The 72,089-nt window shown below is 48.9% G+C and overlaps 1 long non-coding RNA gene across 1 annotated transcript; it reads left to right on the top strand.

The window, feature by feature from the left end:
- Window positions 1–26,253: 26,253 nt before the first annotated feature.
- LOC146812919 (uncharacterized) lies at window positions 26,254–52,402 on the top strand. The gene is made up of 3 exons (XR_014965992.1): window positions 26,254–26,404; window positions 51,805–51,886; window positions 52,317–52,402. It is a non-coding gene; the product is annotated as an uncharacterized LOC146812919 (long non-coding RNA).
- Window positions 52,403–72,089: the final 19,687 nt, after the last annotated feature.

Raw genomic sequence — 72,089 nt, 5'->3', positions numbered from 1 at the left:
GACACCCTTGCACTCTGGTGCAAGGGTGCCTGTGTTAGCGCTAAGTCGTGAAACTTAGCTCCATCGTAGGGGGAAACACCAGACTGCACCACATTCTTGAGAATAGGGTGCAGCCTTGCGTTTCCAAAGTGGCGATGAGAGGCGTTGAGCAAAGGAGGCTAACGCCGCTCACTGCCACTTCATTGAGAATATCCCACTTGGTTTTTTAGCACTTTTCGGAGATCATGTGCTTATATTACTGAATATTTACATTATAATTTCATCTCAGAACTGGAGAGTGGGACCTCTGGGCCTGTTTACATGTCTAATGCTTGTGATTACAAGAGCCTAGAAAACATGGTTTTAGAGCGCTTTACGGAGATCGGGGTGCTTATATCACTGAATATTTAAAATATAAATTTATACCAGAATCTGAGCGTTGGACTTTTATGCCGTGTCGATACGTCTGATGCTTGTGAAAACATGGTGTTATAGCGCTTTACGGAAATGTGTGTTGATGTTGATGAGTATTTACCCTGCGCACCTGAGCGTTGTGTTTACAAGAGCCCAGAAACATATTCTACCTTTACTACGCGGTCATTACTTCGTATTACCATTACTACGCATATTTTAGTTCGTAGATGCCATTACTTAGCATGCATTTACTACGCATGTTCCATTACTTAGCATGCACTTACTATGCATAATGGCGTTACTGTGCAAATTAAAGTTTTCTGGGTACAGGGGTATTTTTAGGCGTCAGGGTGGGTTAGGGTTTTGGGGTGTAGGAGGTATTTTTAGGGTTGAGGGTGCATTTAAGGTTTTGGGGTGCTGGGGTAGTTTTGGGGTTCAGGGTGCGTTTAGGTTTTGGGGTGCTGGGGTGATTTAAGGGTTGGGGTTGGTTAGTGTTTTGAGGTGTGGGGGTAATTTTAGCGTTCAGGGTGCATTTAGGTTTTGGGGTACTGGGGTATTTTTAGGAGTCAGGGTAGGTTAGGGTTTTGGGGTACATGGGGTATTTTGAGGGTTCAGGGTGTGTTTAAGGTTTTGGGGTGCTGGGGTATTTTTGGCGTTTAGGGTGCGTTTAGGTTTTGGGGTACAAGAGTATTTTTAGGTGTCAGGGTGGATTAGGGTTTTGGGGTGTAGGGGGTATCTTTAGGGTTCAGGGTGCAATTAAGGTTTTGGGGTGCTGGGGTATTTTTGGGTTCAGGGTGGGTTTAGGTTTTAGGGTGCTGGGGTACTTTTAGGTGTCAGGGTGGGTTAGGGTTTTGGGGTGCATGGGGTTTTTTGAGGATTCAGGGTGCGTTTAAGGATTTGGGGAGCTGGTGTATTTTTGGGGTTCAGGTTGCATTTAGGTGTCAGGGTGGGTTAGGGTTTTGCAGTGTAGGGGGTATTTTTAGGATTCAGGGTGCATTCAAGGTTTTGGGGTGCTGAGGTATTTTTGGGGTTCAGGGTGGGTGTAGGTTTTGGAGTGCTGGGGTATTTTTCGGTGTTAGGGTGGGTTAGGGTTTTGGGGTGTAGGAGTAATTTTAGGGTTCAGGGTGCGTTTAAGGTTTTGGGGTGCTGGGGTATTTTTTGGGGTTCTGGGTGCGTTTAGGTTTTGGGGTGCTAGGGTTATTTTAGGTGTCAGGGTGGGCTAGGGTTTTGGGGAGCATGGGGTATCATGGGGTATTTTGAGGGTTCAGGGTGTGTTTAAGGTTTTGGGTTGCTGAGGTATTTTTGGCGTTCAGGGTGCGTTTAGGTTTTGGGGTACAAGAGTATTTTTCGGGGTCAGGGTGGGTTAGGGTTTTGGGGTGTAGGGGGTATCTTTAGGGTTCAGGGTGCATTTAAGGTTTTGGGGTGCTGGGGTATTTTTGGGTTCAGGGTGGGTTTAGGTTTTAGGGTGCTGGGGTACTTTTATGTGTCAGGGTGGGTTAGGGTTTTGGGGTGCATGGGGTATTTTGAGGATTCAGGGTGCGTTTAAGGATTTGGGGTGCTGGGGTATTTTTGGGGTTCAGGTTGCATTTAGGTGTCAGGGTGGGTTAGGGTTTTGCAGTGTAGGGGGTATTTTTAGGATTCAGGGTGCATTTAAGGTTTTGGGGTGCTGGGGTATTTTTGGGTTCAGGGTGGGTTTCGGTTTTGGAGTGCTGGGGTAATTTTCGGTGTCAGGGTGGGTTAGGGTTTTGGGGTGTAGGAGTAATTTTAGGGTTCAGCGTGCGTTTAAGGTTTTGGGGTGCTGGGGTATTTATTGGGGTTCTGGGTGCGTTTAGGTTTTGGGGTGCTGGGGTTATTTTAGGTGTCAGGGTGGGTTAGGGTTTTGGGGAGCATGGGGTATCATGGGGTATTTTGAGGGTTCAGGGTGCATTTAAGGCTTTGGGGTGCTGGGGTATTTTTGGGGTTCAGGGCGCGTTTAGGTTTTCGGGTGCCGGGGTAATTTTAGGTGTCAGGGTGGGTTAGGGTTTTGGAGTGTACGGGGTAATTTTAGGGTTCAGGGTGCATTTAGGTTTTGGGGTACTGGGATATTTGTAGGGGTCAGGGTGAGATAGGGTTTTGGGGTGTAGGGGGTATTTTTAGAGTTCAGGGTGCGTGCCAGGGGATAGGTTACTATTATGATTAATTTTTTGTTTTAAAGTACCAATAACGCGTTGTAACGGTATGCGTAATAATTCACTGCTAAGTAAAAGCATTTTTAATGTATTTGTATATATTTGCGAAGTAAAAGCATGCACACTAAAATCATGCGTAGTAAAGGTATTTGCGAAGTAAAAACTTCGAAGTAGTTATCTGCGGAGTAACGGTATGCTAAGTAACATCATATATTCGCCCAGAAAACATGTTTTAATAGCGCCTTGTGGCTGTTTGTGTGCTTATATTACTGAATACTTAAATTACAATTACATTGCAGAATCGGGGCGCTGGACTTCTGCGCCCGTAATTATGGTTGATGAATCGGTTTACAACGTCTCAGAAAAATGTTTTTGTAGCGCCTCGTGGGGGCTAGAGTGCTTATATTCCTGAATAATTAAATTACAATCACTTACAGAACTGGGTCGTTGACCCAAGCCTCAGCTGTATGTTTGAGAATGTGTTTAAAGGAGTCTAAAAACACGTTTTAATAGCGCCTCTTGGAGGGCGGTGTGCTTTAATTACTCTGGGGTATATTCACAAGAATGTGTGCTAACCAACACCAAAAAACGCTAAAGCAACTTTACACATCACAGCATATTGCGGGAAAATAACCCAGTGTCAACGTGGAATTCACAGGTGGTACTATGCGTTAGTCAGCCCAAACTGCAGACAATGTCCGAGATACAACCACCTCAACGGCGATAAAAACACAAACCTCAATGCCAAAAACCTGCGATGGGCCAAAGCGCGATGAGAGAATCAGCGATAAGCAGCGCCCAGCCTGGCAGGCGGGAAAAATCTCCATAAAAGTAGACAAAAACAAAAACACAAACTGACCAACACACAAGCACCATGGAGGCAGCCAGAGCAGGCACGGAGGACGAGCGCAACACCTCAAGCACCCCGGACGACCAGCCCGGGACCTCGGGGATAGGGAAGGGCAAGGACAAGAAGAAGAGAAAGACGAAGTTCAGTCCACAGGAGAACAGGATCATAGTCACCTAGGTGATGGAACACCATCAACAACTGTTCGTCACCTCCAACGTGTCATTGGGCACCAGAAATGCAATATGGCGGGACATCGTGGACAAGGTGAATGCCGTCGGAGAGGACAAGAGGTCAATGGACGAGGTCAAGAGGCGATGGAATGACATCAAACAAAAGACCAAGGAGAAACTCGCAGCCAACCAGAAGGCAGCAAAGCAGACTGGAGGTGGGGCCCAGCGCCAGAGCTGGAGCTGGATGTCATGGAGGAGCTGGTGTCCACAGTCATCAGTGTGGAGACTATGGCCGGATTCGGGGGACCGGACACTGCTCGATAGGTCAGAACACAACCGCAACAGGGTAAGTGACCACCAGGTACTGGGGGGATGGGTGGAGATGGCCACAATGGCACACATGCACAATCAAGCAGAGCACAGTGCATACCCACAATGACTCCGGGTCAAGGCCCTGATCCACAGACTGTCACAGTGTACAATGCCATGCTGTCTGAATGCCAACAGGTACCATGCGGCTACATACTTGTGGACACATTGTAATACCCCATCTCCCCTTCACATTGCAGGGCCACCATCAACACCCCCTGCAGAGCAGTCCCAGCCACTCTTCACTGATGATGAGGAGGACACCCCCAGCATCGACGCCCAAGTCCTCCCAGACATTGACATCATCCGCGACTTACCTCCAGGATCGGGGCAGCCCAGCTGCATCGAAGAGACCCCACCCACTACCCAATCCACCCAGCAGGAGGCGTCCACCGCCCCGGCAGTCACCCAAGACCCCCACGAACAACACACGGCCTTCCAACGCCGTGTGCTGGAGGGCAGATGGATACGGCTGAGCAGGTGCGGGTGGGGTCCGACCTCATGGCTACCAAACTGGACGCCATCCTTGGGTGTCTAGGCCCGCTCCATGGTCTTCAACTAGCCCTGACTGACATCGCTGGAGTCATGGCACAGAGAGAAAAACACCTGTCCGCTCAGAATGGCTCCAGCGATGCCAGCCATGAGCTGGCACACATGCGGAGGCTCATGGAGGACATGGTGCAGATGGAGGCGGAAAGGATGGCAGCCACCGCTGCACATCATTGAAATGTTGCTGGGATCTATCATGCCCTGCAAATCTTCATCATGGCATTGCAGCCACAAGGCATGGCGCTGATGAATGCTGCTGCCCCCACACCATTCACATCTCCGCCCCCTGGTGTGTCAGTGCCTCACAGTGCGCCTGGCCTATCCACTGGCCTAGCCACTCCGTGCGAACGAAAATCCTCCCCCGGCCCCTGATGTGTCAGTGGCACACAGTGCCGCAGCCGGTACTGCAACAGGTGGGGCAGAGCACACATCCGAGGACGAGGATGGGATTGTGGTCAGAAGGTTAAGGCACAAGCATTTATTTCCGCCACCTGGCCTGTTTCTGCTTGGTGTCGAACATGGCCCCATGACCTTCCACTGACCCCCGACACACTCTGCTGCACTCACCTTGGACCGCGACAAGGACTTCCATGACCTGTTTGATGACCAATGACACGGCTACCAGACTGCGGACTGTACCCTTCCTCTCCCGCAATACTTCCCATCCCCGGATGGACTCTGGCTGGCCCTCCACAGGCCCATGTTGTGTAGTGTGCTTGGCATTGCCCTGTACCGCTCCAGCTGCACCACCACACTGAATGTGCAATAAACATCCTGTAACGCACTGCTGTGTCATGTCTCTAATCATTATGTATGAATGTGGATGAATGTAGGGACAGTGATTTCCCTTGCGTCAATGATGCCCATCTAGTGGGATGCCAGTCACAGTGTGCCACATTGCCTATTGTGTTTTGGGTGCCGTAGACACTACAACAGGGACACACGCATCAGTCACTTCCTTGTCCAGACATGGACTGAACCACGCCTAGAGCCCCCGAGTCTTTCTTGCAAGCCCTGCGCCGCTCCGGCGTACGCCAGGCCAGACCAATCCGCTTACGCTCCGTAGGGGACCCTCATTGCTACTCGTCGCAGGGGTACTCGCTGGTGGTGTGCAGGTCACTGGTCTAGCTGTCAGCATGTCACGGCCACTCCATGAGGGCAGGTTTGCACACATACCACACCCATCCGGCACAGGCGTCACATGCCATGTGACTCCGCCAACATAAGGGGCCGACAGCGTCGCATCCCCCTCTTCCGGTGGTGACTGTATGACGGACGCTCCCCAATCATAAAGGGCACATGAGTTGTTGCGCGCAGGGTTAGTGGCACCCGGAGCCTTGCGGCCATCACGGGCCTACCACCACGTGGCGCTGACTGGGGTTGCACAGGATTAGTGGCACCCGAAGCTTTGCAGCCGGCACAGGCACACCGCCACGGGACGGTGACTTTGGGTGCACTGAGGTAGGGACACCCTAAGTGCTGAGCGGGTGTGCAGCCTGCGATGATGCACCATCCCGGCGGTCTAGACAGCTCAGGTTGTGTGTGCCCTGCTGAACCGCTGTGTAGGCCAGAGCCAGCGGGCAGCGCGGGCCTACCGCCACATGGCGTCGCATCCGGGATCACAGAGTTAGTGGCACCTATTGGGCTGAGCAGGTGTGCAGCCTGCGATGATGCCCTGTGCACTGGTATGTCCTCGGCCAAGGCGTAATCAGGACCCAGCATCAAATGTGTGACCTGGTGGCCTGCGGAGCGTGGTTGCATGATGTGGAGGGTGCCATGTCCGTGGACCCCGGGCTTGTGCCTTACAGCGGCACGTGGTGGGACCCCTTTCCACACACCGGTGATGGAAGGTGAGCAGTGAGGCCTGGGTGCGCAGGGGCGGGCATGCTCTGATGGGCGGCAGGAGGGGCTGGGGGGCCTCTAGCTGAGTGCGCAGGTGGCGGGCAGGCGATGATGTCTTGTGCAGTTCTATGTACTGTGCCATTCATTTATCTGGACTCTGTTTCAGATGAGGGGTCTGTGTCAGGTATGTGACCTGGTGAACTGCACTAGATGCTGGCACGTGGTTGGAGTCACACCGGTGACAGCAGGTAAGCAGTGTGGCCTGGGTGCGCAGGGGCGGCACTCTCTCTCTCTCTCTGCCCCTCTCTTCTTCTTCTCTCTCTCTCTCTCTCTCTCTCCCCCTGTCTGTCTCTCTGTCCCTCTCTTCCTCTCTTTCTCCTTCGCACTCTCTCTGTCCCTTGATGTGCACAGGCAGCGGCGTCACTATGGGGTGCGGGGGGTACGGACCGCACCGGGTGACACCCTCACATGGAGTGACACCAACTGGGCCGGTGTGTGCAGAGCAACCTAACCTTTCAGGAGGAGGAGGTGCCTGTGCGCAGTGCGCACTGCCTCCTCCTCTGCCGTGTCTGCGCACCTCTCTAGGCCCGGGTGCAGGCAGCTAATGTCATTCCCGCATGCGCATTGGGCCCCAAATTGCGCGTGACTGGCCTGCAGCAGCATCACGAGTGACAAGGAGGAGCAGAGACACTGTCTTGACCAACCATTTCTGGGCTGCCATAATTTAATTTTATTCCTAGGCTAGCCGCTGACGTAGCCCTCCCTGTCTGCCACCAACACAGCAGGTGTGTTTCTCCGGCACCAATTGATTAATGGTCATGGGTGGTGGTCAAGCGGTTATGCTGCCTGTGCTGTTGTGAATGAGTGACTTTTGTGCCTTCTTGAGCAGGGCGCAGGGCGGAAGGCGGAGGCAGTGCGGAGCGAGGTGGCCTGCCTCTGATCACTGATGACGTCTTCTGCGAGTTGTGGGCCCATCTTTTGAGCTGTCGGGAGGCCTGCGAAGACAACTTTCAGGCACCGCAGCTCTGTGTACATGCTGAGGCCTCTCGCCTGCTGGCGCGGCAGTTCTTCTCTTACTGAAAACAGTGGCTGCAAGACGGGGTTCTCACTCTCTTTCCTCTCCTTTCTTTTATTTGCACCCCTGTGAAATGGATCCAAAAAACAAAATCACTTTTGCTGGAAATCAATGTCGTATTTTTATGACATTTAATTCCAAAGTGCAGCATCGGGAATAAATGTTGAAAGATATGAAAAATAAATAACTAAATAAAGTAAGACAGAGTGGTAGCAAACTGGCCAGATTTATTTTATTCACACCCAAACACATTAGCGCCACTTTTACAGAGTTTGCCAGTGAAGCGCTATTTTTGTTGTCTTGGCTTTGTTTTCCCTGGGCTTGGAACTAGTGCACCAATCCTGGAGGTACTGCAATGTGAGGATTGAAAAACAAAATTTGTACTGCGGCTCTGCGTCCATGGGTGTAGTCTTTTTACCATACTGCTTACGTTTTGTAACGATATAAACAATGGCCATTGAAATGGGTCCATTCAGGGCCATGTAGTCATGTCCTTAACTTTTCAGGCAAAAGCACTCACTGATTTCTGAACAGTGAGTGTAAAAGCGTTAAGGTAACCATGTTGTTCCTGCTTACATTTCACATGGTTTGCAAAATTTTACATTCCCTATGATTGTTTGCTTTTTCCAGGATGCTGTCACTTTCTTTTGTAAATGTAGGCCACATATTGCCCTTGCCCAGTGTGTAATTTAAATTGAGCCGCATCCAGGTGTTTATAGCTGGCAACAATTGGGTTGTAGTTGAAGGCAGTCTAAGTTTTTCTCAGTGGGGCAGTATGGTGTTCAGCAGTAGCGGTCCGTGGAGGGAGTTCGGTGAGGCAGTGAGGCGGGGCGGGGGAGAGGCAGGGTGGGGAAATGTAAACACCGGAATATGGATGAACGGAGGTAAGTACACATTTAAATAAATAAAACGAATTCCTTTGCGCGCGCTGCATCGCAAAATGCGATGCAGCGTGCGCAACGAAGCAGCACACCCTAGAGCAACAGTGACCCTGTCACTGAGATCACAGGACCCTTGAGAAGGGCCAGCTCTAGGGCGGTGCAACCGGTGTGACCGGACCAGGTGCTGACTTTAGGTGGAGGCATCATTTTTGCAAGTATATTATGGTTTTAAAAGCGCTTGCTGCCTCCTTCCTGGCCTCCAGCAATTTTCGGTAACAATAAAAATGTCATGATGACTGGTGATTAATTTTCTTCATAGAGAGAGATCGGAATTTTGTCTAATGGAAGATTTGACTCATGGAAAGGTAGCTCAGAGGGTTAATGTACCTGCTGCAAAGAACATGTCCCATGCAGATCACAAAATGCACATCATGTAAATAGGCCAGTGGGCTGCTGCTTTTGTCAGAGAGATCCTTTTGTTACTTGCAGTTTATAAGTTAAAATCCTAACATAGAACAGTGAGCTATTAACTGTCATCTACTCTGCAGCAATACGTCACATTTTTTATTAACTATTGATACGTTTGAGCTACAAACAATTTATTAGTTTAAATGGTCAGATCATGCTGCAGATCTTGCATTATGAGGCAAATATGGCAGAGCCATTATTATTTAGAAAACATTTGCAAACTAGGATTTCTAGCCATTCATGTTTGAACTGCTGTTTTGGAAAAGGGAGAAGTGCTGATGACAGAAACTCCATGGCTCGGAGACAAATGGCTTGTGCTTTTTATCGTATTTGGGGACATTCTGTGATTAGAAGTATATCCCACTTTGTGAATACATTTTACTATCAATAACTCATTATAACCTTAAATAATCATGTGTATCCATTGTTTGATAAAACTGGGCAGTGAAACCAAACAAATACAAAAAATTGGGATTTTTGCGCATTCTGGCCACACCTCTGGCTCCGCCCACTAATCCAATCCTTGGGTTATTCCCGCCCTCTGATTCTCCGCCCACAGTTCCCCTACTTTTTTTGTTGCCGGATAGTGGGAACACCACACCAGTACAAAGTACCATACCTATGATATTATAAATTCCAATAAACTGTTGACTAACAGGTAGCCCACTGTACAACCTGTTTAATGAGTAATTATCACACTGTTGTTAACAGGCACAGGGGTCTCTGTCTGCAGAGGCACGGCTGGGCGCTCACTGTCTACACAGATTTGGGTGGTAGAAGAATAAACTGGTTATATTTAAATTCATGTTTCATGCTCGACATTTCATTTTTTAGTGTTCTCTGTAGGAATGTCTGTGATTTATGACTGGGTATCCTGGTGCTCTATAAGGTAATAATTTACTATGCTTTAAAAGTTAATACAATCTAATATGTAATAAAAAATGTGTTGAAAAATGCTTTGTTTTGGCCTTTCTGTCTCCCAAATTTTCTTGGGGGGGAGAAGTTCAACCCCCCAAACTCCCCCTAGTAGTGGTTGCTCACTGCGCTTGCTCGCTACACACCATGTGTGGGCTGGTCTCGCTTTTACTTTGTTCCCTCTGCTTCACTACTTGTGTCTATTTTTGGTGCTCTCTGATAGAATGTCTATGGGTACATATGACTGGGTGGGTAACCTGATGTTCTTTAAGGTCATCATCTATTATTTACTGTGCTTTGAAAGTTGATACAATCTGAATATGTAATGAAAAATGTGCTGTAAAATTCACTATCATGTGACCTGGCAGCCATCTGTAATTTCAAATGTGAAGACGACACAAGGGGTGAATCTGTGGCGCTACCATTTTTCAGACCATTTACTTCTGTCACTACCATCAGAGTACAGGAAGGGGGGTGGGGGGCTATATTTGGCTGCCCTTTATTGGGCATTTATGTGCTATTGAACTGAGACCTTTATTTGGAATAGCTTGTAGGAGCACCTCCCCCTGATGTCCAAGCCTGGGTGGGAGGCTCAACTACGGTGTCATTGTCACACGACTCCACCATGGTGGAGAGCTGCCTTGCAGAAACGCATCCTCCAGTTAAATCTGGTTAAACTGCCAGGCACGCCCTGAAATGAGGGGGAAGCCGGACTCGGAGCGGAGGAGGTCCATGCGGTAAGTCGTGAGGGGATGACACCTTGAGTTATCTGCACCGGGTGACACCAACCCTAGTGACTCCACTGTGCGCAGGACAAACCTTCTCATCATATTTTTTCTTGCAGGCTGTGGCCTACAGATTGTCGCGAGATGAGCCGCCATGTGTCTTCATTTCTGCTCAGTTTTGATGTTAATAAATTTTCATTGGTTGCTTCGATACTGTATTTGTGGTGCTCATTTCTGTGACGACACATGCATGTTACCAGATGTGATTGTGCGACATCATGCGGATTTTTTGGTACATGTTTAGGTGTAGTTGATGTGGCATGTCTTTGTTGGAGGGGGGGGATTGCCGAGGAGGGGGGGTCCTGGGGGTGGTGGCAGTGGATGTTGTGGTACTCTTGGGGCTGTGGACTGCGTGGTTGGTAGCTCCATGGCATCCATTGTTCTTCAGGTGTGGCTCTGGGCTGTGCTCTATTTCATGGTGCTGTTTGTCGTACCGACTTTACAACAGGTCAGGGCAGGTGTTAAATCCCTGCTGCTAACGTGGCTTATCGCCTGTTTTGTGTTCTTATCACCGATGTGGCTGTTCGTTGTGAATGTTGTGGAGTGGTGTTGTCGCTGCTTTTGGCACGGTAATGCCTACTCTGCATCTCATTAGCGATAGTTGCCGTGGTCATCTCTGGCAATGTTTTTTGCGGCTGCTATCGCAGGTAATCTGGTGCTTTGGGCTGTTTTCACCAGCTTGTGAATGGGGCGATAGGTTTATCGCAACTTTGGCTGCGGTAAAGTGCCGTTAACTCTGCGATAGTTCCTAGTGAATATGCCCCTGAGTATTTAAACAGTTTTTTTTCATATCCTTACCTGTGCGTTTATGTCTAACCCTGGAGTTTACAAGAGCCCCAAAACATGTATTTTGTTCTAGCGCCTTCTTGGGGTCAGTGTGTTAATATTCTAAATATTTAAATTACAATTACATATTAGAACGGACGGGTTCGATCCCGGTCCTTTGTGTATGTATTCTTAGGTGTGTTTACATTTTATTTTACCTAGCGCCTTATGGCGATTGGTGTGGGCATATTACTAAATAATTACAAAATTTCATACCAACACCGCAGCGTGGGATGCCAGATCCGTATGTGTGTTGCGATAACCAGGCACAAAAAACATGTTTCTTTTTAATAGTGCCTGGTCGAGGGAGGCAGTTCATGTCATTGCATATTTAAACAGGAGCGACCGGTGGTGGAAGTGCTGCCGGGCACTGACATGGGGCGGGGAAGGGGCAGGGTGGAGGTAGTAAACTAAGGATTACGGCCAATTACAGGTAAGTAAACATATAAATAAATAAAATTGATTTTGTTGCGCGCGCTGCATTGCCAAATGCGATGCAGGTGAGGACGTGCCCACTTTGTCAAGCGGCCGGGCCTGCTGACCCACCAGCACCCATCCTTACGGAAGTAATTCCACGGTTTCCCTGGAAGCGAGTAAGTGCAGATGTCGGAGGTCTCCCAGATGGGTGTCATATGTTGGTGGTCATTGACCATTTCTCCAAGTATCCGGAAATTGAAATTATGGAGTCCACTACTGCCAGTCAGACCAGTCCTCGGTTTGAGAAAATTATGGCTACTCATGGATTGTTTCAGGAACTTCGTACTGACGATGGCACTCCTTTCTCGCGCCATGACTTTGCCGCGTACTTCCAGTCCAGGGGCATCCGTCACAGGAAAGTCACCCCCGTATAGCCTCGGGCCAACGGAGCGGTGGAGCGTTTTATGCGCACCAGTGGCGTCACTAGGGTTGGTGTCACCCGGTGCGGGTAACTCATGGTGTCACCCCATCACGGCTTACTGCATGGACCTCCTCCGCTCCGAGTCCACTAGTGGACACAGTTGGCAAATAACGGAACCATACAGAATCCTTAGTAAAGTTTGTAAATTTAGGTCCTCTATTTACAAAGGCCATAGAAGGGTTTTGGACCACCTACCTGCACCTGGTGGCATCACCTGAGAATAACCCCATGAACCACAGTCTGTACCGAGGGGTGGGAAGAGGGCCCACGTGTATGTATTGAGCCATATAAAAAACTTTGTGCCTTCTGCTGAAGGTTTTTTCTTCATGTTGTTTAGGTCATCAGGAGGAAGGTCTTACCTTGGGGCACCAAAAAACTCCCAGAGGCAATGTCTGCTCAATAACATGTTGCTTTATTGTGGAGGCACGTGCAGACATGCAGCATTATATGCTTGGCATCCGTCATGTTCTAAAGCTGAACGTCCCAATGCACACGGACTCATCTCTGAAAATGCTTCCTTGTTGTGGCCTTATGTCACCAAACCACACTGTGCCCATTGCACTCAGTGAGATGTCACAAAACCCCATTCTTATTGTTTGTTTTCTTTGGGTGTCATTTTAGTTTGCCCATTGAAATGGCCACTAAATTTGCACAGACATTCAGTTTTACTGATAAAACTATATTGGTGACAAATGATGATGTGTGGAGCTTGGGTTTCTGTGACCATTCATCATTTGTGCATCAATGAGTTGCGTGTTCTGATTTGTTTTAACCCTATTTAAATCTGTGTTTCCATAACTCTTCAGAACTAAATGGGCTTTGTGCTTGGTTTTCTCACAGGTGAATGTGTACATTTAATTTACAGGTATCTACATTTTGTTGTGGGTTACAAAAAATGATAGCCTTCCCTTTCGCACTCCCTGTGCCTGGCAATATTGTCATATAATTCACTTTACTTTCTCTGACCACAAAGTGAGAGAAGTTTGTAAATACCAATCCTTCAAGTTGAAAAAAACATAAGAAGCAATTTGTCAGAAGTCAAATGTCAGGTCATGTCCTCTATCTTTGAAGCATAGGAAATGTGACAAGATAGATACAGAATTTACAAGCATCTTTGTATATTGCTTGGACTAACTTTCAAGACCCACCAAAAGTAAGCTCGACCCTCCAGTGGGTCCTGAGCCACAGTTTGGGAAACGCTTTGCTGCTAAGGCATGCAACCACAGGTAGGGAAACACAAATGCAGACAGACTATTTGTGCGGTGCCTCTGTGTAACCTGTCACTTTCTGTTTGTATTTTTGTCTGTGCCCTGGATTTTTTGTCCTAAACATCTGGTGCTGCTTTTCTTTTTGTTCCTCAGTTTATAGTGCAAGTGCCTTGCCACATGATGGGGTTGGGGTGAATACCTAGTGGAACTGAGCTGCTGACCTAGGGAGCAGGGGTTGAATCCTTGTCTAGGCTTAGCAGTTTTTGTGGGCAAATCACTTAATCTTTCGCTGCTAAAAAATGAAAAAATGTGTACGTAGTATGGTTTTGTTGTAAAGTGCACTAATGCCCTTGGGACAGTTTCACGCTATAAAAAAACTGCATAAAAAAATGTCCAGTCTGGGGTGACCTAGAAAGGATCATGCTCCACTGAGAGACCACATACATTGTCTGTGTTCGTTTATGCATGCCTCTGTTTACATACGTTAGCAAGTTCTAGTCAGACTTGCTGACTTTGTCAACGCTCGTTTTAATAGGTCCAGAAAAAGTAAATAAACTGACTTGAAATTTGCTGGAAAATCCTTATATGCATGTGGTTACTCACGCCATAAACCCCTTAGGTATGCGGTGTTTACGTTTAAAAGGCATACGTTTCATGACGTTTTTACAGTGGGTAGTTTAACCCTTTCGCTGCGGCGGGAATTCCGCCGCAGCGCTGGGGGGGTTTTGGGGGCAGCGCGGTGGCACGGTGCTCATGACGGAACCACTCCGTCATGAGTCGCGGTTGAGCTGTGCTCATGACGGAGTGGTTCCGTCATGACTCCGCCCACTGCGCTAATCGCCCGCACAGGCGGGGAATTAGCGCCGCATGGGCGGCGCGGCCGCCATCGGCCGCAGCATGACGGAACCACTCCGTCATGAGCACACGGCGACCGTGGCTCATGACGGAGCGGTTCCGTCATGAGTGGGGAAGGGGTTAATAACAAGAGGTGCATGGCACAGTGGCGCAACCGCCCTGACCTTTCTCAGTACCTATCAGCACGTGATGCAGGTGTACTTGTGAGTGGGTGGATGCAGGGGTACTCGTGAGTGGGTGACATTGCCTTTGTCAGACAGCAGCCCTCATGCATGCATCTCTTCCCAGGGGCATCCAAGCTGACTCCAGGTGAATCACTGTAATGTTACATGAACTGTAACTGCAGTGTGTGTGGTCTTCCGGGTACTACGAGCAGCCTGATTGGATTACACAAAACATCTTACCTTTTAAGACTTCACTGTGGTGGTGGCTGGGCCCCTACCGTATGGGTTCTGCTTCTGCAAATCGCCCAGCAGCCCTCCCCTGCCGAGACTGTCTCTGTCTTCACGCAGTCTAAGCGCGTGGTGATGGTGCGCGTCAGAGGAGCACAGCGCGGGGGCTGGCCCAGGGCCGTCATTGGTAGCGCTATAAGATTGACGGCCCTGGGACCCACAAACTGGGTATGCCACCGCCGCGCATCGCACCATCACCACTATGCTAGTAGGTGGTGCATGCATGGCGCTGGCGTGCACTGCAGTATTTGTTCCTCTGAGTCCTGATTATAAAGCAGTCAGAGGCAAGGCTGCAGAGCTGTGTTACACTTACACAGCGTAACCAGATTGGTGTCACCCAGGGCCGGCTTTAGGGCTGGTGGCGCCTTGTGCGACAATGTTTGTTGGCGCCCCCCCAATGACCACCTCCACCTCGGATTCTCTCACTAGCACCCTTTAACAGTGACCAAGTCTCCATAACCACACCCTCTCAGATGCATTGAATTAGTTATACAGCACCACTCATACCAGTGTAGGGTGTCCGAGCACTTTGCATCACACACACATTACACAGAGACAATCAATCATATGTGTGTAAATCAGTGGATAGGCAATGTTACATAAGCCAAAGGACTAAAAGTGTAGGAGTCACATGTCATCCATATCGGTAGGCAGTATAGTTTAAGAGTGCTTGGTGTGGAGAAGCACAAACTCAGAGTCGAAAAAGAAACAGCTTAGTTGGGAGTTTTCTTTAAAAATAAGAATCGATTTCTAGCCAAATTAACTCTTTTTGCAACATTAATCAATGCTCTAATAATGTATATTTTGCGGTGTGTATGCAGTTCTAGGATGAAAGTTAATAGCTCACTATCCTATATTAGGACTTTAAGTTATAAATTGCAAGTAACAAAAGGATGTCTCTTTGGACGTTCTTTGCAGCAGGCACATTAACCCGCTGCACTAACTTCACATAAAAGTCAAAACCTCATCTATACAAAATGCTGATCTCTCTCCAGGAAGATAATTAATCACACGAGTTATCTTGACATTTATGTGAGGCCTGGTAATTGACGGGGAAAGAAACGCTGCAGCAGGTGCTTCAAAAGCATAATATACTTTCGAACACGGCGTCTAAAGCCGGCCCTGGTGTCACCCCATACGATGGTGTCACCCGGTGCGGTCCGCACCCCCCGCACCCACCTAGTGACGCCGCTGATGCGCACTCTTAACAAGGCCATCGGGATTGCGGTTGCAAACCGTCAGGAATTGATTGTGCTTTGTGTGGCTTCCTAAGAGAGTATCGACTGACTACTCACTCAACCACCCAAGTAAGACCCATGCCTTTATATATGAATCGACCAATGGGTGATGTGATTCCGCTCCCCGGAGTTATATCTGCCGAACATGAGATGGTGCCGGCCAGACTGCAGCATCGCAAGCTGAAGAATGACAAGTTAACAGTGAGGCGTGTAGCAAGCAGGCGCGCAACACCCATTGGACTCACAGGGCTTCAGCCCCCCCCGTCGTGTGTGGCAGCCCGGGATGAGACCGCTTCCCGGGCAGACACAAAGCCGTGCCCGAGCACTTCACAGGTCTTTAAAAGACCATTTGCATGTTAATGAGGCTTCGCTGTTGTTTCACCCCTTCTAAGAGCCCCTGCAGCTCCACTCTGCCTAGATTCAGCCCCCCCACCCCCGAAATCAGCACCACTCTGCCTACTGTTTAAAGATTCAGCCCCCCCCCCGAAATTTTTGCTTAGCCCCCCCCCCGAAATTTGGCTCTAGTTGCGCCTCTGGTAGCAAGGACCAGTTTGTTAAAAGTAGGTGATGCTGTCATAGTGAGGAATCTATACCCTAAAGGGAAGTTTAGCTTGCCTTTTGAGATTGACCCCTGGGTGGTCAAGAATGTGCATGGGACCAAGGTCATGACGACGAGGAATGGAGTGACTATCACGAGGAATGTTTCCTTTTTAGGTCTCGGCTCGAAGGCTGCGCTTGCGCAGTCTCGATCCGAGATTTAATGACTTGGAGAAGAGGGGCTTGAACCCGCCCCTCTTCTCCCCTGTTCTCCATTGGCTGGCCTCTTCAATGCTGGCCAGCCATTGGAGAAGAGGTCCCGTCACTCCTATCAGGCCCCGTCCTTTTCGGATGGGGGGGCGTGTTTTTTGCAGAAAGTCTAATTATCTCCTCCAGCCAATGGCAAGAGGAGATAACAGCAAAACACGCCCCCGAATCCGAAAACGCCGCTGCGTTTCTCCGAGGCATTTCTGCTTCGCCTCGGAGAAAGGCGGTGGTGTCTTCCGGTGACCTCGGCTTATTATCCATTCATATTGTCATCAGCCCCTCATGGAGTCCTCCTCTCTCTCTCAATCCTAAAGAGTGAGCCCCCCAACAGCCCATACACACGTTAATAAAAGTTGTTAACCTTTAAAGAAGGCTGGTACTCACCCATTGCCCGGCTTCTATGTCTGTATTTCAACCATCACTTTCTCCTTCACTCTTCAGGGTTTCCCTCCACTGACTGTCTTCCTTCTCCGTTTCTGTTTTCACCACTCTGCTATCCATTTCCTCTCCTCCCTGACACTTTCATGCTCCATCACGCTATAGTTTTCTCATCTTTCTACCTCCGTTTTCCTTTTTGCATCTCCCTTTCCACCCTATTTACTTCCATTTAACATTATCGCTCCTTTCTCCTGTTTTTCTGTCACTGTATATAACCTCCGCACTTTCACCCTCACGCCTTTTCCGTTCTCTGTGTCCCCCCTGCCGTGAGAGGTGTTTTTACAGATTCCTGCGCATTCCTGCCTTTTAAATGGGCTGCGGGGAACACGGAATCGTCGACCGTTTACAGAATGGGTTAAATATGTGCAGGGAGATCCCAGAGTCAGGGCTGCCTGTAGCGAGGGTGAAACAGGCCCCGAGGGCACCAGTGCTGGACAGGGCCGGACTGGGAACCCAAACCGGCCCTGGCAAAGTTCTCGGCCAGCCCCGGAGGGAGGGAGGGGGGGGATGATTGGGGTGCGGCCGAACTCTGTAGTATCGCTGCCAAGAGGCCCCGTCTCTTGAGAGGCACTTTCACTCTGTCTTTGCTACAGCCAGCAGCACTTTGCATGCGGCGGTGCTCATAACTGTTTTCTTTAAAAAAAAACAAATAAAAAAAAAAAAAAACAAGCGCACACATTTTCCACAATGCAATGTTCAGTTGGCTAAAAAGTCTAGATTGGACGAAACATGACATGGGGGATGGGCTTAGTAGCCGTGGGACATGTGAAATCTCAGCAGAGAGGCCAAGATTCTGAATAGGAGTAGAGTGACCAATTCTCTGGCCTGCCCAGGAAGGGCGTTTGCGTGCTGGCAGGCTGCTGGGGCTGAGTGTAACACTTCTCAGGAGAAAGTCCATACCCGAGTCCCTCAATCATACTTTTCAGCTGAGAGTATAGTGCATATGTGACACTGACTACAAGTCACAAATTGCAATTATTGCAGGGCAGACTCAGCCTTTCATCCGTCAAAGTGGGTAACATAGGTAACGCTGGGGTAATAACACTTCGGTTTAAAGATGTGAGTATATAAACGGCCGGTGTGACCACAGGTTGCAGCTGTCCCCTCACAGCTTCACTAGGCCTCTGCTTCTATATAGGCCACATGCAGCCCCCCCCCCGACACACACACACACACTGGGAGCTCACCCGCCTTAGCGCCCCTGACACCTTTTAATAAAGTGAAGGTAGAATGTGGCTTCCCGTGATGCTCTGCGGCTCCGGGATGATTTCTTTGCAGGCGCTCAGTGTAGCGCGAGGTGCAAGGACTCACTGAACGCCTCAAGTTTGTTTCCAAATGGAATCGCTAGCACGTGAGCTTTCGGCACATTGGAGGCGGGAATCCGCTCAGTTTGATATAGTTTTATTCGAGAGTGACTTCAGATTAAGTTAAAACGCCGTGACATGAAGGCCAGCCCAACCCCTCAACAACAAACAAAACAAGCATTTACAATGCAATAGGTCTCGTATTTGTGAGAGTTTAGGCTATTGGCATTGTAAGTGGCAATGCCTATTGTTTATCTGTTTTGCTAATTAAAACATAAAGAAAAGGCATTGTCATTTACAATACCAATAGCTCAAACTCTTGTAAAAGCAAGACCTATTCAAAGAACAGCTATCACTGTCCTGGGCTGCTTGGAAAGTTAAAGCGCGCATGGCGCTCTGCAGGCGGGCAACTAGAGCCAAATTTAGGGGGGGGCTGAAAAAGATTTCGGGGGGGCTAAGTCTTCCAGCCATAGGCAGAGTGGCTGTAAGAAGGGGTGAAAACACAACAAAAGCCTCATTAACGAGTAAATGGTCTTTTAAAGACCTGTCAAGTACTCGGGTGCGGCTGCAATTAGACGGACGCCAGCCCGCGAGGCTGTCTCAGCCGGGCTGACACACATGACGGGGGGCTGAAGCCCGGTGAGCACAATGGGTGTTGTGCGCCTGGCGCTCTGAATGTTTCAGGAAAGCATGTCGTGTTTGCAGTAGGAGAAACTCATTCAAGAAAATAGTGCTTACAGACTAAAACAAGCATTTACAATGCAATGGTCTCGGCATTGGTAAAGTTAGAGCTATTGGCATTGCTCATGACATTATTTTTGTTTATGTTTTTGTTTTTAAAACATGTAGAGAAACGGCATTGTTGTTTACAATGTCAATAGCTTAATCAGTGTGTGTGTAGGTGGCTCTGTGTGTGGGTGCAAATGCAATAGGTCTCGCATTTGAGAGTGATTAAGCTATTGACATTGTAAATAACAATGCCGTTTCTTTAAATGTTTTAAAAACGAAAACATAAACAAAAATAATGTCATGAGCAATGCCAATAGCTCTAACTTTACCAATGCCGAGACCATTGCATTGTAAATGCTTGTTTAAGTCCCACTGGACTCCTGGCAGCGGTCGAGCAGGGGACTGTGTGCTTCCGAGTGAGTTGGACCTGGGATCCGATGATGATTGTGGAGCTGGAGGGGGCCGTGAAAGTGTCAGATCTCCTGGTCACACTTTGGCCCTGTCCGGGCAGGGTGATTCCTCCTGTCTGCCGGAAACGTCGCCATGTGGGGTCCTGAGCAGGATCTGTTGCCCCGCCCGAGGAACCTCAGGGGCAGAGGTTGACATATGGCGTGGGCAGAGGCGCAACTAGAGCCAAAGTTCAGGGGGGGGGGGGCTAAGGAAAAATTTCGGGGGGGGCTGAATCTTTTAAGCCATAGGCAGAGTGGAGCTGCAGGGGCTCTTAGAAGGGGTGAAACAACAGCGAGGCCTCATTAACATGCAAATGGTCTTTTAAAGACCTGTGAAGTGCTCGGGTGCGGCTGTGTGTGTGCCCGGAAGCTGTCTCAGCCCGGGCTGCCACACACGACGGGGGGGGGGGGGCTGAAGCCCTGTGAGTCCAATGGGTGTTGCGTGCCTGGCGTGGGGGTGCTGAGAGCTACCAGCTTAGGCCTGGCCCAGCCAGGTCAGCGTGTTTGAAAAATGTTGTAACATATTGAACTGCCTTTATGAACCGGACACTTTACGTTTAATGATGTGTTTGTTTTATCACGGCACTGGTGGTATGTTTATGTTTTACATCACACTCCTGCACAACCTGCATAATGCAGGTTGTGCAGGAGTGTGATGTGTTCACTGTGGGGAATACCATTGTGCTTATTCGCCTGAGTGGTGTTTTGTGCAACTCCCCCTCTGGGCGCAAGTCCCGATAGTCACGACTGTGACGTGGGGCAAGGGAGGCTCAATAAAGAGGCTCGGTTTTAACAGGAGTGCAGGAAGAGGGCAGCAGTGTGGCCTGGTGACTACTTACGAGTGAAAACTTAACATACAGCACAGACCCAACCCGCTCGGCTCCTTCACCGGGGCCGTCCATCCAAATCTGACAAAGTTCTTGTGCTCCTGTTTGTTGTTTATGTAAGAGTCAAGTGTGGGTTTCATTGCTCCGTACAGCGTCTTGGTCCGAGTATCCAATCACACAACAACTATGTTGAAACGGAAGCAAAATGAGTTAGATTTATTTTCACGATAGCGTCAGAAACAAACCTTGTTAAAGCCAACAGGCCGTGCTCTACCGTGCTCACCCTGTCGGACAGAGCAGTGCACGCACGCACTTTTTTGCGTTCTTACACAACGCATCTGACCTCGATTTCCTTCCGCGGCCTAACATCACTTAACAAGTCCCCGAGTCCCCGTGCTATAAACAGGACATTTCTTCCCGCTCTTTGTGTCCCCGAAGCTCTCGCCGTGCGCCCCTCACTCCGACGGTTCAGAGACGCTGACTGTACGTGCACCGCCCCCACCCCTACAAGCCCCCTGCAGCGACGCAAAAATAACAAATAATTTGTAATACAAGCATGTTTCCCGAGTTTATTTGTATTTTAAAATAATAATGCAAATTACTACACAATTACTACACCACATAAAATCAAAACGAATACGTCTACAGTGTAAAAAGGCACAATTTATGAACGAAACCAAAACAAATAACATCGATTTAATGATGTGTTATGTTTAGACTGTAACACGTTTTCGTTAATAAACTTGTCAATGTATAGACTGGTTTAGAAAAGAGCGGTGATTTTAACATACACATCCCAATGAAAGTGCGCACGTCGCACTTCACAAAATTATAATTTCAATATTCAGTAAAATAAATGCACCAATTTGCACAAGGCGCTATGTAGAGCAGAGCCATGTTTTCTGGGCGCTAGTAAACAACGGCATCAGACAGAAAAACGTGCTTAAGGCCGAATGCTGGGTTCTGGTTATTACAATTGAAGAACTGTTTATAATGTGACAATACCAGGCTGCATAGGGTGCTATTAAAAGCCATGTTTTGGGCTCAGACACCCACAGAACCCCAGAGATGAGAGACGCCGACTGTGAAATTATTATTTCAAGTATTTAATAATGTGCAAGCGCACCGACCTCCCTCCATCAGGCGCTTTAAAAGTATGTTCCTGTACACACAAGCATCGGACACTTACAAAGAGCTGAGGTCTAAAGCTGCGGATCGGGGATTTAGTTAAATGAGACATATTCAACAATATAAGTACACCGCCCTCCTATGGGCTCTATTAGAAGCCATGTTGTTTGTTTCCTTTTAGAAACAAGCCTTTGACAAACATACGGGGCAGAGGTCAAAAGCTGCAGTTCTGATAGGAAATTATATTTTATAAATTGATTAACATCAGAACACCAAAAACAGCGCTGAAAAGAGTCCTGTTTTTGCGGCTCTTGTGTACATAAGACCCGGACATACGTAGGAGCCGGGAGTCCGAGGCTCCGGTCCTGGGGCCAGCTAGAATTTAAACATTCCAGAATATAAGCACAGCAACTTCCAAAAAGCGGTGTACAATATGCTCGGCTCTAGTAAACACAAGCCTCGGATACACACGGGCGACGGGGCCAGCGCTTGGGGGCTGGAGTTGAACTATAATTGAAACACTCCATAAAAAGAAGCGCGCCAACCTCCACAAGGCGCTATAAAAAATGTTCGGCTCTTCTAACACACGCCTCGGAAACAGACACGGGTTGATGGGTCCAGAGCTCTGGTTCTAGAATGCAATTATGATTTATATTGAATATTTATATTAGAATTTCATCTCAGCCCCGCGTATCCCAATGCTTGTGCTCACAGGAGCCCAGAAAACCTGGTTTTAGAGCGCTTTACAAAGATCGGAATGTTACATTACAGAATATTTCAATCATAATTTCATACCACCGGCGCGTGGAACTTCTAGGCTCGTGTGTATCCGTCTCATGCTTGTGACTACAAGAGGCCAATCCCGGTCCTTTGTGTAAGTATTCTTTGGGTATGTGTTTTTTTTTAACCTAGCGCCTTAAAGCGATTGGTCTGGGTATATTACTGAATAATTACATAATTTCATACGTGGGATGCCAGAACCGTATGTGTGTCCGAGCGCCTGGTTGAGGCAGGTGTTCATATTATCGAATATTTAAATTATAATTACATACCAGAACCTTTGCTCTGGACCCATCACCCGTGTCTATTGCCGAGGCTTGTGTTATTTATAGCGCCTCACACACGTGTGATTGATTGTTTCTATCTTTTTGTGATGTAAAGTGGTCCACCCCCCTACAGTGGTATGAGAAGCTATAAAACAAATGAAATACATGTGCGAGGGGGGCTGTGTTGGAGGGCGATCGTGAGGGAATTATTGAAGAGCCCCAATAAAGATTGCTGTATGCTTGTGCACTGTTAAAATATCATTTGCTATGCTTTAAAAACTAAGACAATTGAATATATAATTAAAAATGTGTCGTAGAAGGCCTCATTTTTGCAATTTGTTCTCATGGGGGGGGTTGAACTGTTATCGAACTCCCCTTGTAGTGGTCAGGCTCGCTGCCATGCACCGTGGGCAGAGTAGAGACCCCCTTCTCATTCACCTCCCGAATGCCCCCCCAACCCCTGCTCCGCCCTCCACTCTTATCCCTGGGTGCAGCGAGTCTCGTTGCCCTGGACTCCCCCATTCCCGAGGGTCGTTCTTTTATCATACCCTAGGGCCCTCGCCCCAGAAGAGGTCTGGAAACATACCGCGATACTTGGGTGAGAATGGATCTTCACCTGTTTTCTACAAATGATGCGGCTGGAGAGATGCAAGGGGGGAGCCGAGAGCCGCGCTCAGCCGCGGCCCGTGGAGGGAGTTCGTGGGGCAGAGAGGCAGGGCGGGGCGGGGCAGGGTGAGGGGGGGGGGGGAGGGGGTACTAAAAACCAGAATATGGATAATTGGAGGTAAGTAAACAATTAAATAAATAAAACGAATTTTGTAGCGCGCGCTGCATCGCAAAATGCAATGCAGCGCGTGCTACGAAATTCGTTTTATTTATTTAATTGTCTACTTACCTCCAATTATCCATATGGTTTTTAGTACCCCTCACCCGCCTCTCTGCCCTACGGAACTCCCTGCACGGGCCGCGGCTGGTTAATTTCATAATTATCGATTTGTTTGGGAGGGGCAAAGGCTGCTACAGTCTAACCGTGACTGTCGCCCAAAAGCGGAAATCTTCTTTGGGAGCTGAATCCATACCTCATACTCGGGCATTTACAACATAATTCTGAATGTAACGCTTTTGACACAATTTGCCACATAACAAATTATAGATGTACCTAAAATGTTTCTAGTTCAAATAAACAAATTCATTTGTGTTTGCCATGGTTTAGGTAACCTTCTTGAATAATGTATTCCTCCGCGCCCTATATTGTTCGAAGCCTCGACAATGACACAGCTTCGCTGAATGGTTTGAGGGTTCCTATTATGAGTATATTCATATTCCAATGAGAAACACAAAATATATGTCCCAGTCCCCTTTAAAATGTGGGCGTTTATATCTCCGGATTGGGTGCGAAAAAAACACCTAAACCGACAAAATGTATATATGTTTGAATAGACACGTTTATACATACAATGTAATAAATAGGCTGATCGTACATGATTTAACTGTGTGACCCTCGGCATACCCTTCTAGATCGCGCCTTTTTTTTCGTGTCGGACTGAAGCAAGCGACGCTTGGAGAACTGGGTGTCGTGCGGGTAAGTGCACAAAACCCCACTCGATCGTGGTTCTTCACATATAAGAACAATATCGGCGATGTACAGTCCACAAGTCAAACCGATAATTCTTGCATCACTCGAGGCAACCGTTATTTCCTATTTCAATTTGTTGAAAAGTTTGGGGCAGATTTATGTTGGACTTACGCCACTTTTACGTCGCCGTTGCGCAGCGGCGTCGTAAACCCTGCGCCACGTTGTGCCCTATTTACATCGTGACGCATCTATGGAGATGCGTCACGGTGTAAAGCCCTGCGCCACATGAAACCTGCGTCAGGTTTCATGTTGGCGTTTCCACGCAGGGGGGGGGGCGTTCCGTCGCAGGAACGCCCCTGAAAAGTAACTCAGTGAAATCTACAAGATTTCACTGAGTCACTTTTCCAACGCTGATGCGTCAAAACTCTGCGCCTGCTTGAAGCAGGCGTAAGGCTTGACGCACCACATTACAGATAGGGCAAGTTGAAAGAGTGCTGGAGTTGTGTGTCGCACGCAACACTACTTCAGCACTGCGCCACCTTTACGCCCCAGATGCGACACGCATCTGTTTATTCCTGCGTCATGATGTGCCGCATTGTAAATGCGGCACATCATGGGTGGCGCAAGGGTAAGCTTGCGTGTCGCATCTTTCCTGGCGCATCCCTGCTGATTTGCAGAGATGCGCCAGGCAACATAAGTCTGCCCCTTTGTTTTTAGGAATGTTTTGCATGATTTGGATGTGAAATTTATGTACACATCTGGTTGCGATTTGGCCCACACCGAATGCATTTAAATGTACAGAAAAATGTCTCGTAGTAAAAAAAAGTGTCTGAAGGGGCGCACCGGGGCCCTGCATGCGGAGATCACCGCCATGTCATCGCTGAAACGGAACACACAGCCGGTGGCTTGTTTTATTTAATAAGATACAGACTTAGCCCTGAACGAGGCGCATTGAGGTGTCTGCGCGGCGCCTCGTTCCCACAGCGCTAGATTTATTTATGGCGCACAGAAGACGCATAGCCCTCACACCGCCTCCCTGCACCCATAGATACGGCGTGCACGGGGTACGACTACGAGCAAATAGTATTTTAACACTAAAAATAAACATTGTGACCAGTAGCGGCCCTGGGGGAGGTGCTAGTTCGAAGCGACAATTCTTCCATCCGTCGAGGCAACAGTTTTTTCTTATTTCAATATGTTAAAACAAAGGTTTTTTTTTTTTAGATAATTGTTTTTCACGATTGGGATGAGAAATGTACGAACAGCTCTGGTCGAGATTTGGCTCAATTGAATGTACTTAAATGTACATAAAATGTCTAGAAGTAGAGAAAGGGTCTGAAGGGGCGCACGGGGGAACCCTGCACGGGGAACCCTGCATGTGGAGACCACCGCCATGTCACCGCTGAAACGGAACACAGCTTGTTTTATTTAATTAAACGCAGACGTGGCCCCTGAACGAGGCGCATTGAAGCGTCTGCGCGTCGTTCCCACAGCGCTAGCTTTCTTTATGGTGCACAGAAGACGCATACGCCCTCACACCACCTTCCTGCCCCCATAGATACGATACGGCGTGCACGGGGTATGAGGAATTACTATTTTAACACAGAAATGAAACAATATTTGCAGTTTTCTAAGCGCGAACTGCACCCAAGGCAATGGAGCGCGTCACAGGAGAGTTACCATACACGATGTCACATTAATGTACATGTTTTTGTAAAGTGGGGGGGGGGGAGGGGAGGTAGGATAAAGGGATTTGCCCACTGCGTTGAGCTCCCGCTGAGAGCCGAACTTGGGAGAAAGTTGAGAGAGGGAGAAAAGAAGTGAGAGAGAAGTGAGAGGAAAGCCGGGGAGATAGGAGAGATAGGCTTCCTCGCACACTGGCCCGGCCTCTCTGGGGCAGGCCGTCCCGCCAGGCATGCGCACGCTGAGAAGAGGGAGTGTCGCTGTTAGACAGTCACTGAGTCTTCAGTCCGTGTGCGCTAGGTCTGGCCTTACTGCTCATCGTCCGCTCCGCGCGCAGACCGCTGCCATGATGGGTGTAAGAACCGGAGGGTGTGAGGCGGTCCGCGGAGGAAGCACCCGGATCCACCCTGACCCAGGCGAGAAGATGGCCTCGTTCCAGGACCCGGACAGCACCGAAGCAGACGTGGAGAGAGACGGCGGTAAGCACCGGTCTCCGCCCGCCGCCCCTGTCCAGCCGCAAGTAATAGGGGCCATGCCGTGGATGGGGGGGGGGGGGGGGGGGGGTAAAGTAGAGACCCCCTTCTAGCTCATCTCCCTAATACCCCCAAACTTCAACCCCTGAATCCTGTTGCCCTGGAACTGAACTCCCCCCACCAAGGGGGCGGGGGGAAAGTGTCGCCCCCGATAAAAGGCACGGAAACGTACCGCAATACCTGGGTGTGAATGGCTTTTCACCTCTTCTGTGTGGGTGATGCGGCCGGAGATGCGACTGTGGAACCGAGAGCACCGCTGGCAGAAGCCTCTTCGCCCGTCCGTCCGTCCTTCATTTATCTCTCTCTCTCTCTCTGCTATCTCTCCTATCTCTGCTATCTCTCCTATCTCCCCTTTCCGCTCACTTCTTCACTTCTCTCTCACTTCTTTTCTTCCTCTCTCAACTTTCTCCCAAGTTCGGCTCTCAGCGGGGGCTCAACGCAGTGGGCAAATCCCTTTAACCTACCCCCGCCCCTTTACAAAAACATGTACATTAATGTGACATCACGCCGTATCGTATCTATGGGGGCAGGAAGGTGGTGTGAGGGCGTATGCGTCTTCTGTGCACCATAAAGAAAGCTAGCGCTGTGGGAACGACGCGCAGACGCTTCAATGCGCCTCGTTCAGGGGCCAAGTCTGCGTTTTATTAAATAAAACAAGCTGTGTTCCGTTTCAGCGGTGACATGGCGGTGGTCTCCACATGCAGGGTTCCCCCGTGCAGGGTTCCCCGTGCGCCCCTTCAGACCCTTTCTCTACTTCTAGACATTTTATGTACATTTAAGTACATTCAATTGAGCTAAATCTCGACCAGAGCTGTTCGTACATTTCTCATCCAAATCATGCAAAAAAATTATCTAAAAAAACAAACCTTTGTTTTAACATATTGAAATAAGAAAAAACTCGACGGATGGAAGAATTGTCGCTTCGCCCTGTGCACTGTACATTCGCTGTCATTGTTCTCAGACGTCTCTCTCATTCCTTTTTAAAACGAAAACAACGCCCGTGTTTCAAGGAGTAAAAGCACAAATCGCGTGCAACCAGCCTTCGATTATATTTATGTTCAAACGTGTGAATTCAAACATATATATATATATTTAGTCGGTTTACGTGTGTTTTTAAAAAAAATATATATTCATAATAAGAACCCTCAAACCATTCAGCGAAGCTGTCATTGTCGAGGCTTCGAACAATATAGGGCGCGGAGAAATACATTGTGCAAGAAGGTTACCTAAACCATGGCAAACACAAATGAATTCGTTTATTTGAACTAGAAACAGTTTAGGTACATCTATAATTTGTAATGCGGCAATTTGTGTCAAAAGCGTTACATTCAGAATTATGTTGTAAATGCCCGAGTATGAGGTAAGGATTCAGCTCCCAAAGAAGATTTCCGCTTTTGGGCGACAGTGACGGTTACACTGTACCAGCCTTTGCCCCGCCCCCTCCCAAACAAATCTATAATTATGAAATTAACATTATATTCCTTTTGTGACGTGGCTTTACAGTCCACGACATCTCTCGAAGAGAGAATCCTTAGGGCGGAGTGGAATAAAAAACACACCCTGAGGAACACCTACGCAGTTTGTACCAAAATATAGAAATAAAAGGAGTTTAAGCCTTGATCCAGTCTCTGCCGACGGAGCGAGAACTTTAATTTCATGTAATTTCTTTGCACTTTTCAGGTCAAGTTTTTCTTTATTTCGGCCAATTAGGTGGAGAGGTGTGGCTCACTGGTTAGAAGTGGCAGATCCGTAAGCAGAGAATCAGCCAGGGACCAGGGTTCAATTCCCGACGCGGCAGGGTCGTGGACCAGGGTCAAAACGGACTCGATAATTCTCGCCTCCGTACCTACTCTAACCAGGAACACACTCGCCAACTCTGTGCATTAAGCTTGCCTCATCTCTACAACGGCCCCCCACAGACGCCGGGATGCCTGGTTTCACCTTGGAGATACCCAGAAAGGGACCATCTCACAGGGATAGCCAGGACGGGTTCCCCAGCGGTCTATAGCGCCGGGACACTTCCGAGTAGCTGTGCGCTGTATAAATGAACATAACATAAAAGATGCAATGGTACAATATCAACATAAAACATCCACTACATATAAAAATCATTAGTAAAATCCATAAAATCAGTATACATAGCATTTCAGATCACAAGGGACAGTTGCAATTCATTACCACAGAAATCAATCTTTAAGTGATTTGGACCTTATCCGCCACATGGCCGTTAAAAATTTGGCAACTGCAAAGACTATGTGGGGAACGGTACTCGTTTTCAATATTCTATACGAGTGCAGGTGACTCCTTATACCCAAGTTTCTGCAGAGTGGAGCTAACCAGTATTTTCTTGGTCTATTATAGGCTGGGCAGAAAAACAAAAGATGAATTTCTTCCTCATCATGGATACAGCATCCTGGACAAATTTTATCATCCCTCTTTGTCCATTTGTAGGTAAAAGTTTTAATGGGCAGGGTCCCTAACCTCCATTGAATGAACAATTTTCTTGATATGATGGGGAAGATAATGTCCATAAACCCTTCAAACTGATATGAGTCCTTAAAAACCAAAAATCGATCGGTCAGAATACCTTTATTGGATGCAGAGACCAGGGAAGCAAGACTTTTCTCCTTGTATAACCCCACAAGAGATTTTCGTGAAACCCTATGGCAGCCTTTTTCAGGGAACTCCCATAGTTCGGGGAGTCCCAACCGATAAAGTTCTTTCTTTATAGAGGCCAACCACGGGATTTTATCACACAGGTTCAAATTCATTACATGAGCGAGCTCTTGCCTGTAATGTACAAGCTTAACAGTGGAACAAAGCCTATGCCAAAATCTTAATGGCATTAATTCCAAATCATCGCTTATGGAGGGTAAACCCATATCTAGTCTTAGGGGGAAAAGAGGTGTACCACGGGGAAGGGCCAAAAGACGCCTTAGAAAATTATTTTCTACATTAACAATTCCTACGCCCGCTTTATACCCCCATAGTTCTCCACCATAAGATGCGGCCGCTTTAGCTTGGGTTTTATACATCTCCACTGCCGGACTAATGGGTTTATAAGTGGAGGAATTTGCCACCTTCAGAATTCCCCCCGACAATTGGGACAGCTTTAACCGACTTCTTGCAATTTGGGGTTCCCATGATAGATTCTCATGAAGGGTTACCCCCAAGTACTGGAAGGTTTTTACCCTCTCCAATCTTACTAAACTCAAAGATGGATTAGGTCTAGTTTTAGATGATGGATTAAATATCATGAACTTGGTCTTCTCTGTGTTGATCTCTAGACCATATTGCCTACAGAAAAGACCAAATCCATCTAAAATCCGTTGAATCCCCATCGGGGATTTTGAAAGCAGGAGGGTATCATCCGCAAACATAATAGCGGGTACCCTCCTGCCTGCCAAGGATGGGGCATCATTGTCCCCAATAGTGTCAAGGTGTGATATGACACTATTGACATAGAGGCAAAACAGGGTTGGCGCCAGGACGCAACCCTGTCTAACCCCTCTGAGGACTGGGAATTTTGATGACAATGCTCCATCCCTCCCACTCCTGACCTGTGCAAAGTTGTTCTCATGGAGCCTAGTTATGGCATTTAGTAGATGGATCGGAACGCCCATCTCCTTTAGAACCTCCCATAGTTTCTTCCTGGGAACCAGGTCAAAGGCTGACCTCAGGTCCACGAACACCATGTACAGCCTCCCCCTCTCGATACTCACAGTTTTCCAGTAGAGGAGAACGAGACGGAAGATCTGATCCATGGTGGACGTGTTTTTCCTGAAGCCAGCCTGAAGGGGGCTAAGGATTTTATTTTCCTCCATCCACTCTGAAAGGTGGTTCAGGAGGAGGCGAGAATAGATTTTTTGGGGAACATCTATGAGACTAATCGGCCTGTAGTTGGCCGGGAGAAGAGGAGAGCCCCTTTTAAAAATAGGCACTATCTCCGCCCCCAGCCAAGTACAGGGGATCTCCATTCCACCCGCAATGGAATTAAAGAGAATGAGGAGGTAAGGGCCCCAGATCTCTGGATGGAGGCGAAAAAGATCACCAGGCAATCTATCGAGACCTGGGGCCTTCCCCCCTCGCCAAACCCTCTATTACACTGACCACCTCATCAAGGGTAAATTCCAAACCAGCTGCAGGAATAGATAAAACAGTGGAAACCACATCATTGGCAAATCCAAATGGTTCTTGATACAATTGGCCAAATTGGGCCTCCCAAACAGATGCTGCAATGTTTGGCTCCACCGCAGCTTTTGGTTCTCCTGCAGCGGTATTTACCAAGGACCAGAATTTTCTCGGGTCCTTCGCTTCAAGTGCTAATGTGAGGTCCTGCCATCTATTCCAGTCCCATTCCGCTCGCGCCAGTGCCATAGCTTTCCTATAGTTCCGTCTGAGCTCAGTAACCTTACCCTTATCAGAACCTATTTTAACTGTATTTATTAGTTCTGACTTGATCTTTTTGCAAGATGAATTGTACCAAGTTGGCGTTCGAGTCTTTTTTTTCCGCAGAGGTACCACTGGGTAAAAAACCTCACCTAGAGCTCCCACCATGTCTTCATGAATTAAGGCTAACTTCTTATTAAATTCCAAGTGTCTTGGCTGTTTAATTAATATGTCCAGTTCTTTTAACCTGGGGAGTGCTAGCTGATAAATTTTACTTATGGTCTCTTCTGAGCTTGCCAATTTCCCCCATTTAACCCTACGTCTATTAGAGCTGAGAACCAAGTTCCCAAGATCATCACTAGACTCAGCGGAGAGTGATCCAACAGCACATATGGGATGCACCATATCCAGTAGGAGTGCATTGTGGTCACTGTCCGTTCTTGCTATTACTCTGAAGTCCAGGATCTTAGACCAAAGGCCGGTATCTACAAGAATATAGTCCAACCTAGATTCATGATTCTTCCTATTAAAGGTACATGATGAAGGGATATCAGAGGTAGTACGGCTGTTACAGGCCCTTAAAGAAAAGTTTAATGTTAGGGACATAATTTGTACAGCTAGAGGAGACCAAGATTTGACATGGCGGGACACCCCAGAAGTCATCTTCAGCCGTAAGGGCACCTTCCTTTAGACCTTCCAAGGGTTCAAAGTGGCAGTTAAAATCACCACCCAGCACTATCTTGTAGTCATTAGGGAGACAACCCAAAAAACACGAAAGATCGTCTAGTGTGGGGGATTCCATAGCCACACTAACTGGGCGGGAATACACGTTAATGATTGCTAAATTTAGGACATTAGGCGACTTGAGTAGGACACACTGTATGTCCTGCGAGAGCGTTGGTACACTCTCCGCGTTGCATCCAATGTGACTGGCTACCCAAATCGCCAGACCACCAGATGGCCTCCCTCTGCCAGTCCAAATTGCATTAATTTCAAACACTGCGTATCCTACTCTACACAGCGGTTCCCTCGCCCAGGTCTCTTGAAAAAGGCAGATATCACTATTGCCTGTTAGGGAGTCCCAGTCACTCGTGTCTAATTTATTAGCAATACCTGCCACGTTCCAGGAAAGAACCTTTAGGATTTCAACAGGCGATTCTAATCCTAATCCCCCAGTTTTCTCCGGCACAGCGTCCAGTGTTAAGGCCGTGGGCACATGCAGTGGTATTTCCAAAATCGGTGGAACAATATGGGCAACTTTGGACACTGGCGGGACTATCAATGTTAAATTGTTATTATTATAACCCAGTAAACTCTGAGGTGAATTGGTTACTTGACCATGGGAGCTAGTAGGTGTCAAATTCTCCCGTCGGAAGGCACCAGATTCTTGAATGGTGATATCTATCTCACCTCTCACGAACCCCTGTCCCGCATAAAGTCAATCTACCTGGTCAAGACAACTATATCTATTAAGGTGTGTATAGTTGCCATAGTTGGTAAAAACATTGCGAGTGGGCCTAAATCTAGACCCATCGTCAACAGATCCCACCCGGGTCCAACCGTCATCCCTATTCATAATCAAATTACATGTGTTGGGGTAGAAATATGACAGGTGGACCACTTCAATAGATGTAACTCCTATATTCCCAGGCCAGTTGCAGATGTAAGACACAACATTCGGGTTCTTGAAACTTACAATTATGCAGTCCCCAGCGCTTTTCTTGTCGGTGTATCCAACCCATGGAACCCTTCTTACCATAAGGATTTCTCCTTTAAGATTAGGTGGCAAGGGCCTGTGAATGTTTAGTCAGCTGATAACCTTATTATGTAGGGAGTCATGGGGTTCCACCACGTTACCGCGAAGCACAGGTACCCCCTTCAAGATGACAGTATAAACTGCCGCCTCTGGGGGCAAATTTACTACTTTTCGCCGGTTGTGGGAGCTAGCTTGCCTGGTTGAACAGTTTATTACATCATTTGCTGAATTCTCCTGGCCGGATGTAGAGGCCAGGGCAACTGAATTCGACCTACTAGCGGTTACTGTCGGGGGTTGTTGGCTACAAGGTATTACAGGGGCAGGTTTTGACAAGGGGACTGGAATAGTATTTTCTAAGGGAGTAGCTATTAGGGGTGCAGGGGACAGAGTAACAGGATTAGTAAGTGTGTGGGAGGTCTCAGCAGTAGTCCCATGGGCTCCGTGCCTACTTGCTCTTTGGCCTGCTACTAAATCTAAAAGTCCCTTTCGTAAATCCAATAAACATATTTCCATGTTAGCCAGACGATCTTCCAGGGGAATAAGCATTTCCCTCAGTAGGGTGCGAAGGCCTGGGAAAGTGGGATCCTCCACCCCTACAGGAATATGTTGGCTAGGAAATTTTTTGCCGAAGCCTGGTGGGACAAGGCTCCTGTTTTACGCGACAAATTTAGCCCTTTACTAACTGAATCCGGTTGGTTTCCCTTACCACTAGAATTGGGTTTGGTAGCTTTAGGTTTTCTAGCCCCTATCGTATAGGCCCTTTTTTGCCTTTTCAAAGTAGCTCCCTCCTTCTCTCCCTGTAGTAGCTGCGTGGGCTCCCTATTAATACTTATATTAATGTTAGAGACACCTCCTTCAGCATTAATCTGAGGTAAGGAAACCTTGCATGATGGAAGGGGTAATATGCTAAGCTCTACATTGCCAGAGTGATCACAATCAATAGAGGAGGTAACAGAGCAGTTAGGGTCAGGTGAAGCTGATAGAACAGACATGCTATTTACCCCCCCTGCGACTACAGATGTACAATTAGGCGACTTTACGGGAGTAATGGCATGAGCAAGGGGTCCCAGGGAAGATCTCCTCACCCAGTCAATTTCTTGCGAAATGCGCCTTTCAAGGATCGAGATCTCATCGATAAGAAGGGACCCAGCTTTGGCAAAGTACGTATCCAAAGTACCTGTTGTCCTCCCGGTCGCCAAAGCACTCTTGCTCCTCGTTTCTCTAGTTGTCATGGTCACACACACGGCACCAGATCAGGTAAGGTCTTCAGGCAACTAATGGGGGCCCTGGCCCTAGCTCACCCTTGCTCGAACGGCCTCAAATGGCCCGCTCTTTGCCTGGTCTTCGCCCCAGGCTTCGTCCCACACGCGTTCCGCTAACGCGAAGGGCACGAGAAACTCTAAAATAGGGGAAGTGGGAGAGAAGAGGCACCAGCTGCGCAGATGGTCGTGAATGCGCGAAGCAGGCTGGTCCTCGCAGTCCGACCCAGTGGTGACGAAGGCAGTCTCTCCCTGCAAAGAACAAATGGGATGTAAAGCAGAGCACCAAAGTACCAAGGTTCAGCCAATCCTTAAATGCAGGGGAGCGGCTCCCGCGAAGCGGGGGCCGCGAGTCGTTATCACGTTGTTGGGGAAAGTGGGAGGGAAGAGGCACCAGCTGCGCAGATGGTCGTGAATGCGCGAAGCAGGCTGGTCCTCGCAGTCCGACCCAGTGGTGACGAAGGCAGTCTCTCCCTGGAAAAGCTTGGGGTCTACGTCCCGACTCTTGTCGTGCTGCCCGCAGAAGGTCTGCCAGGCGTGTAACGGCAATTCCAGCGCTGACGCTTAGAGTAAAGCAAGCATTGCACTTTTGATATAGCGCGAACACGGTGCCCTTTCCAACTTATTTCATTTCAGTGTCTTACTTTATTTAAGATTTACTAAGGTAAAATACATTCGGCGCGCTGGTTATTTCTAATTTCCACTAAGCAGATACAAAGGTGTTTCTTTATCCCCATCTTTCGTTTTATTATTTATGTGTGCCAGGTCACATGAAATTCTGCCTTTATCGAGGTTGTTTTCGTCCAAAACCTTACGATGCTCTTTAAACGGCGGAGGATCACTAGACCGTGTTTCCCGCCGGCGGCCCCTGCCTGACCTTTGCGTCATCACCCCCACTCACTGTGGTCCCCACCACCTGCTGAGGGGGGGGCTTCATAGACGGCAAAGCTAAGGGAGCCCGAGCCACAGATGGGGATACAGGGGGTCCCCACTCCTGAGAAGAGTGACAGTACCCGAGGGAGCGACGCTTTTAACGCACTCTCGGCTGCGGGGCACCTACCGATAGCGCTGCACGTGTGGTGCACCGGGGCCAGCAATTGTGGTTGGAGGGCACTGAAACTTCCTTATTAGCAAATTTTACGCTGAGGTTTGTGGTGAGGAGGACTTACCCCCACTTTTCTTCCTGGGCTAGAGTTTCCAGTAAACAAACCACAGTCGCCTCTGCTCTCCCCATAAGAACCACAGCCGCCCCTTCTGCTTCTCTCTCCATTAGAACCACAGCCGCCCCCTGCTGCTTGTCTCTCCATCAGAACCACAGCGCCCCCTGCTGCTTGTCCCTCCCTAAGAACCACAGCTGCCCCCTGCTGCTTGTTTCTCCATTAGAACCACAGCGCCCCCTGCTGCTTGTCTCTCCATTAGAACCACAGCACCCCCTGCTGCTTGTCCCTCCCTAATAACCACAGCTGCCCCTGCTGCATGTCTCTCCATAAGAACGAGGGGAGAGGATGTGGTCTGTCGGCTACGCTACCGCCTCTGGTGCAGGAAACCAGGGCTCGAGCCTCGAGGTCGCGTCCACATCCTGCGATTCTGGGCTAACCACCCATTACCTCCTCGTCAGCCCTCCCCGTCCCAGTCCTAACCAGATGAGCATAGCTCCTCCCACCAGACACTCCCAAGCAACTTGAAACCCATCCCTTCCCTCCAGGCCACACCCATACCCTGAGGCATATAACACCGTGACCCGCCACTCCACATCCTGTTTGTTTTTTGTGCGGAATCACTTCCGGGCGGACTTCGACGGGACAGGAGGTGCTGGGAAAACTTAATGCCTCCTGTCAGGTGAGTGTGAAATGGGATGTTTAGCGCCCGTTTAAACCCCTTATGTGCCGTTTTAATTTGTAGAGGCATTTACTTTGAGTCCCTGCTTTAGCGGGACCGTGGGGTTGGGGGGTCAGGACTACCTGGTGTGGGGTGGTGACTCCTTGCTGCGGCCTCCTCTCTTCTGGGTTTGTTCCCTGCTCTAGCGGGATCGCCCGGGGGGGAGGGGAGGTGTGTGTGGCGCGGCTTGCCTTTCTGTGCGCCGTGGGCGTGGCGGTTTTGGCTTCTATATTTTCGTCGGTGGGGTCATGTTCCTGTTTATTTAGCGATTATGATGTAGGCAGATTGGTTTAAGGATTGCCATTTTTGATGCTCGGCTGTCCGCTTCGCGCTTCCTCGGATCTTGGAGTGGGGTGTTATACTCCTGCTGTTTGGGGGTAGCTGCATTGTGGGAGCCCTTGGGAGGAGTTTCCCCTGTCCTCTTGTCTGTCTCTATTCTGTGGGGGTCGTATGGGGTTTTTGTGGCTCTAATCTCCTCCTGCTCTTACTGAGTCGCTGTGGCCTAATGGTTTATGTCTGAAGCTCTGACTCTCAAGGTTACAGGTTAAAAACCCTTTGATTCTGTTCATGTTTCTTACCTTGTTCACTGGTGCCTGGTGCAAGGGCTTCTGGGTTTCTTAGTTTCCTTACGGTTGGTTCCTTTCCTGTCCTTTCCTTTTATGGGATGGGTGGAAGTCTCTGGTTGGCCGGTTTTGGGCCGGCCTTCAGTCCTGTGGGGGATTGGCTGGGGATCAGTGGGGCTTTCCCTGGTTGGCCTTTGAAAATATTGGGCTGGGTATTTCTTGGGGTCTGTTTCTCTGTTCTCCTGTTCACAACATGGAGGGTAGAGGTGCGGACGTACGTGAGCTCGGCTGTGTGGATGAGGAGGTGGTCGCTGGGTCTTCCACTGCTCCTTCCTTAATAGATATACAGAAGATGATTGAGGCGGCGGTGGCAGCTGCCTTTGTGGCTCGTGATCCCATTGGGCCTAAGAAACAGAAATTGGATGCCTCGGCGGAGGTCGATCCAGACATGGACTCTGATGAGGAAGGGTCGTTTTGTCCAGGGGTCAAGCCTTCGTTGTGTTCTGCAGCATGTTCGGGACAATTTGGGGTTCCCTGGTCCCGTGACGGGTGAAGATTCTGAAGACTTCTTCGCTGCATACCTGAAGAAAGAACCTGAAAGCCTCCCCATTCATGCTTCTGTGCGGAGGGTGCTGGAGGGGGAATGGAAGGATGTGGACAAACATGCCTTTCCCCGGTTTCTGGCTAGGAGGTATCTCTTGCAGGGTTTCACGGAGGAATTTCCAGCTGTGGTGAAGGTGGATTCCCTGCTTGCTGGTATGGCGTCTCAGAGCCTGGTGGTGTCTGAGGATGCGGTTCCTTCTGATCCTGGGGACAAGCGTGTTGATGGGGCCTTGAAGCGGTCCTTTGCTGCCTCTAATCTTGCAGTTAGGTCCGCGGCTTACACCAGCTATCTTGTGCAGTCGCTTCTTAAAGACTGTCAGTGTATTTCTGCGCAGCTCATGCAGGATGAGGATCCCTCGGAGTCTTTGTCCATGTTGGAACAGCAGTTGCGTTTCTTGGCTGATTTGTCCTTTGACTCCCTTAGCGCTGCAGCGGCGGCTGCGGGTGCCTCGGTTGCTGCTAGGAGGCAGTTGTGGCTTAAGTCTTGGAAGGCGGAGGCTGCTCAGAAGGCTGCCGTGATGAAGATTCCCTTCACAGGCTCTAAACTGTTTCGTGAGCCGTTGGAGGCTTTGATTAAAAAGACTGCGGAGGACAAGAAATTGTTGGCTCCGGTCCGCTCTTCTCAGAAGGGGAAGTTTGCGGGTTATAAGCGGGCTTTTGGGCAGGCGTTTCAGTCTAAAATGGCGGCCCAGCCCTTTCGTGGTAGGGGACGTGGCCGGGGTGTCCCTTCCTTCCACAAGTCCCGGGGTCAACAGGGTGCTTCCTATTCAGCAGGTCCCTCCAAATCGTGACTATGTGATGATGCTGTTGCCGGTTGGGGGTCGCCTCACTTCTTTTTTTCCTGTCTGGGAGGAGTTCGTTCGGGACCAGTGGGTCCTGCAAGTGGTCCGGCTGGGCTACAGAATAGAATTTGGAACTCCTCCGGCGGATGTGTTCTGGTCTACATCTGTTCCCAGGTCTCCGGTGAAATGCCGTGCTCTGTTGGACGGAGTTCGGGACTTGGTGTCCAAGGGGGCTGTGGTGAAGGTGCCTGTGAGTCAACGGGGTCGGGAGGTTTACTCAATCCTGTTCTTGATCCAGAAGCCAAATGGGGACTTCCGTCCTGTGCTAGATCTGAAGGCGGTGAACTTATGTATCCCTCATCGGTCCTTCAAAATGGTGACTCTACAGTTGATTCTTCCCTTCCTGTCGGTGGGGGATTTCCTGACTTCTCTTGATCTCCGGGACGCTTATTTTCATGTGCCAGTGCACGCGGATTCGCAGAGGTTCCTGCGTTTCTGTGTGGGGGTGGATCATTTCCAGTTCCAGGTATTACCGTTTGGCCTGTCTGCTTCCCCTAGGGTGTTCACTAAGGTGTTGGCTCCCTTGGTGGGTTTGTTGCATGCTCGGGGTATTCAGGTGTTCCCTTACTTGGACGATTGGTTGATTTCTTCCTCTTCTTTCCTTCAGGCTCAGGCTCAGTCCATGGAGGTTTGCAGTTTCCTTCAACGGTTCGGGTGGATTCTGAACTTGGAGAAATCCCATCTTCACCCCTCTCAGGATCTGCTGTTCATTGGGGGGGTGTTCAACACCAGGTTGGGAAAGGTCTTCCTGTCAGAACCTCGCAGATTGACTCTTATGAACGAGCTGAGGAAGTTGTTGGGGGCTCAGTCTTCCACGGCTCGCCAATGGTTGCGTGTTCAGGGGCTAATGTCAGCTACTGTTATGATTGTTCCTTGGGCCCGTCTACACTTGTACCCCCTGGTGAATCATCTTCTGGGGCATTGGGATCCGGCCTCTCTGAATTACGAACAATTGATACCGGGGGGTGTGTCCATCGCCCGAGAGTTGTCCTGGTGGCTGGTAGATTGGAACCTCTTACAGGGCTCGCCCTTTGTGTCCCAGGAGAGGTTGGTCCTGACGACCGATGCCAGCGAAGTGGGTTGGGGTGCGGTCTTGGGTCAGGAATCGGTACAGGGTCTCTGGTCTGTGCCGGAGGTGGGCCTGTCCTCAAATTGGAGGGAGTTGAAGGCGGTTCTGTTGGCTTTGACTCATTTTCTGCCTTGGATCCTCCAGAGGGATGTGATGGTACGGTCGGACAACACGGTGGTGGTGTGTTATATCAACCGCCAGGGGAGCGCGAAGGTGGCTTCCCTCAATTTGTTGGCGCGAAGTATCGGCCTTTGGGTGGAGTCTCACTTGCTGTCTCTAAGGGCTTTGCATCTACCGGGGATTTTGAACACGGAGGCGGATCGCCTGAGCAGGGTGTTTCCCTCCCTGTCGGACATGTGCCTGACTCAGGATGTGTTTGGTTGCCTAATGGCTCGGTTCGGGATCCCGGTGGTGGACCTGTTTGCCGCTCCGGGAACGCCTTGAGGGAGAAGTATTGTTCTCTGGTTCGCTCTGCGGAGGTTTGGAGGGTGGATGCCCTGTCCTTCCAGTGGGAGGGGGGTCTGTTGTATGCCTTTCCCCCTATTGCTCTGCTTCGGCGTGTTCTCCTGAAGGTCAAGCTGGATCGGGCTTCAGTGATCCTGGTGGCTCCGGTTTGGTCCAGGAGGCCTTGGTTCCCTCTGTTATTGAAGTTGGCGGTGAGGCCTTGCTGGAGGTTGCCGGTGGTCCCTTGTCCCTTGTCATTTCCCCCTCTGTCTTGGGAGTGTCTGGTCCGCCTGCGATTGGCGGGTTGGCTGTTGAAAGGATGAACCTTGTGGCTTTGGGGTGTTCTCCTTCTGTGGCGGAATTTATTCAGAGGTCCAGGCGCCCTTCGACTCTCAAGTCCTATGCCCGGCATTGGGTTTCTTTTCGGTCTTGGTGTGAGGCGCGTGGGTGGTCCGCATTGGAAGTGGATCCGGTGCGTGTCTTGGAGTTTTTGAAGGACGGGTTTGACTTGGGTCTCGCTGTGTCCTCCCTGAGGGCTCAGTGGGCTGCTGTCCGGGCCTTTCAGGGTTCGGTCTGTGACCCGGTAGTTCCCCTGGTGTCCCGCTTGTTGCGGAGTGGTTTCCTTCAGAAGCCTGTCATTCGGACCTTTGCTCCTAGTTGGGATCTGCCTCTGGTTTTGGGGGCTTTGCAGGTGGCTCCCTTTGAGCCTCTGCAGGAGGTGTCTTTGAGGTTTCTGACTATCAAGGTTCTGTTCCTTGTGGCTATTACCTCGGCTCGGCGGATTGGGGAGTTGGGCTCCTTGCTTTGTTCGGCCCCTTTTTTACGTTTTTTTCCTGATCTGGTGGTTCTACGGCCTGATCCTTCCTTTGTTCCCAAGATCCCTTCCTCTTTTCACTGCTCTTCGGATCTGGTGTTGCCTGTTTTCTGTCCTGATCCTCTTTCGGAGGTGGAGGTGCGGCTGCACTGTTTGGACGTTCATAGGGCTCTGGAGGTCTATTTGTTGTGTACTGCGCCTTTTCGTAAGGTGGAATCCCTTTTTGTGACCTTTGGGCTGGCTGGTCAAGGTCTGAAGCCTTCTGGGGCTACCCTCAGTCGTTGGCTACGGTGGGCTGTGGGTGCTGCGTATGAGGCCTGTGGGGCGTTGGCTCCTGGTTCTGTTCAGGGGAGGTCGACTTGGGGGTGGCGGCTTCCTGGGCTTGTTTTCAGGGGGCTTCCATGGCCGAGATCTGCAGAGCTGCTACCTGGAGTTCTCCTCACACGTTTATGTCCCATTATCGTTTGGTGGTAGGGGGGACTGATTCTGCTGGGTTTGGGGACGCTGTGTTGCGTTCTGCTCCGGTGGTGTGACTTTTCTATGCTTATTAAAGTCTGTTTATTCTACTGAGTGAAGCCGATTGTTGCTTTGGTATCTGCTCATCTGGTTAGGACTGGGACGGGAAGGGCTGACGAGGAGGTAATGACCGGTTACTCACCGGTAATATTCATTACTCCGAGTCGTAGCCCTCCCCGTCCCAGTCCAGGTTCCCATCCCTGCCTCCCTGTTCGGCTTCTTGTGCTTGGTTGATACAGGATGTGGAGTGGCGGGTCACGGTGTTATATGCCTCAGGGTATGGGTGTGGCCTGGAGGGAAGGGATGGGTTTCAAGTTGCTTGGGAGTGTCTGGTGGGAGGAGCTATGCTCATCTGGTTAGGACTGGGACGGGGAGGGCTACGACTCGGAGTAATGAATATTACCGGTGAGTAACCAGTCAATCTCCCCGTGCCTGAATGTGTAATGTAAATACGATGCTATGTTAAGCGCTCCAATACCCTCGGGTCGAGTTCGCGCTATATAAATATGCAAAAAAAAAAAAAAAAAACACGGCAGCCCCTGCTGCTTCTCTCTGCATAGGAACCACGTCGCCTCGCCTTCTGCTAATTGTCCCTCCCTAAGAACCACAGTCGCCCCCTGCTATTTGTCCCTCCCTTAGAACCACATCTGCCCCTGCTGCTTCTCACCATTGAAACCACAGCCGCCCCCTGCTATTTGTCCCTCCCTTAGAACCACACCTGCCCCTGCTGCTTCTCACCATTGAAACCACAGCAGCCCCTGCTGCTTTTCTCTCCTTAAGAACCACAGCAGCCGCTTCTCTCTCCTTAAGAACCACAGCAGCCCCTGCTGCTTGTCTCTCCATTAGAACCACAGCCGCCCCCTGCAGCTTGTCTCTCCCTAAGAACCACAGCTGCCCCTGCTGCTTGTCTCTCCATTAGAACCACAGCAGCCCCTGCTGCTTGTCTCTCCATTAGAACCACAGCCGCCCCCTGCAGCCTGTCTCTCCCTAAGAACCACAGCTGCCCCCTGCTGCTTGTCTCTCCATTAGAACCACATCTGACCCTGCTGCTTCTCACCATTGAAACCACAGCAGCCCCTGCTGCTTGTCTCTCCTTAAGAACCACAGCAGCCGGATGTATGACGTTACAACGCATGCTTTTACACCGCATGCCGTTACAACGCATTTTTTACACCGCAAGATCTGTTACAACGCTAGCCTTTACAACGCATGCTTTTACAACGACGTACACTAGATGGAGTGCTGACATTAGAAATGTATAATTTACTATTCTAACTCCAGTCCACGTTGCAGTAGGGAAGGTGTTTGGATAGTAAAACTACACTATTTCTAATGTTAGCACGCCATCTAGTGCATTTCGTTGTAATAGCATGCGTTGTAATGGCATGCGTTGTAACAGATTTCGCGTTGTAATAGTTTCGTTGTAATGGTAGTGCGGTGTAAAAGTTGCGTTGTAAAGGTTGTTCACTACAGCAGCCGCTTGTCTCTCCATTAGAACCACAGCAGCCCCTGATGCTTCTCTCTCCTTAAGAACCACAGCAGCCCCTGCTGCTTGTCTCTCCATTAGAACCACAGCCGCCCCTGCTGCTTGTCTCTCCATTAGAACCACAGCCGCCCCCTGCTATTTGTTCCTCTCTAAGAACCACAGCCGCCCCCTGCTGCTATGGTGATATGGGTGCGATATGTGGCTGGTGGTGCTATAGGGTTCACCATGTCACAGGTATATTACTAAAGCATGGTGTGGTAGCAACGGTCATTTGCTGACAGCCCATTTTCTATTGTAATGGCCACTAAATTGGTACATACAGGTTTACTGATAAAACTATGATAATGTGTGAAAATCAAATTTCAGTGAATATTTGTCTTTTGTGTATCACCAAGCAGAGTGTTTTCTTTTGTTTTAATACTATTGAAATCTTTGTATCCCTCACGTTTCATAATTATAAAAAAAGCGCTTCATTTCTGCCTTTTGAAGTGCTGATATATTTCGAAATATTTGTACAGTTGAATTTTAGGTTTTTAAAATTTGCGGTTACAAAAAGCGACATCCTACTGCCTTTCCTTTTACACCACAAGATTGTCAGTTCACTTTAAAAACTCCTCTCATTTTTCAGTCTGAGAATGAGAAGTAAACATCATTTTCCATGTTTAAAAAAAAAAAAGCAGCAATTTGTGAGAGGACATGGGCAGACATCTGACCTCTCTCTTGGAGCTCAGCAAATGTGAGGAGATAGAAATTAAATGAGAAACAAAATCTACTTTCTTGCTCATCCACCTTCTGAACTCCAGCATTATTATTTCTGGGGGTACTGCGGCATTCCCCCCCCCCCCCATCAGCACCATACTTTCATATCCTAAGCTCTCACACTCACATTTTCTCTCACCACCATTGTGAAAGAGTGTGTTGGGTATGAAAGTGCAGGCTTGAGTGTGTACTTGGGAATGTGCTAGGAGACTTAAGACCCCCCCCACACACAAGTTCACCCAGTCTGCTTGGGTAGAAGGGCGGAATTCAGTATTTGCTGTTAAGAGCACCTCATTTTTCCACCTGACATGTGGGTATGTCAAAAATCGAATGAGCGCAGATGACCGTGAAAGGTGAGGGAGTGGTAGACAAGAGTTCTAAGCAGGGCTTTCAATCAATCAGTTAATTTGCAAAGCGCGCTACTTACCCGTAAGGGTTTCAAGGCGCTGGGGGGGGGGGGGGGGGTTGGGGGGGGGTACTGCTGCTACTGGTCGAAAAGCCAGGTCTCCTGAAGGTCAGTAGGTCTTCGGTTTGTAGTAAGTAGAGGGGGAGGGTGTTCCAGGTCTTGGCGACGCGGTGGGAGAAGGATCTGCCTCCGGAAGTGGTTCTATGGAGGCGCGGGACCGTGGCCAGGGCGTGGTCAGCGGAGCGGAGTGTCCTGTTGGGTACGTAGGAAGAGAGTCGGCTGTTGAGGTAGGCTGGGCTGGTTTTGTGGAGTGCCTTGTGTGCGTGGATCAGGAGCTTGAAGGAGATCCTTCTGTTGACGGGGAGCCAATGGAGGTTCCTCAGGTGGGGGGTGATGTGGTCACGGTGCGGGCGTCGAGGATCAGGCATGCATAGGCGTTCTAGTTTCTTTGTAGTCTGTTGATGAGCTTGGACGAGGCTCCGGCGTAGAGGGTGTTTCCGTAGTCGAGTCTGCTGCTGACTAGGGCCTGGGTGATTGTTTTCCTCGTGTTTGTCGGGATCCATCTGTAGATCTTGCGGAGCATGCGGAGGGTGTTGAAACAGGTGGAGGAGACTGCGTTGACTTGTTTCGAGTCGAGGTTGACTCCCAGGTTGCGTGCGTGGTCGGTGGGGGTCGGTGGGGTCCCCAGTGATGCGGGCCACCAGGAGTCGTCCGAAGCTGAGGGGTAGGACCCGAGGATGAGGATCTCCGTCTTGTCTGAGTTCAGCTTAAGTTGGCTTTCCTTCATCCAGTCGGCGACGGCCTTCATTCCCTGGTGGAGGTTGGATTTGGCAGTGAGAAGGTCCTTGGTGAGGGAGAGGATCAGCTGCGTGTCATCGGCGTAGGAGATTATGTTGAGGTTGTGATGTCGGGCGATGCGTGCGAGGGGTGCCATGTAGACGTTGAACAGCGTTGGGCTGAGGGAGGATCCCTGCGGGATGCCGCAGATGATCTTGGAGGCCTCGGATCGGAATGGGGGACGCGGACTCTTGAGTTCTGCCAGAGAGGAAGGAGGTGGTCCAGTCCAGGGCCTTCTCCCGGATCTCTGCGTCTTGGAGGCGCGTGCGTAGTGTGTGGTGGCAGACGGTGTCGAAGGCGGCGGAGAAATCCAGGAGAATGAGGGCCGCAATCTAGTCGTTGTCTAGAAGGATCCTGATGTCGCCTGTGGCGGCGATGAGGGCAGTTTTGGTGCTGTGGTTGCTGCGAAATCCTGATTGGGAGGGGTCCAGGATGTCGTCTTCGAGGTGACGGGTGAGCTGGATGTTAACTATCTTCTCGATGACCTTTGCTGGGAAAGGAAGCAGGGAGATGGGTCGGAAGTTCTTGAGGTCGCTCGGATCCGCCTTGGGTTTCTTCAGTAGGGCGTTGATCTCTGCGTGCTTCCAGTTCTCAGAGAAGGTAGCAGTCTCGAATGAGAGGTTGATGAAGTTGCGCAGGTGGGGTGCGATGGAATTTCTGGCTTTGTTGAAGATGTGGTGTGGGAGAGGGTCGGACGGGGATCCGGAGTGGATTGTGCCCATGGTCTTGATTGTGTCCTCGATGCTCACGTTGGCCCAGGTTGTCAGGGAGGTGGGGGCGGTGGGTCTGGTGCGACGAGGCCCGCAGGGGTTGTCTGGGGTTTGAAACTGTCATAGATGTCGGTGATTTTTCGGTGAAAGAAGGTGGCGAGGGAGTCGCATAGGGCTTGCGATGGCGGGATGTCGTTGGTGCAGGAGCTGGGGTTGGAGAGTTCCTTCATGATGTTGGAGAGCTCCTTGCTGTTGTGAGCGTTGTTGTCAAGGCGGTCTGTGAAGGAAGTCCTTTTGGCGGTCCTTATGAGGTGGTGGTGGTTGCGGATGGCGTCTTTGTGGGCAGCGCGGCTGTCCGGCGTCTTGTCGCTATGCCATATGTTCTCCAGTTTCTGGCAGGTGCGTTTTGAGGCAAGGAGTTCCGGGATGAACCAGCTGGCTCTTTTGCTGGTGTCTCTGTTGGTGGGATTTTTCAGCGGGGCTACGGTGTTGGCGCAGTCGTTCATCCAGCGTTCGAGGGTGAGTGCACCATCATCGGGGTTGGAGGGGTTGGTCGGAGGGTTGAGTGCGAGGCTTGTCTGTAGTTGTTCTTCAGTGACTTTGCCCCAGCAGCGGCAGGGGATCTGTAGGGTGCTGTGGTGTGTGTGGGGGGGGGTTTTGGAAGGAGAAGTGGATGCAGTGGTGGTCTGTCCAGGTAGGTTCGGAGGCGTGGCTGAAGGTGACGTGGAGGCTTGAGGAGAAGATGGCATCAAGTGTGTGACCGGCGATGTGAGTCGGCGTCGTGACGACCTGTTTTAGTCCGAGGTTGGCGAGGTTGTCGATCAGGGTGGAGGAGTTGTGGTTGTTGCTCTCCAGATGATAGTTCAGGTCTCCGAGGAGGATGTAGTCGGCGGAGGTCAGCGCATGTGCGGTGATGAGGTCGGCGATGGAATCGCATAATTGAGGCCGGGGTCGTGGCAGTCTGTAGACGAGGGTGCCTCTTTGGGTGGTCTTGGGGTCCGTGTGGATTTGGAAGTGCAAGTGTTCAGCGGTGCTGAGGGTGTCGTTGGTGTTTGTTGAGACCCTGATGGTGTTTTTGGTGCGGTCTCTGTGGGTGATCTTGTACCCGTCCGGGATGGCTATGGCGATGTCTGGCGAGGAGGCTTTGTTCATCCAGGTCTCGGTCAGGAAGGCGACGTCCAGGGATGCGGTGTCGAGTAGGTCCCAGAGCTCGAAGGCGTGTTTGCTTGCGGAGCTGGTGGTGTTCAGGTTGCATCTAAGCTGGTTGGGTTTCGTCGTGGCGGGGGTCTTGGTTCCTTCAAGGCAGGAGAAGCTGCAGTTCAGGCAGGTGAAGGGGCCATGGGTGCGCTTCTGGGCGGCCTTGCAGCAGGTGCGGGTCCTTCCTGGGTTTAGAGCGACGAGGGTGTTGGCGTCGTAGCGGAGGCGGTCTTCGTGACTGGTGCGGGGGGCAGGGGTTCTGGCGCTTGGCGCGGTCCAGGTGCGGACGGGCGCAGACGGGCTTGCCTTAGGTCTCACACCGAGAGCTGGGGCAGAGGATAGTGTGAAAAAGATATAGAAAGATGCAGAGAGAAAAAATAATGGAAAGATAAAGGCAGAGAGGACATTCAAAAGGAAAGAGAGAGAGAGAGACTGAGAGACGAGACAACTGGCAAGGGTCGTAGGGATCAGATGGTGAAAACGAAAGGTGAGAGAGTGGGACGCTGAAAAGGGAGTGAAGAGAGATTATGTGAGAATTTAGTTTGTAACTTGCACATCAGTGCTTTCAGTCCCAATAGCACACTTTTCCAAGAGAGCTGAGAGGGATAATGCACAAGCTGCAGTCGGTGCAGAACGCTCAAGAGTTCGGCACAGTGGTCTAAGTGGGCCGGGTCTACTTGGGACTAGGGGGCAGATGTACTAAGCATTTTAACGTTCGCAAATGCTCCAATATGCCGTTTGCTTTTTCCTCTGCACTAATCCCATTTCTTTAGTTGAAAAAGTTTTCCAACTCCCCATATGGTATTCCTAAAGGATGCAGATTCGGTCTCAGGAAGGGGCTTGTTCTTTGTGTCCCTTCCAAATACCAAATCAGTGTCTCGCATATCATTTATGGTAGCAAAAATTTGAAAATCTACTAACCCCTCGCAGGAAGTGGTTATGTATTTGCACAAGTTAATAGGGCTCTCTGGACCATTCACTGGAGTAACAAAACTTGACGAGGCCCCCCTGCAAGGAACGTGGAGGGGCCCCCTTCTGGACTCATCAAGGAGCTCTCCGGGCAGAGTACTGTGCTGAGAGGGGCCCTTGAACTTGGCGGCTGGGCCACACTGCAGGAGCTGCGGGGGCCTGTGTTACGCCACTGGGATCCTTCGCCTTTGCGAATTGATTTGTTTTTGTTGTTAAAGAGTAGGCAGTGGTCCAGGAAACCATTGACCACTCATAATTTTTTTTAAAGTTTTTTTTGTCAATGCAGACCGCTTTCCTTTAATGAAAATAGTCTGCATTAAAAAATTAAATGCTTCATTCAAGAGCAATTGCTGACTCAAGCAGGCCACGATCCACGTGATGACCTCCAATTGTAGCGAGTTACAATTTGCACCGTGCCTTATAAATATTCACAAGGGAGGTACGACTGCGACCCACAATGCTTCAGGATTGTATGAACCAAACCAATGAGCACATAGGTTGGTTCTCACAATTCTTTACTGCTTGCAAAAATAGTGGTCGCAGTTTGAGACCAGCATCTTGAGATCATTGTTTCGTAAATCTGACCCAGTGTTCCCAAACTTTTTTAGTGCATAATGCAATTTTAGGTCAAGTGTACCAGACTGCACAAGCTGTCTGTTTGCAAAAGGCTGTTGTGCACCCACCGAGGAGTTAATGGGGCTTACAGCCTGACCATTATTCGCCATTGGTTGCCTTTATTGTCACTCATTTGCTTGCTTGTTCTTTCTTGGCTTTCATTGGCTGAGCTTGTCCATGTTGTTTGTCCCTCTCTGGAGCATAGGCTCTTTACCATCTCTGATTGGTTAGCTGCTATCCTTCCACTGCACACATTTAGGGGAACTCCTTTTTTCTTCTTGCTTAGGTACTCCATGAGGGTGCACATGTTTTCCAGCTCTCTCCCTGTGTCCTTCTCTGCCCCCCAAATATCTATCCTACGGTCTCCATTGAGTTCGAATCGGTCTCTCGTGTGCTTCTCCCAATGTTTTAATCGTCCAATGTCCCTTCCTCAAAACTGTTGCTTTCTCACTCGTATGATTGTCTCCTGCTCTTGTATTGCTCTACATCATCTGCTGCTTTTTCCCTCCCCAACCGCCAGTGAGGGCTAGTAGGGAATGGGGGTGGTGAGGCTGGGGGGACACGATGATGGGGGGGTTTAAAATATATATTTTTTAATGCACTTACATTTTCTCCACCGGCCGCATCTCTCCTTCACTTCTCTGCTCTTCCTGACTCTTGTCCGGAAGAAGCTGCAGAAGCTCCCGGGCTCACACGCTCCCCTGAGCCAATCACAATGCTGCAATGTGCTCAGATCTGGACAGGGAGCCTGTGCACATTCCCTACCAGGCTGCCCATTACAGCCAGGTAGTAATATGCAAAGAGCGCATGACTGCTTGGCCGGCAAAAACGACCAGCCAAGCAGTCATGCGCACCTAGGAGTATATATACAAGAACATGTGTTAAACAACAACAAAAAACGCTAACCCAACTTTACACATTGTAGCCTATCGCGGGAAAATAACCCAGTGTCAACATGGAATTAACAACAAGGCGGTACCATGCGATAGTCCGCCCACACCGCGGAAAATGTCCGCGATATAACCACCTCGACGGCGATAAAAACACAAACCTCAACGTGAAAAAACCTGCGATGGGCCAAAGCACGATGAGTAAATCAGTGATAAGCAACACCAGGCCTGCAATACACACATGGCAGGCAGGAAAAATCTCCATAAAAGCAGAAAAAACACACAAACACAAACTGACCAACACACAAGCACCATGGAGGCAGCTGGAGCAGGCGCAGAGGGCGAGCACAACACCACAAGCACCCCGGACGACCAGCCCGGGACCTCGGGGACAGGGAAGGGCAAGGACAAGAAGACAAGAAAGACGAAGTTCAGTCCGCAGGCGAACAAGATCATAGTCAGGGAGGTGATGGAACACCATCAACAACTGTTTGTCACCTCCATCATGTCATTGGGCACCAGAAACACAATATGGTGGGACATCGTGGACAAGGTGAATGCCGTCAGAGAGCACAAGAGGTCAATGGACGAGGTCAAGAGGCGATGGAATGACATCAAGCGAAAGACCAAGGAGAAACTCACAGCCAACCAGAAGGCAGCAATGCAGACTGGAGGTGGGAGCACAGCGCCACAACTGGAGCTGGATGACATGGAGGAGCTGGTATCGACAGTCATCAGTATGGATACTGTGGCCGGAGTCGGGGGACCGGACACTGTTCGACAGGACACAACACAACCGCAACAGGGTGAGTGACCACCAGGTAGTGGGGGGATGGGTGGAGATAGCCACAATGGCACACATGCACAATCAAGCAGAGCACAGTGCACACCCACAATGATTTTGGGTCAGGGCCCTGATCTACAGACTGTCACAATGTACAATGCCATGCTGTCTGAATGTCAACAGGTACCATGCGGCTACATACTTGTGGATACATTGTAATACCCCATCTCCCCTTCACATTGCAGGGCCACCATCAACACCCCCTGCGCAGCAGTCCCAGCCTCTCTTAACTGATGACAAGGAGGACACCCCCAGCATTGATGCCCAAACCCTCCTAGACATCATTGACATCATCTGCAACTCACCTCCAGGATCAGGGCAGCCCAGCTGCACCGAAGAGACCCCACCCAAACCACCCAGCAGGAGGCACCCACAGCCCTGGTAGTCACACAAGACCCCCAGGCACAACACACGACCTTCCAACGTTGTGTGATGGAAGGCCAGAGGGAGATGGCTGAGCAGGTGCGGGTGGGGTTTCGACCTCATGGCTACTAACTTGGACGCCATCCTTGGGTATCTAGGTCTGCTCCATGGTCTCCAACGAGCCCTGACCGACATCGCTGGAGTCATGACGTGGAGAAAAGAACACCTGTCCGCTCAGAGTGGCTCCAGCTATGCCAGCCATGAGCTGGCACACATGCGGAGGCTCATGGAGGACATGGTGCGGATGGAGGCGGAAAGGATGCCAGCCACCGCTGCACTTCAGCGAAATGTAGCTGGGATCTATCATGCTCTGCAGATCATCATCATGGCATTGCTGCCACAAGGCGTGGCACTGATGAATGCTGCTGCCCCCACACCATCCACATCTCCGCCCCCTGGTGTCAGTGCCTCACAGTGCGGCTGGCGGATCTACTCCGGCACCTGATGTGTCACTGCCACACAGTGCGATCGGCAATCCTTCCCCGGCCCCTGATGTGTCCGTGGCACACAGTGCTGCAGCCGGTACTGCAACAGCCACAGGTGGTGCAGAGCACACATCCGATGATGAGGACATGGATGGGATAACGGACAGAAGGTTAAGGCACTAGCATTCATTTCCGCCAACTGGCCTGTTTCTGCTTGGTACTGCACATGGCCCCATGACCTTCCACTTACCCCGACACACTCCGCTGTACTCACCTTGGACCGCGACATGGACTGCCATGACCTGTTTGATGACCAATGACACGGCGATCAGACTGCGAACTATACCCTTCCTCTCCCGCAATACTTCTCATCCCCGGATGGACTCTAGCTGGCCCTCCACGGGCCCATGTTGTCTAGTGTGCTTGGCATTGCCCTGTACCGCTCCAGCTGCACCACCACACTGGATGTGCAATAAACATCCTGTAACGCACTACTGTGTCATGTCTCATCATTCATGTATGAATGTGTGGATGAATGTAGGGACAGTGATTTCCCTTGCGTCAATGATGCTCATCTAGTGGGATGCCAGTCAGAGTGCCACATTGCCTATTGTGGTCCGGGTTCCATGGACACAACAGGGACACACACATCAGTCACTTCCTTGTCCGAACATGGACTGAACCACGCCATGAGCCCCCGAATCATTGTTGCAAGCCCTGCGCTGGCGTACGCCAGGCAAGACCAATCCGCTTACGCTCCGAGGGGGGCCCTCATTGCTACCCATCGCAGGCGTACTCGCTGGTGGTGTGCAGGTCACTGGTCTAGTTGTCAGCATGTCACAGCCACTCCCTGAGGGCAGGTTTGCGCACACACCACACCCATCCGGCACAGGCATCACAGGCCATGTGACTCCGCCAACATAAGGGGCTGACAGCGTCACATCCCCCTCTTCTGGTGGTGACTGTATGACGGATGCTCCACGGTTCCCAATCATAAAGGGCCCATGAGTTGTTGCGCACAGGGTTAGTGGCACCCGGAGCCTTGCGGCCATCACGGGCCTACCACCACGTGGCGCTGTTTGGGGTTACACAGGGTTAGTGGCACCTGAAGCTTTGCAGCCGTCACAGGCACACCGCCGCGGGACGATGACTATGGGTACACTGAGGTAGTGGCACCTTAAGTGTTGAGCTGGTGTGCTACCTGCGATGATGCCCCGTCACGGCGGTCCGGACAGCTCAGGTTCTGTGTGCCCTGCTGGACCGCAGTGTAGGCCAGAGCCAGTGGCCAGCGTGGGCCTACCACCACGTGGCGTCGCATCCGGGATCAGAGAGTTAGTGGCATCTATTGGGCTCAGTGGGTGTGCAGCCTACGATGATGCCCTGTGCACTGGTATGTCCTCGGTCATGGCGTAATCAAGACCCAGCATCAAATGTGTGACCTGGTGGCCTGCGGAGCAGGGCTGCATGATGTGGAGGGTGCCCTCTCCGTGGGCCCCGGGCTTGTGGCTTGCAGCTGCACATGGTGAGACCCCTTTCCACATGCCGGTGACGGAAGGTGAGCAGTGAGGCCTGGGTGCCCAGGGGCGGGCATGCTCTGATGTCTTGTTCAGTTGTATGTACTGTGCCATTCATGTATCTGGACTCTGTTTCAGATGACGGGTCTGTGTCAGATGTGTGACCTGGTGAACTGCACTACATGCCGGCACGTGGTTGGAGTCACACCGGTGGCAGCAGGTAAGCAGTGTAGCCTGGGTGCGCAGGGGCGGCACTCTCTCTCCCTGTCCCTCTCCTTCTCTCTCTCTCTCTCTCTCTCTCTCTCTCTCTCTCTCACCCCCTCTCTTCTTCTCTCACTTTCTCCCTCTCTCCCTCTCTCTCCCTCTCCCTCTCTTCTTCTCCCTCTCCCTCTCTTCTTCCCTCTCTCCCTCTCCCTCTCTTCTTCTCTCTCTCCCTCTCTTCTCTCTCTCCCTTTCCCTCTCTTCTTCTCCCTCTCCCTTTCTTCTTCTCTCTCTCTCTCTCCCTTTCTTCTTCTCTCTCTCTCTCTCGCCCCTTCTCTGTTAGTCTATCTCTCTCTCTCTCTCTCTCTCTCTCTCTCTCTCCTTTGCCCTCTGTCTGGCCCTTGATGTGCGCAGGACACACCTTCTCATCATAATAGTTTTTCTTGCAGGCTCTGGCCTACAGATTGTCGCGAGATGAGCCGCCATGTGTCTTCATTTCTGTTCAGTTTTGATGTTAATAAATTTTCATTGGTTGCTTCGATACTGTATTTGTGGTGCTCATTTTTGTGACGACACATGCATGTTACATGTTTAGGTGTGGTTGATGTGGCATGTCTTTGTTGGAGGGGGATGCCGGGGAGGGGGGTCCTGGGGGTGGTGGCAGTGGATGTGGTGGCACTCTTGGGGCTGTGAACTGCATGATTGGTAGCTCCATGGCATCTATTATTCTTCAGGTATGGCTCTGGGCTGTGCTCCATTTCATGGTGCTGTTTGTCATCCGACTTTACACCAGGTCAGGGCAGCCGTTAGTTTCCTGGTGCTAACGCGCCTTATCGCCTGTTTTGGGTTCTTATCGCCGATGTGGCTATTCATTGTGAATGTTGAGGATTGGTGTCGCAGCTTTGGCAAGGGAACGCCTACTCTGCATCTCATTAGCGATAGTTGCCGTAGTCATCTGTGGCAATGTTTTTTGCGGCTGCTATCACAGGAAATCTGGTGCTATGGGCTGTTTACACCAGCTTGTGAATAGGGCGATAGGTTTATCGCAACTTTGGCTGCGCTAAAGTGCCGTTAACTCATGGATAGTTCCTTGTGAATATGCCCCCTAGTGTGCATAGTCCACTCTCCTCTCACCCTGAGCCACCTGTCCTGCCCCAGCCCGCAGAAACCAAAAAGAAAACGATAATAACCTTGTTATCTTTTTGTTTTACTCTTTTTCACTGCTCTAAAAGCAGTGGTGCGACGCTCGGAAGACACTGTTGCTACTGAATAGTTAAATTACACTGCAGAATCGAGGCGCTATACCTCTGCGCCCGTAATTATGGTTGAGGATTCGGGGTCTTTTTTGGATTCGGGGTCTTTTTCGGATTCGGGGGCGTGTTTTTTTCGCGTCTTTCTCTTTTTTTTTTTTTACTCCCTGCCCCTTTTACACGTGGTGGGCGTGTTTTTTTTTTTTTTTAACATAGGAAGGTTCGGCCATTTTGTGCGCGGTCATTCTTCCCTCTTTCTGTCTAGCAGTTCTTCTCTTACTGAAAACCTTGATTTCAGGATGGGGTTCTCACTCTCTTTCCTCTACTTTCTTTTATTTGCTCCCCTGTGAAATGGATCCTAAAAAGATAATCATTTTTGCTGGAAATGTCGTATTTTAATTCTAAGGTGCAGCATCTGGAATAAAAGGTTAAAAATATGAAAAATAACTAAATAAAGTAAGACAGTGGTAGCAAACTGGCCAGATTGATTTTATTCACACCCAAACACATTAGCGCCACTTTTACAGAGTTTGCCAGTGAAGCGCTATTTTTTTTCCCTTGTCTTTGTTTTCCCGGGGCTTGCAACTAGTGCACCAATCCTGGAGGTACTGCAAAGTGTGGATTGGAAAACAAAATGTGTACTGCGGCTCTGCGTCCAGGGATGTGGTCTTTTTACCATACTGCTAACGTTTTGTAAGGATATCAGCAATGGACATTGAAATGGGACCATTCAAGGCCCCTTTCAGGCAAAAGCACTCACTGATTTCTGAATAGTGAGTGTAAAAGCGTTAAGGAAACAATGTTGTTCCTGCTTGCATTTCACATGGTTTGCTAAATTTTGCATTCCCCTATGAGTGTTTGCTTTTTCCAGGATGATGTTACGTTTTTTTTGTAGGCCGCATATTGCTCTCGTCTATTGCGTCATTTAAATTGAGCCTCATCCAGGTGTTTATAGCCGGCAGCAATTGGGTTGTAGTTGAAGGCAGTGTGAGTTTTTCTCAGTGGGATAGTATGGTGTTCAGTGGGGGAGACGATGTGGCACTATGGCCAGAGCTGCTGAATTTGGAACTGGGGAACCAGGTTCAGCCTTAATAACCAGTCCACCAGACGACTCTCCTGAGAGAGCACAATCCCATGCTAGACCTTAGAAGGCTTCGCAAGACCTTAGAAGCGCTGATGTCTTAGCACCAGCAGGTGGACCCTAGCACTGGCAAGTCTGGGTTAACCTTCAAGGTTTGTCCACCACAATCCATACTGAAGTTCACCTCCAGTCTTGCTAGCAGGCCTATGAAGCAGCACAGCCAAGAACAACAGTGACTATGTTACTGAGGTCACAGGACCCTTGAGAAGGGCCAGCTCTAGGGCAGTGCAACCGGTGTGACTTTGGGTGGAGACATTATGTTTGCAAGTAAATTAAGGTTTTAAAAGCGCTTGCTGCCTCCTTCCTGGCCTTCAGCAATTTTCGGCAACAATAAAAATGTCATGATGACTCTGGTGTTTAATGTTCTTCCTAGAGAGAGATCGGAGTTTTGTCTAGTGGAAGTTTTGACTCCTGGAAAGGTAGCGCACAGGGTTAATGTGCCTGCAGCAAAGAACATGTACCATGCAGATCACAAAGTGCACATAATGTAAATGGGTCAGTGGGCTACTGTGTGTGTGTGTGTGTGTAGGTGGCTCTGTGGGTGGCTCTATTTGTATGTGGGTTGCTCTATGTGAGTGGCTCTGTGGGTGGCTCTGTGTGTGTGGGTGGCTTTGTGTGTGTGGCTCTGTGTGTGGGTGCAAATGCAATAGGTCTCCTATTTTATTAAGCTATTGACATTGTAAATAACAATGCCGTTTCTTTAACCCCTTCGCTGCGGCGGAAATTCCGCCGCAGCGCTGGGGGGTGCGGGGGGGGGCAGCGCGGTGCCCGGTGCTTATGACGGAGCCACGCCGTCATGAGCCACGGTTGGGCTGTGCGCATGACGGAGTGGTTCCGTCATGACTCCGCCCACAGCGCTAATCTCCCGCACAGGCGGGGAATTAGCGCCGCGTGGGCGGAGCGGCCGCCAACGGCCGCAGCATGACGGAACCACTCCGTCATGAGCACACGGCAACCGTGGCTCATGACGGCGTGGTTCCGTCATGAGCACGGAAGGAGTTAAATGTTTTAAAAACAAAAACATAAACAAAAATAATGTCATGAGCAATGCCAATAGCTCTAACTTTAACAATGCCGAGACCATTGCATTGTAAATGCTTGTTTATGTGGTGATGCTGAGAGAGCTTCAGACTGCTTTTGAATACACATTAAATGTATAAATCAAATCTGTCTTGCTGTGCTGTATCAGTTAGGCAAGAGTTATTATTTTTCTATGTACATTTCCTGATCACATGAATTGCGTCAGCGCACTATGTCCGCCCTGTCCCACTTCTCAAAATGAAACCCACTGGATGCACTGAATGCCCTGCTGCTACAACCCCAAACTGGGCCGGCCGCCTTCAGCAAGCACCAGAGAGACCTGCACACATGTCACGGTCAGGCAGAGCACGTTATACTTTACATAGACAAGACACTAGGAAGAGATCAGGCTCTGTGTGCACCCGCAACGTGGGGCAGAACACGTCACACATGTTATACACAGAGGAAAAGCTCCTACACCCCGATGGACCCAGCTGCGCCCTTGGCTCTGTTGTCGGCCTCCTAGCCGAAGCCTTTAAATGTGCATTAGGTGCTCTGAGCCCTGCACTTTCCTTTACAAGGGAGAGTACCTGCACTTCGACACTGCTGCAATACATTTAATTGTCGAGTATCTCTTCCAGGCCTCCTCCCTCCCACAGCTGGTTACCCCTCAACCACAGCAATGACCGGATCTGTTCTTCCAAGGCAGTGGTCTTCAACCTGTGGAGAATCCCTTTGTGGTTGGGAGGGGTAATGGAAGGTTTGCTGGTGGACAACGCTCTGGCAATATGGATATTGTAAATTGTATTTACGTAGTGTTTACTACCCCTGATGAGGCATCAAAGTGCTTTGCGGTCAGTAGCACACTACTACTGATCCCAAGAAAAGAGGTTAATGGTAGATTAGTTATCTTTTTTTTTTTTTCCTCATTAGTTTTGTGCTCTTCTTTTCTTGTTTGTTTCATAGATTGTAGAGTAAAGATAGACTGATGGGAATGGATTTGAAAGGAAAAATAGTAAGTAATTGTTGTGTGTCCATGAGAGTTGGGTGACGGGTAAAAAAGGGAGGGAAAAGTTTGAGAAGGATGCTTGTAGGTTAGGGATGAGTCGAGAGGAAGGATGGGACGGATGTTAAACAGAGGATTTTTTTTTCTTCTTTATTTTATATCAATGATGTCTTGTGGTTTCTCCAGAAATAAATCTGCTCATTCTGACTATAGACAAGCACTCGGGCAGTCATATCGGTCAGCATTATACATTATGCAGACCAATTTATTAAAAACATTATCGGTTTAATCCTTTGGGAGGTCTGATCACATTTTTTGTTTTACTCAGTTGGTATGAGCTCTACGCACAAAGTTTTCAATCACCAATCATTTAAGAGCAGTAAATATAATGAGCAGAGAGTTGAGGTGTGGCTCCCAAACAAGAGCTTGAAAATGAATTCCTTTGTGCATTTTCGTGCCAGTTCTTGATCTGATTATCAAAGCAGAATAAATTGTATATCAACATCAACTTTGTGGGCTTAAAGGCACACTCCAAAGAATTTCACACAAGAGAGGTACATGGGGATTCTCATTGCATCCCATTGCCAGTTTCTCCAAATGAAATGCAAGACCGCTGTATTCGCAGCCTCAAACAGTTCTGCTTCCTGTAAGGAACCCCCCACCCTGCCCCTCCTCTGCGCCGCGTCACCGCCCCGGTAAAACGCCCTACACGGGCCGTCGCTGGTTCTGTGATTGGATACTCGGACCAAGACGCTGTACAGCGCACTGAAACCCACACTGGACTCTTAACCAGTTGTACATACAAAATAAACAACACACAGGAGCACAAGAACTTTGTCCGAGTTGGACAGACAGCCCTGGTGAAGGAGCCGAGCGGGTAAGGGTTGTCCCCAAAGCGTCTCTTCCTGTTGCTTGCGAGACTTTCGTGCCACCTTCATAGGTTCGAATTCCAGCATGTCTTCCTCCCACTCTTGTGAAAAATTACTGTTAGTGACTTAGGTGACATGAACATAAAATAGTTTAGCACTAAATTTAAATTCACTTTATGGTTTGCGGTATAAAAATTGTCATTTAAAATATGTATTTTATTGGCCTTTCCTCTTGAGGCCCTTCAGAGAGGCATGCGCCTCGCTTACCGCCACGCTTCCAACTGTAAATGCATAGCACAAGAAAAGTGTCCACACCCTGGTCCTGTTGTGTCAGTAGTCCCTGCTCCATCCTTGTCCCCCTCCTGGTCCAGCTGCAGTAGTGTCCACACCCTGGTCCTGTTGTGTCAGTAGTCCCTGCTCCATCCTTGTCCCCCTCCTGGTCCAGCTGCAGTAGTGTCCACACCCTGGTCCTGCTGCATCAGTAGTCCCTGCTCCATCCTTGCCCCCCTCCTGGTCCAGCTGCAGTAGTGTCCACACCCTGGTCCTGCTGCATCAGTAGTCCTTGCTCCATCCTTGTCCCCTCCTGGTCCAGCTGCAGTAGTGTCCTCAGCCTGGTCCTGCTGCATCAGTAGTCCTTGCTCCATCCTTGTCCCCTCCTGGTCCAGCTGCAGTAGTGTCCTCACCTGGTCCTGCTGCGTCAGTAGTCCCTGTTCCATCCTTGTCCCCGTCCTGGTCCAGCTGCAGTAGTGTCCTCAGCCTGGTCCTGCTGCGTCAGTAGTCCCTGTTCCATCCTTGTCCCCGTCCTGGTCCAGCTGCAATAGTGTCCTCAGCCTGGTCCTGCTGCGTCAGTAGTCCTTGCTCCATCCTTGTCCCCCTCCTGGTCCCGCTGCAATAGTGTCCTCACCCTGGTCCGGCTGCATCAATAGTCCCACCTCGGACCTCCATCAGTTACCTCAAGCAGTGCATGCATCAGTGGTTCCTGGCAGTACATGCACGGGTGCTGCCCTCGCAATACATGCACCAGTAGCCCCTTGCTTTACACGTATCCGTGGCTCCTGATTGCAGACACATTTGTTGTCCATCAGTGGCCTTAAGCAGTGCATGCATCAATGGTTCCTGGCAGTACATGCACGGGTGCTGCCCTCACAGTACATGCATCAGTAGCCCCTTGCTTTACACGTATCCGTGGCTCCTGATTGCAGACACATTTGTGGTCCATCAGTGGCCTTAAGCAGTGCATGCATCAGTGATATCTGGCAGGACATGCACCGGTGCTGCCCTCACAATATATGGAGGGAGGCTACAAGATTCTCAGAACCCATGAGGGTAGACAAGATGGGAAGAAATGTAGTTACCTTAACCAATGGGCAAACTTGGAGCATGGACAGAATTGTTCCTCACAGGGAGGCGCCTACCCCCTTCGTCAACCCTCCCGTGGGGGGGTTTGCCAATGCAACTCATAGGAAATCACTAAGACCTACGTCTGCTCCTAGATGGGCAAGACATTATTGCTTTACATAGCTCCCCCCACTGTGATTACTGCATTATATATGTATTGGAGGTATTGTCATTTCTGCATTATCTTTGTTGTTCCTTATAGTGCCTTTTTCCTGGTGTTCTTCCTCTCCTCCCCCTTCCCTATGTAAAGAGATGTGTTGTAATCTACTTGGTACGCCCCGCCCTCCCCCCCCCCTCCCCTCCCCCTTTTTCCCTCCCTTGGTATGAGCTGTACAGGAATGCATGGACATTCCACAGCTGACTGGAACCTGTGATGGTGTTGAGACTGATTAAAGAAGACTCCTAACTACTTACTTGTGCGCCTCCTCTTTGTAACACCCAACCCGCTCGGCTCCTTCACCAGGGCTGTCTGTCCAACTCGGACAAAGTTCTTGTGCTCCTGTGTGTTGTTTATTTTGTATGTACAACTGGTTAAGAGTCCAGTGTGGGTTTCAGTGCGCTGTACAGCGTCTTGGTCCGAGTATCCAATCACAGAACCAGCGACGGCCCGTGTAGGGCGTTTTACCGGGGCGGTGACGCGGCGCAGAGGAGGGGCAGGGTGGGGGGTTGCAAAATGCGGCATACGGACGATTTCAGGTAAGTTACGAAAACAATTAATAAAACGAATTTCGTTGCGCGCGCTGCATCGCATTTGACATACTGATGTGTTTGTTTTATCACTGCACTGGTGGTATTTTTATGTTTTTAGGTCGAGGACCGTCCGGTCTGCCGAAGGCAGAACCAGAAGTCGGAGATTTAATGTTTCTGAGAGTGGCTCTTTAGCCCGCCTCTCTTTTTGCCTCTCCTCCATTGGCTGGCTTCCTAAATGGAGGCTAGCCATTGGAGGAGAGAGCCGTCCCTCCAAATAGGCTCCGTCTTTTTCAGATTCGGGGGTGTGTTCCGTGCTGTTCTTTCCACTTTTTAGCCACGCCCCCGAAACTGAAACCACCGCTGCGTTTCTCGGAGGCATTGCTTCGCCTCGGAGAAAGGCAGTGGTGTGCTTGTTTTTCTCTCTTCCCCCCCCCTCATCGCTGATACCACCTCTTCTCCTCTCCAGGTTGGCCTTTCATTTTTCTGGCGCCTCTGTTACCCATTCCGCTCTCTTTATCGGCGGATCCTTTAATTTCTTCGATAAAGCCGGCGCAGGGTCGGTTAGAGCGGCCGACCTTGAAACTCGGGGACAAGGTTCCAGTCTCACAGGAGGCTCAAACGTCCTGTGATTTGGGGCAAATCTCCCTGTGCCTTAATAATGAATATGTTCTCTGTCATGTAACTAGTGTTCAAGTAAAGCGCTCTGATAGCATCGGGTCGATTTAGCGCTATATAAAACTGCAACAACACCATCTCCCTGTCTGCCCTGCTCCTCCCCACAAGTACCGTCCAGTAATCCACTCCTTCTTCTGTTACGACAGCTGTTTAACACTGTGGCGAAATTACCTATTTCAATTTTATGAATTGTTCGTAGAATAATTACAATTTACACTGACTACTGTTTCAAATCCGTTGTACAAAATGTAACGGGATTAAAAAAGCCATTCCACTCATTAACAAGTAAAAGCACTTCCGGTCCCACTGCCTGTCCCGGCACATTTATACATTGATTCCTGCACCCCCCATGGCTGGACCTCCCGAAATCCCACTCAGTCCACAGCCTCCAGGCATGACTTCCCTCCAAGCCCTTCTCACTGATCCCCAGTCGCTCAGACATCTCCCGGTCCCCAAGCCGAGGCGTGACATCATCATCAGACACGGAAGTCCTCGAACTTCCCTCATGAACACAAACTCCCTCACCTCCTCGGATTGCAGCCTCAGAGCCCTGGTACCTATCTAGCAGCAGCGGTAAGTTCTGTGCGGAAAGCCTCATTGCACTCGAGGTGATTGGTGTTATTCCAGTCATTTCACTATTTATGATTTCAGTTAAAGTGATAGAAAAACGAGCACTGACGTCATGAGAATGTCTTTGGGAAACAATTATTTCTCCTTGCCTGACAACATGATTACCAAGTGAGTGGTGAATGCGTGAAAAAGTCAATGTTTGGATGAATGAGTGCACTGATGGATGAATGAATGAATGCGTGTATAGATGGATCAATGGGCGCACAAGTGCACCGAGTGACTCGGTGCATTAATAGAGGGCCCGATAGGTGTAAGGATGGATGGCTGGTAAAGGGGCGAGTGAGGGAACGGGTAAATGAAGGAGTGAGTGCATCGAAGGAAGGCAGAACCGGAAGTCGGAGATTTAATGTTTCTTAGAGTGGCTATTTAGCCCGCCTCTCTTTTTGCTTCTCCTCCATTGGCTGGCTTCCTAAACGGAGGCCAGCCATTGGAGGAGAGAGCCGTCCCTCCAAATAGGCTCCGTATTTTTCAGATTCGGGGGCGTGTTTCGTGCTCTTCTTTCCACTTTTTAGCCACGCCCCCGAATCTGAAACCAACGCTGCGTTTCTCCGTGGTATTGCTTCGCCTCGGAGAAAGGCAGTGGTGTGCTTGTTTTTCTCTCTCCCCCCTCATCGCTGATACCACCTCTTCTCCTCTCCAGGTTGGCCTTTCATTTTTCTGGCGCCTCTGTTACCCATTCCGCTCTCTTTATCGGCGGATCCTTTAATTTCTTCGATAAAGCCGGCGCAGGGTCCGTTAGTGCGCATCTATCTGAAGATGGCAGCCGATATCCTCAACATGACGACTATTTTTATCTATACCTATATGCGCCCCTCGCCGCGCTATGCTTTCGGCCTGGGAAGCATAGCATGTGCAACTCACTCGGGGAGCAGCGTTCAGCCCTTATAAGTGTGCACTTCTCCTGTAGTGCTATTGCTGACTCTGTCGGAGGAATAGTGTGACACTGGAAGCCACACCAGGTATGTGAACCCAGTACAACATAGCGCTTTTTAGCCTCTCGGTAGGTGGGGCCCCTTACAGCTAGCAATCTAACCCGGCCTTGTTTTTTCTTTTTCATTTTCATGGTTCCGGTCACAGTTCACCACCAGCGAGATTCTTCTTGTAGAATCAGCCCAGAGAGCACGGGTAAAGCTTGTCAAAATATTCTTTCACCCTTCTGGAATGTCTGACAAACTTGACTGATTGATTGAATTGTATGTAATCTGTCATATATTTCTTTCACGAGCGTTACCTGCTACATTAGATTTTTTTTAGTCCTTCCTCTCTTTCAAGTGATTGGGGTGTGATTTGTTTTCCGTGCGGACCGCTATAGTGGTGCTGGCGTTCCTGACAGGAGTGTACACATCACTTCGTTTTTTTAGCTTGAGCATGCAGCTAGCTATCTCACGGGACATAAACAGGATCACTATATTGTAGCTATTGGAGATCGTGAACATTTCTTGGTCTAGTCTCTCACGTTTGTATGGGCAACGGAGCATTGTGTATCTTCCTGTTAAGACTTGAGCAACACTCCCTCCAAACACTGCCTCCATGTACTGCTCTGCTCCAGTGGGCGGTGCCTGATAACTCCGCGCGCACCAGACATAGAGAAAAGTGTCTGCGAGTCCCCATGCGATGCGACGGCCTTTGGCTGAGGCACTACATCATAACATCACTCTATGCTTATATAGCACTACCTCACAACATCCCTCTCCCTCACTACCTCACTCTTTCACTACCTCACTCTCTCTATCTCACTACCTCACTCTCTATCTCCCTCACTCTCTCTCACTATCTCACTCTCTATTTCAATACCTCACTCTCTCTCTCTATCTCACTACCTCACTCTCTCTCTGCTAATGCAATAGGTATCACATATGCAAAAAAAAAAGCTAATGCCAATAGAAATGACAATGCCATTTATTTAGGGATACAAAAATGATAACAAAATAATGAGCAATAGCTCTACCTATAATATTGCCGAGACCATTGCATTGTAAATGCTTGTTTTGTTTTGCAGGTTGTGCAGGAGTGTGATGTGTTCACTGTGGGGAATACCATTGTGCTTATTCGCCTGAGTGGTGTTTTGTGCAACTCCCCCTCTGGGCGTAAGTCCCGATAGTCACGACTGTGACGTAGGAGCAAGGGAGGCTCAATAAAGAGGCTCGGTTTTAACAGGAGTGCAAGAAGAGGGCAGCAGTGTGGCTTGGTGATTACTTACGAGTGAAAACTTAACATACAGCACAGACCCAACCCGCTCGGCTCCTTCACCGGGGCCGTCCGTTGGCTTCAAATCTGACAAAGTTCTTGCGGTGCAAGCGTCAAGTGTGGGTTTCATTGCTCCGTACAGCGTCTTGGTCCGAGTATCCAATCACAGAACAACAATGTTGAAACGGAAGCAAAAAGAGTTAATTTATTTTCACGATAGCGTCAGAAACAAACCTTGTTAAAGCCAACAGGCCGTGCTCTACCGTGCTCACCCTGTCGGACAGAGCAGTGCACGCACGCACTTTTTTGCGGTCTTACACAACGCGCCTCGATTTCCCTCCGCGGCCGAACATCACTTAACAAGTCCCCGAGTCCCGTGTTATAAACATGACATTTGTTCCCGCTCTTTGTGTCCCCGAAGCTCTCGCCGTGCGCCCCTCACTCCGACGGTTCAGAGACGCCGACTGTACGTGCACCGCCCCCACCCCTACAAGCCCCCTGCAGCGACGCAAAAATAACAAATAATTTGTAATACAAGCATGTTTCCTGAGTTTATTTGTATTTTAGAATAATAATGCAAAGTACTACACAATTTCTACACAACGTACAATCAAAATGAATACGTCTACGGTGTAAAAAGGCACAATTTATGAACGAAACCAAAACAAATAACATCGATTTAACGATGTGTTATGTTTAGACAAACACGTTTTCGTTAATAAACTTGTCAATGTACAGACTGGTTTAGAAAAGAGCGGTGATTTTAACATACACATCCCAATGAAAGTGCGCGCGTCGCACTTCAAGCAATTGTAATGTCAATATTCAGTAAAATAAATGCACCAATTTGCACAAGGAGCTATGTAGAGCAGAGCCATGTTTTCTGGGCGCTAGTAAACAAAGGCATCAGACAGAAAAACGTGCTTAAGTTCGAATGCTGGGTTCTGGTTATTACAATTGAACTTTTTATAATGTGACAATACCAGGCTGCATAGGGTGCTATTAAAAGCCATGTTTTGGGCTCAGACACCCACAGAACCCCAGAGATGAGAGAAGTATTTAATAATGTGCAAGCGCACAAACCTCCCTCCATAAGGCGCTTTAAAAGTATGTTTCTGTACACACAAGCATCGGACACTTACAGAGGAGCTGAGGTCTAAAGCTGCGGGTCGGGGATTTAGTTAAATGAGACATATTCAACATTATAAGTGCACCGCCCTCCTCTGGGCGCTATTAGAAGCCATGTTGTTTGTTTCCTTTAGAAACAAACCTTTGACAAACACATTGGTCAAAAGCTGCAGTTCTGATATGAAATTATATTTTATAAATTGATTAACATCAGAACACCAAAAACAGCGCTGAAAAGAGTCCTGTTTTTGCGGCTCTTGCGTACATAAGACTCGGACATACGTAGGAGCCGGAAGTCCGAGGCTGCGGTCCTGGGCCCAGCTAGAATTTAAACATTCCAGAACATAAACACAGCAACTTCCAAAAAGCGGTGTACAATATGCTCGGCTCCAGTAAACACAAGCCTCGGATACACACGGGCGACGGGGCCAGCGCTTGGGGGCTGGGGTTGAACTAGAATTGAAATACTCCATAAAAAGAAGCGCGCCAACCTCCGTAAGGCGCTATATAACACACGCATCGGAAACAGACACAGGTTGATGGGTCCAGAGCTCCGGTTCTAGAATGCAATTATGATTTATATTGAATATTTACATAATCATTAGAATTTCATCTCGGAAGCGCAGCGTGAAACCTCTGGCCCCGCGTATCCGTCTGATGCTTGTATTTACAGGAGCCTGGAAACTGGTTTTATAGCGTTTTGCGGAGATCGGTGTGCGTATATTACTGAATATTTAAAATATAGTTTAATTTCAGAACCGGAGAGGGGAACCTCTGAGCCCGTTTATAGTCCAATGTTTGTGTTTACAAGAGCCCAGAAAACGTGGCTTTATAGCGCTTTACTGAGATCGGTGTGCTTTTATTACTGAATATTTAAAATATAAATTCATTTCAGAACCGGAGTGTTGGACTCCTGAGCCCGTGTATCAGTTTAATGCTTGTATTTTCAGGAGCCTAGAAAGCATGGTTTCATAGCGCTTTGCGGAGATCGGTGTGCGTATATTACTGGATATTTAAAACATAATTTCATCATAGAACCGGAGAGCGCGACCTCTGAGCCCGTGTATCCTGTCGGACGCTTGTGCTCACAAGAGCCCAGAAAACCTGGTTTTATAGCGCTTTACAAAGATGGGAGTGTTATATTACAGAATATTCGTGGGTATCCGTCTCATGCTTGTGACTACAAGAGGCCAATCCCGGCCCTTTCTGTAAGTATTCTTGCGTATGTGTGTTATTTTTTTTTTTACCTAGTGCCTTAAAGCGATTGGTCTGGGTACATTACTGAATAATTACATAATTTCATACGTGGGATTGCAGAACCGTATGTGTGTCCGAGCGCCTGGTTGAGGCAGCTGTTCATATTATGGAATATATAAATTATAATTACATACCAGAACCTGAGCTCTGGACCCATCACCCGTGTCTATTGTCGAGGCTTGTGTTAGAGCCGAACATTTATTTATAGCGCCTCACACACGTGTGATTGATTGTTTCTATCTTTTTGTGATGTAAAGTGCTCCACCCCCCTACACTGGTATGAGAGGCGCTATAAAACAAATGAAATACTTGTGAGGGGGGGGGGGGCTGTGTTGGAGGGTGATAGTGAGGTAATCATTGAAGAGCCCTAATAAAGATCGCTGTATGCTTCTGCACTGTTACATTATCATTTGCTATGCTTCAAAAACGAAGACAATTGAATATATCATGAAAAATATGTTGTAGAAGGCCTCGTTTTTGCCATTTTTTCTCATGGGGGGCGGAGGGGGGGGGGGTTGAACTGTTGTCGAAGTCCCCTTGTAGTGGTCAGGCTCGCCATGCACCGTATATGGGTGCTGGTTTCACATTTTACCAGGGCGGCTTTCTGCTCACAGCCCGGCCCTGGGGAGGAGGGTAAAACTGACATCCGATTCCTCTCAAGGGCATGGCCAGGCGCGCGAGGCCAGGAAGTGACGTTGTGCGCGCGCTCAGAAGGAGATTATTGCCTTTAGTCAGTTTTATTGATGTCCGCTAGCTGCGGTCTCCCCTGCCCGCTCTGCGCAGACGGCTGCCATGGGAGCAAGAACCCATCCGCTGTCTCCCATTCTCTCTCACTTCTTCTCTTTTTCCCCTCTGAACTTTCTCCCTAGTCCGTCTCTCAGTGCGGGCTCAACGCCGTGGGATTCTTTTCCACCTCCGCTGAGCCTGAACAAAAACATGTACTTTAAGGTGACATCAAGTAAGGCAACTGCTGCTCCTGTGACGCGCTCCAGTGCCTTCGGGTGGAGCTCGCGTTTAGAATACTGCAAATAAGTCACAGTGTTTAGTTTTAGTATTAAAATAGTATTCCCTCGTACCTGCACGCCGTATGTATGGGTGTAGGAAGGTGGTGTGAGGGCGTGTGCATCTTCTGTGCGCCATGAAGAAAGCTAGCGCTGTTGGAACGACGCGCAGACGCTTCAATGAGCCTCGTTGAGGGGCCAAATCTAAATTTTATTAAATAAAACTTGTGTGTTCCCTTTCAGCGAAGAGTTGGCGGTGGTCTCCGCGTGCAGGGCCCCCGTGCGCCCCTTCAGCCTTCGAAACATTTTTCTGTAAGTTTAAATATATTCGGTTGTGACAAATCGCGACCAGATCTGTACAAAATTCTCATCCAAATCATGCAAAACATTATCTAAAAAAACAAACTTTTCAACATATTGAAATAGAAAAAAACGGTTGCTCTATGTTTGAGAGTTTTAAAGGAGTCTAAAACACGTTTTTAATAGAACCTGACGGATGGTGGCGGGCTTTAAATATTGAATATTTACTGTAATTTCATAACCGGACCAGTGTGTTCGGCCCAGCCCTGTGCTCATGTCTAAACCTGGGGTTTACTAGTGCCCCAACACGTGTATTTTATTCTAGCTCCTTATGGGGGGTTGGTGTGTTTATATTACTAAATATTTACTTTACAATTACATACCAGAACGGAAGTGTTCGATCCCGGCCCTTTGTGTGTGTATTCTTGAGTGTCTTTACGTTACTTTTTTTTTTTTTTTTACCTAGGGTCTTCTACCGATTGGTGATGGTATATTACTGAATAATTAAAAAATGCTTGGGATGCCAGATCCGTATGTGTGTCTGAGGTCCGCGATAACAAGGCACAAAAACCTATCTATATATATATATTTTAATAGCCCCCGGTCGAGGCTGGCCTACTTATCTCATTGAATAATTAAGTTATAATTCGTTCCAGACCGGAGCTCTGGAACCATCTCTCCGTATCTGTTGCCGAGTCTTGTGCTAGAGCCGAACATTTTTTATAGCGCCTTGCGGAGGTTGGCGTGCTTATAATATGGGCATTTTAAATTCTAGTTCAATCCCATAACGTGATTTGTTTTAATCGCCGTTGTTGGTGTTCTGATGTTTTTCAATTTATAAAATATAATTTCATACCAGAAATGCAGTTCCGGACCTCTGCCCCTCTTGTGTGCCAAAGGCTCGTTTCTAAAAGGAGATAAAAATCGTGGTTTTTAATAGCACCTAATGGAGGGCGGGGCACGTATATTGTTGAATATTTATCTTATAACTGAATCCCCGATCCGAAGCTTAAGAAAGCTCAGCCCTTTGTAACTGTCCGATGCTTGTGTGTACAGGAGCATACTTTTAAAGCGCCTCCTGGAGGGAGGTTGGTGTGCTTGCACATTACTGAATATTTAAAATTACAATTTCCCACCAGAGACGGAGTCTCTCACCTCTGGGGTTCTGTGGGTGTCTGAGCCTAAAACATGGCTCTTAATAGCGCCTAGTGGAACCTGGTATTGTTACATTATAACATTTCAAATATAATTACTAGAACCCAGCGCTGGACCCTAAGCACGTGTTTATCTGTCCGATGCCTTTGTTTAGTAGCGTCCAGAAAACATGGCTCTATATAGCGCCTTTGCAAGTTGGCGCATTTTTTTGACTGAATATTGAAATTCTAATTTCATAAAGTGCGACGTGCGCACTTTCATTGGGATGTGTATGTTAAAATAACCGCTGTTTTCTAAAGCACTCTACTCATTGTTAAGTCTCGTAACGAAGAAGTGTTTCTGTCTAAACATAACACATTATTACATCGATTTTAACGTGACTTGTGCTTCTAAAATGGCTTCTCAATAAACGGAAGGTGATCGGTTTGCATGTTATTTGTTTTGTTTTTGTTCATAAATTTTGCACCTTCATACACTGTACATGTGTTAGTTTGACTTTTATATTGTGTAGCAATTTGCATTATTCGCTTCTAAAATACAAATATACTCAAACATGCTTGTATTACAAATTATTGTGGTTTTTGCGTCGGTGCAAATGTTCGGGTGGGGGTGGTGCGCGTGCAGTCAGCGTCTCTGAACCGGTGGAGTGAGGGGTGAGGGGCAGAAGGTGAGAGATTCGGGGACAGAGAGCGGAAAGAAATGTCATGTTTATAGCGCAGGGACTCGGGGACTTGTCAAGTGATGTTCGGCCGCAGAAGGGAATCGGTGCGTGTTGTGTGTGAACGCACTAAAGTGCGCGCATGCACTGCTACGTTTGCGTGGGTGAGCAATGTAAAACCAGGCCGGTTGGCTTTGCCAAGGCTCTTTCCTGACGCAATCGTAAAAATAAATGTAACTCTTTCTACTTTCGTTTCATGTTAAACGTTGTTCTGTGATTGGATACTCGGACCTAGACAGTGTACAGCGCACTGAAGCCCACCCTTCACTCTTTACCAGTTGTACATATAAATAAACAACACACAAGAGCAGCTTTACACCACAAGAACTTTGTCAGAGTTGGACGGACGGCCCTGGTGAAGGAGCCGAGCGGGTTGGGTCTGTGCCGTAGACCGTCCACCCTGTAAACCGGGATCAGAGGGGGACAGAGGACTTTAGCGGAGTGATTTTAGATTATTTTTACAGTTTAATATCGCAACATGTCAGCGGGTGAATCTGAGAGCTCAGCTTAGGTACGCGCACGCAGTTTACACAGGTGCAGAGTCAGTCATAATAAGGTTAACACATTCTTTCTTTGTGCGTTTTAATTAGTGACCGCTCTTGACCCATCTGATTGTGTGTCTTCATGCTATACATGACTCTTTACTTAAAGTTCTTCTGCAGCGGTTCGGATGCTGACACCTTGCATCCTTGACTCAATAGGGTTTACCCATTTTTAGGTCTCGGCTAGCGATGGCTGCGCTTGCGCAGTCTCGCTCGCGAGACATAATGACTTGGGTGAAGAGGGGCTTGAACCCGCCCCTCTTCTTCCCTGTTCTCCATTGGCTGGCCTAGTAAATGCTGGCCAGCCATTGGAGAAGAGGTCCCGTCACTCTAATCCTGCCCCGTCCTTTTCGGATCGGGGGGCGTGTTTTTTGCGAGAAGTCTCAGGGAGGAGACAACAGCAAAACACGCCCCCGAATCCGAAAACGACGCTGCGTTTCTCCGAGGCAGTTCTTCTCAGCCTCGGAGAAAGGCAGTGGTGTGATCGTCCGCTCCCCCTGCGTACAGCTGCTGCCCTGGTCTCCTCACCCTGTCCTCTCCGGAGCTTATTGTTTACTTTTTTTCCCTGCAACTAGTTCTAGAGCGTAAGCTAAAGAGTCAGTAGCAGAACTCTGAGAGGAAGTAAACAACTAAATGGTGTCCTGTTTTTATGATGCATCGCGCGGCGCGTCAAACGTCAGGCTCCGAGTGATTCGTTGACAGGTATTAATAAGCTAATTGGGTTGGATGCGGGTAATCCATTCGCACAGCTGCGACGTGCCAGTCATTCGTGCCGCCATTTTGGAAGAGGGTACTGATTTTGTGGGAGTGGCAAGAAAGCACCCAAAGTAGTGTACATGCCTTCCTAATGCTGCGTCCAACCCTCTGTAGAGCGTGCGTGGATTGTTATCTGTATCAAAAACTTGGTTGAAATGTTTCTACAGATAAGGCTACCGTGTTTCTTGGCACCCTTCATAATAGCAAGGCCGCCAGAGACACGACGAGATATTGTCTTTCGTTTGTTTTGCCCATGCTACCACCAGTGGCATATACTGTCCTTTAAAAGTTGTTTCACGTGATACTTTTAATCGAATAATGTAGTACCATTTTGGTTTTAATTACTAAGTGAGTGGTCCTTCTTCTCTGCCCACTGCGGCTCACAGTCCCTCGTCTATCGTTACTAAGTTGGTAGTCCTTCCTTGATGGCTCTGAGTCCCGGCATGTAGTGTACCGAAGAGAGCGGAGAATGCACTTTTCAGCCCTGGTCCGGAGAGCTCTCTGGGTTCAGGAGCCGATCTGTAGGTGCATCACCAGCAGGGTGCGTGTGCTTAAATTTTCTATGCTTCTGGCGGTCTGGTTTTCAATTGCCTACACTGTATGACATTTCCACCTTTGCAATTTTTCAGAGTCTGACATTTAAGTACTTTAGAGGTGACACTTGGTGAGTTACATCGCAGTTATGTCGCATGAACAAATTACAGAAAGTAATGTTTTTGTGTAATTAAATGTTCCAGAAATTCAACAGCAGTAACCACTCATCGAGATAGATGTTTTGTATAAGGAAACCTCAACTACATTTTTAGGTCGAGGCTAGGCAGCTATGAACATTGTCCATTTACTGATCTTCTGCGGAGGCCCTGTAGTGCATGGTTGCCCTGTGAATGACATGCCTGCACTGTAGGTATTAACTTCCTGGCAATGGTAAGTGAAGCAGTGTATGATGTCAGGTTGTTCAATGCTTGAAAACATTTAGGCAGGTTTCACATGGGGTGCTACGTAGGAGACTGGCTGAGCTGATGTTGCTGGTGGGTTGTGTATTGATAAGAAATCCACCAATGGGATATTTGTCCCTGTATTTCGTTAATAAATTAAGTCAATGCATTTGACAATGTGTGAACAGTGATCTTTACAGTTAGATTGCGTTGCCTATGCCGGATGCCTCTATTTTCATCCCATGCATACTGAGTCTTTAGAACACGCTGATCAGCTGTTGAATTTGGCTGTCTTATACTACTTATATAGAAGGGCAATTCACATGACAGCTCCAGAAAAGTATGACTGACTTGATTATCACTAGGGCTACTCACTTTTATCTGTTCATACATTGATGAACTATCCTACTTTATGACCTGGTGCTCAATTCACTCAACGTACACACTGCCATTAGGCATGCTCTGAGGCTTTTTCATTGGTTCCTACTTTTATTCCAGTACCACTACCTACTCTTGGCTTTTCTTACACACTCATGGCAGTAAAACCAAATATGTGTCTCCTTGCTGCCTCTTAAACTTGCTTCAAGCCCAAATAAGGGACTATAGGTGGCGTTCCTGTACTGCATGCCTTCGACTAACTGTTCATCCACTTAATGATTGAAATCATTTGGTTCCTGTCTCCATTCTCCATGAATAAAAAACAGGGCTTCCACTCTTGCGGCTCATTTCTGGTTTCCTTCATCTCAATGCCATCCTTAGCTGGATACCACTTAATCAATATCAGTTTTCTTATTTAAAGTTTTGAACATCGTCAACAGCATACTCGTAAGCCCTCGCCACTCCCAGGCCACTACATCCCTCCAGACAACAGGAAGATAGGCGCAGGATATACACCACAAATCTGTGCTAGTTGCTTGTTTTTAAATGAGTTCATAGCTTTCCAACCTCCTCCCTGCAAAAACATTTCTAGTTCTATCCCTACAAAATTGTTCAAACAACAGTTTGAGCAAAGGCGCACTATCCACCCGCCCTTTAAGGTGCAATATAATAATGTGATTAAATTCTAAAGCGTAAGCTGCACATGCAGTTAATTAATGAACAAACATTAATTATCACAAAGGCAAACACAACACTTGATATCAGTGTGAAATGCAAGCCAGTTTCAAATGTGAACCAAAATTGTAATCCAACATAAATAAAACTCAAGAAAATAGCTGTATCACGGATAGGTTCATAATTGCTTAATGTGTGTTAATGTTCTTCAACCATAACACCAGAGATGACTGTGAGGCAGAAGTCAAAACTCTTCTTTATTTTCTTATGCAGAAAGCAATAGTATTTTCAAAGCAACGTCATGGTATCCCAATGCATTTCGGTGTCAGAACCTTCATCAGGGGAATGCTGTAAAAGTGTATATATATATATATATATATAATTGTTTGTACAAATGTCATCTATAGAGATGCAAAACAGATTAGATAAGCAAAGCATATATTGTATTCCATATATAGCATTGTTTAAACTTTAACATCCGGTATTTTTGCCAGCCAATAGCGTATCCAAA

This window comes from Triturus cristatus, chromosome 7, assembly GCF_964204655.1.
Source record: "Triturus cristatus chromosome 7, aTriCri1.1, whole genome shotgun sequence".
NCBI classification, from domain to species: Eukaryota; Metazoa; Chordata; class Amphibia; order Caudata; family Salamandridae; genus Triturus; species Triturus cristatus.
The sequence above is the reverse complement of the archived record's forward strand: the minus strand, read 5'-3'. Positions and strand labels throughout refer to the sequence as shown.